This window comes from Triplophysa rosa, linkage group LG18 (genome assembly GCF_024868665.1).
Source record: "Triplophysa rosa linkage group LG18, Trosa_1v2, whole genome shotgun sequence".
Lineage (NCBI taxonomy): Eukaryota > Metazoa > Chordata > Actinopteri > Cypriniformes > Nemacheilidae > Triplophysa > Triplophysa rosa.
This window is the reverse complement of record NC_079907.1, coordinates 4815246-4887334: the sequence shown is the minus strand read 5'-3', so window position 1 is coordinate 4887334 and position 72089 is coordinate 4815246. Positions and strand designations below refer to the sequence as shown.

The following is a 72089-nucleotide window of genomic DNA, read 5'->3' as shown; positions in this document are numbered from 1 at the left end:
CTTCCACAGATTGTCTGAAGTGTTACAAAGTCCATCCCTCCCTTGGGTAAACTTTAGGCCTGAGCTGTGGACTTCTCAAGTTCATTCTGGAGCATGTTCTCCATCATCTACCTCTCAGCTTAAACCAATTAGACTCCTTGACTAAGAGTCCTGTAGGTAGCCATTGGCTTCTGAACTTGTCCAATGAGAGGTCAGGCTCCCACCTGTTTGACCCAGCTGTTGGAGAACAAGAACGTTATCTGGTCATGTGAGAAGCAAATGAAATCAAACAGACAAGTCTTCCCTGATTCCCCCGGGTGGGATTTGAGATTTGCGTGCTGGAATGCCGATCCACGCTTAAAGAAACAGATATGTGCCATTCCTACTGTTTGTTTTATTTTGTCACATATAATTACGGGTCTGAGAGGAGATGAGTTTACAGTGAGACGCTTGAATGATTTTCTGGCTTCACTTTTCACACAAAACGGCTTCACTCAGCTGTCTTTATCAGTGCTTTTTGCAAAAAGGCACCAGTTAGACACGTTTAACAATGCCACCTGTTGATTTTAAATCAGTGTTGTAGTAGAGAATGAAGAAATGGGCACACTGTGAATTTACGAACAGCGTGTAAGATCCCACACAAACCTACACATGCATGTCGAAAGAAACAATGCATCCATTTAACTTATAGTTTTCTATCCTTCTTGCAATCCAACGTTTTACACAGATGTCCTGCGCAAAGTTAAGAAGATAACAGTTCATTTAGAAGTGATCAAGGTTTTGATTGGTTAATACATTGGTGCCTATAGGTCAGCGTTCTGCGTTTTCAGACTCCAGACTGTCATGATATCAGATTTTCACTACACGATTATCACGGCCAAAAGACTTGTAACAATATTACCACGATATCTAGTTTTTTATTATTATTATCAGTCAGAATTATCTTTCAATTTATTCTATTGTGTCTTCGCTTTTTACGGTCAATGAATCCCACTTAAAATACATGTGTAGGGAGGCAGAGAGTTTGCAACCATTGTGGCTCATAAAGCAATTTACGATATTATGATATGTAGAATTAACACAATAATGATAATTGTGGTTTTTAATATCACTGTAATTGTCAATACCGGTATATGTGGCACCCCTATTCCAGACTATGTAGCTGCATTGTCTTTGGTCACTGTTAGTTACAAAAACCAATGTGGCACTTGTAAGAATGGGCATTTTGCCCAAAGTTTATGGACGCCCGCTGATCACGGTTTATTTTTTCTTTTGCCATTTTGGTCCGGCAGTGTGAGTTTTACAGGTTGATTAGTAATGCAAGACAGAAGGGAAAATGCCCTGTAAGAGGTGCCTGTTCTATAAATCTTGGGAAAATGTAATGTTATGAGACAGGCTGTAAATGACTTATGAAATATGTCTGGCACGTTTTACTTTAATGCAGAGAAGGCCACGTCCTGCTTAAAGTCCGTTCCTACTCATCTTCTACAGGAAGGCCATTAAATAGCTTTCCTGTAGCTCAATGGTTAGTGCATGGCGTTAGCAACGCCAAGGTCATGGGTACGATCCCAGGGATTGCACATACTTAGAAACAAATGTGTAGTATTATGCAATGTAAGTCGCTTTGGATAAAAGCGTCTGCCAAATGCGTAAATGTAAATACAGATCTAAAAATGGAGAAACAACTTAATGAGCAAAGTTTTAATTAATTTGTGATATTTCCCATATACTGTACCTTCATTTCTTGTAAAACCCAGACTATTATTAATGTTTTTAGGAACTTGCTTTATCTCATTCACCCAGACAAATGCAGGCATTAAAAATAACATGATGTATTGGTCTAAATAAATAAACAGCTGAACAGTAATATATTTATAATGTGTAAATGTCATAATTTGCTTATGCATTAGTTATGTCATTTTCTGATGTAATTTTTGCTTTAAAATATTCCACATAATCTGCAGTTTCACACTACTTAAAAGCTATGTAGAAAATAGTCAAAAACATTTATCTTCAAATATCAAAACAACAAAGACCAAACTTCCGCCTCAACATGCAAGGTCCATATGTTTGCCGCTTGCAAATATAATTCATAACATCATTCTCCATAACATCCTTGTTCGATAGCTTCCCACTGAATGCAAGAGGAAGTGGACTGACGGCTGTCTGTGGGCAGGGGCTGTGTTTAATTTGGGTCAGGATGTGGTTCCTAATGACCCAGCTGGATATAAGCAGTTGTCTGCTGCAGTCTCAATGAGATGCATCAATGTCTGTGGTGGGTCGAGTATGGGAGAGAGGTGTTAAAAGGCCTTCACATAGCACAACGCTTGCAAAAAATACATGCAACATGCAAGTCACATACAGTCTTGAAATAACGGCATGTTTTTGTGCAGCCCTTCTGATGCAAAATTAGACTTGGAAAGCTCTAAAAGCAACACTGGCTAAGTAGCAGCATTTCAATTTGTTTTGTTGGAAAGCTTAGTCGTTCCGAGTCAGAAAACTGACATGAATACGAAATGTATGCTGACTCTTTGGGTCGCAACCTCTGCATTGAAGCAGGTGATAATGCGAGGGCTCGAATAAACGTAATGAACAACAGAGCTGCACTTTCAGCGAGTTCCAACAAATTACCAAAAATGTAAACCATACAATTGTTGAAATTGTTTTGAAATTATTCTTCGCCAGGGCTAAAGACTGCAAAAACCGTCTCAAATCAAAACCATGTGCTGTTCGAGATCTGCCATTATGGTGTAATGTTTCCAGAACATATCTAATTGGGGTAAAGCCTGGACTTCCTTCAAAAAGTAAAGGCTGGCTTGGAAAATGGGCAGCACTGCTGTGGTTGATCAGAACTGGTGGGATTTCTAAAGCCTGGTGCAGAGTACCCGAAGAGAACAAAACAAACTCCCGAAGCACTTACAAAATCCAAAAGAAAAGCTCTTCTGCAAAGAAACACACTTCCTGTCTACATTTTTGGACACACCTGACTGAATCTATGTTTCTCGTCATAATCATCTGTTCAGCAGCATGGTCATTTCTGTATTATTGTTTAAATGTATCCTAGAATGCTCTTCAGAAAGTTGGTTAAGAGAATGTCCAGAGTGCAGAGTTGTCATCTAGAAGCATCCAAAGGATCTATAACAGATACGTTTCACGTTTAACTTTTTTTAAATTAGATAATTCACATATTTCAATTTATGCTTTAAATTATGTGACCCAGTCGGTGAAAACCAGGCTAAAGTCTAAAAATCGAATTACATAACGGATAACAAAGTTGGGTTTCAACCATTAATTTCACTATGATTTCAATATTTCACATGGCTTTACTCGGTCAATAGTAAATATCAGTTAGGTTCCACAGACTGTACTTTACATTAGAAAGATTTCACGTAGAAAACAATTGCCAAAAAATACTTTAGCTGGATTTTCACATTGTGTCACATTTATGGTTGAATTTACTATTACTGTATATTAATACATTGGGTCCAACCTCATATTTTTGTACAGCTGGTGATTTTACAGGCGGAAATAGCATCCAAATAATTTCTTAAAGAACAGTTTACCCCAAAACGAAAATTAGGTAATCATTCACTCACCCTCATGAGCGATATTAATGCAGTTTCAAATGACAATTGATAATGACAATGTCCATTACGCTCAAAATAAAAAAATACAATTAATTCTCTCTTTTTTATGGAACGAACAGCAAATCGGTTTATAATGACATACTGTAGGACTGAGTAAATAATGACACACTTTTCTTATTGATGAGCTGTTTCTTCAATCTAACTGTGCTCTCTCTATGCTACATTGTCCATATATGCTTAAAGAAACTTGACACTGTGTCCATTATAAACAGGGAAAAAGAAATTGATGACTCATCCTATCAGAGGAGCCGTAATATAAGTATGTCTCTCTAGGCCCCTAAAGAACAGTGGCATATGTGTGACAGATCCCTATAGTGACTGAAAATGACAGGGACCCCCTCAGAGATGACAAGCTCAAAGGATAGGCCAAAAACATGGATGAGTGATGGGGGGCCCGACCAATCAGGGTGCCCTTGCTTTTAACATAAGTTCCTGTTGTAATCTCAGAGATGATTTTATATAATGCTTGGACATTCACTTAGAAAGTGTAGAAAGGAGAAAATTTAAACTGTGTATTTTTCAATGAATAAAGAGATGTTTCTCTATGCTATTGACTGGATAGGGCGAGTATGTGTTTTTGGGGAGAAGATTGTAAAATATCTCAGTGGGGGAGATGGTGGCCCTCGTCTCAAATTCAACACAAGTTCCGTCACTGTCATCAGCTTGTTTTAATTTCATTTTATCTCTCAGCGGTGCCATTGTGGACCATTTGGCATCTCCAGTTACAGGAGCCCTTCTTGCATTGTTTCCATGGGAAACTGGGTGCCGCAGATCCACAATATGAATGCATGTATGCAGGCGCATAAAACCATGCTCAGAAAATTTAGGAACGTTTTTCTCTATCTCCAAATAGCATCGAAGACTTTGAAAAAAATCTGAGTAACTGCTTCATTAGGAGATTTACAAAGCGGCTTTTCAAACAGCAAAATATGCTGTAATGCATGACTAAAATAAAAAGAACAAGATGGACATTAAAGTAGCTTTAAGTAAATCCCTTATTTACTAGAATACTTACAAAGCTCTTGTATTTATTAATGTCAGCACTTTCATGTAGACGTGGTGTCACGTTCCGTTACTCATGTGCCCTCTGCATGAGCAGATTAAGCAAAATGGACCCGAACATTGTTTGTCTGATCACTTTAATTGGAGAACTTGAAGGTGTTAACCTGCATTAGCATGTCTAGTCATAGGGATTAGGTATAGGGATCATGCACATTTATAGCTAATGGTGCTGCTTTGTCAGGTTAGCGAAGTATAGTACTGCCAGACAGGGATAATTCCACATTAAACAAAAATGCTATTCAAAGCACATAACACTGACACCAGTTTATCCCCCCTGAGCTATGAATCTAAATTTAAAAGCTTGGACATTTTTGCAAGCATTTAGCAAATATTGGAAACCATATTTGCATAGATATAAATGTTTGTACATTTACCTATTAATATTTTATGCACATTCTGTACAAACAAATTCAACAGAATCAACTGGAATTTCCAAATCCACAAATGAGAAAAGATTGTTTATGATGAGCAAATACGCTAAAATGAATCATACTTCCAAAGCTACGTTATTTTGAAGGAATGCGTTATTCTGCTTCTTTGAAGTTACAGTATTTCTCCTATTTAACATTAAATCACAACCTTGCATGCAACAAACATACATATTCAAACTAAAGTATGACTTTAAAAGTTTGCTATAAACGGAATTTGAATATAGGTGAGACATTAACAACATTTCTAACTTAAAAGAACCAGAACAAATTTCAATGGCGTCTGTTGCCAGACAGCTGCCAGCTCCCCCTGGCAACAAGAGGCACAGAAGCGTGTGAAGGTCAGAGCCGCTGGAGAGTGGCCTCTTCACTGCCTATGTATCCCAGCATGCATTGCCCCATGGTGCCCAAAACCCTGTGACCTCTCAAGATGGCAGCTGAGCAGGATGAAAGCATTTACATGACGAGTCATTTAAGACGAACAGGGCTCCTGTGAAGTATTTGCTTAAACACAACTTTTCTCAAAAGACACAGCTGAGCGTGTGAATAGGTAATGACGTGAAAATAACCGGCTACACGCTTCCTAAAAGGTTGTCGTGAAAACAAAATGTGATGCATGTTCAGGCAATGCTCCAAAACGGTCTGCTATCCTGAAACATGATGTATCTTTCTTGAACACTTCTTTCTGGACCTTCACATTCTAAATGTGTAATGCTCAGACATCTGAAATAAGAAAAAGGAAGCGCTAAAGCAAACCACTGAAAAACGTCAATAATGCATGTTTACAAATCCCAAACTATTTGAGCAGCCCACCACTACACAAAGCCACGTTTTCAGCATCAGCAAGCATTTAATGACAGTGCAAGCTCATTTTGAAGATCGCGAGGTGACGGCCAGTTCTAGTTGTCATGTGGATGAATAGAGAACAGTACAACTCCAAAAAGAAGCAGCTGGCATAAGCAGATGACCTTAAAGTGGAGGTAAAATGCTATTTTATGCATTCTGACTTCTTTACACTGGTAAACGTGCTGGCTTCTCAAGCTTAACATGGTCAACTTGTCAAAAAACATAGTATTTCTGTGCTCGATTCACTCCGCCAGGGTTCGTACATGTTTCGGAAAGTTTTTTCTGAACATGGATTCCCATTTCGTAACAAGGGTTCTTAGTCCCTTATTGGACAATTCTATATTAACTTATAGTGAATCAATGTGCGCTGTATTGTGTGACTAGTAGCCGGATTTAGGCCTAAATCATGCCAAAAATTGGTTTATTATCTTGGTTTGACATTCTAATTATATGGATCATTTTGGTAGGTTAAAAAGGTGAGCTGAAAGCCCCCAGAAAAAAACTTGCTTTAATCCAGCCAAGTAGGTTTTCGGAGCAAACCATCACTGAAAATGGGTCAGTATTTTTTCCTTTCTGGGTTTGAATTTTACCACTCTATACAGTTTACACATCTGTGCCTAAAATCACATCGAAATGCAAGAAAAGCTTTAAACCAAACATGATAGAGGGCAGTCAATCACCCCGATACAAGAAGCTCCCCAAGAAAACTTCGGAAATTCCTTTCCCTCTCTGTAATGAACGTTGCAGCCATTGAATTGAAGAAGAAACAAACTTACACTGTAATACAACATATGTTATAATACTGTGGGGAGAAAAAGCAAAGAACAAGGGATTATTCTGCTGGAGAGCAGGTGGTCGGGGAGTTCAAAGAATCCAAAGATGAGGCAGTGTTTTCTTTAGCACGGCACTCTGCTTGGCTTACTGGTTCCCTTTTTTTTCAATTTTTTACTGTTCTGTGGGACCTTGTTCTTCAGTCAGGAGTGGCGTTATTATCAGTAAAGTGCTTTAAAATCCAATGCTGCTCAGCACCAGGATGTCTTCAGCAGGATAATCCCACAGGATAGACATCCGTTACTACTCCGTGGATCCCTCTCATGCCTGCCATGCTTTCAACAGCTGGAAAAGCAGTTCAGAATTTAAGATCCACAGAGTTAAACACACTCTTCTTTGTGCAGAAGTTTATTAGGCCTACTTGTCGGATAAATGTACATTTCATAACCGAGTTTCAAAGGACCTTTAAAGTTCGCAAAAATATATATACTGATGCTTTTGTTTTGCTTAAAACTGAATTGATTTTCCTTTGGTGCAAAACTGTACGATTAGGTATAAGATGCTTTCAGAGAATCATAAATCAAGTTTATATTTTTTTTCTCCACACTTTAAATCTGTTGCGACACTCCATCGGAAACAAGCAAAACAAAAAAGGCAATTGGGTAACCAAGAAAGAAAGTTATTTTGTTTGCTTGATAACAAGACACTGATTAACAACTCTTCCACTGAACAATTTTTCAAGAAATGCATTTAACTCTAAAATGAATCTTCCTTGATGATGGCTTGCCAACCATCTAATTTAACAAACAGACATAGCAATTAGTCATTTCTTACCAAGCATGACTACAAGGAGCTCAGATGTTAAAACAAGGATAAGACAAAGTGGTTTAAGCTATTTTTTCTTAAAAAGGTATCATGCATCACTCAGAAAAAAATGCTTATTAATAATGCAAATACCTTGAAACAGCTACTTCCTCGCAGTATTTAATGTAAGACCAGCTTTGGCTACCTGTTATGGAGAATTAATGACACGGCTGAGGGCATATATTAAATTCATCTGTCTCTAATGCTAAAGACATGGCTGTACAACTGTGATTAATTCCAAGTTTGGGCTTGACCAACGCGCCTTAATCTTTATTATATATATATATACTTGCATATATCTGTATTTTTCTGTGAATGTTATATGTACATTCTCTGTAAACTTAAAGCACTTTGTAAACAATGTTTGATGCTTTATAAATAATGCTTTACCAAACGTTCCTCTGCAGTTTTCCAAGTTTTTTTTGGACAATCTCGTTTGCAGTGACAATTTGCATACATAATCCAAAATTTGCGTACTTCAGTTAATACTTGCTATACCAACGATGCGTTATAGACAGTAAGTAAATGCTTTTTCAGTTTCTATGGAGGGAGACCACGATATCGTGATGAATTGTGGGATTGGTTGTGGCAGTATCAGGTGCGATCGACTTGCGCAGACCGATGCGCGCATGACATGACATTAAATTTCGCGAGAGCGATTCTTTAGACGACTGCTACGTATGCTCTCGAAACACTCTCGCGGTACTTTAGTGTCATACGTCAAGCGGTCTGCGTAAGGCCGAAAGCAGTGTCCAAGTAAAAAATATCTACGCGCCATTTTTAAATCTATCACATATATCGCTTTAGAAGATTTATTAAATAGTGTTATTGTATTTTTTCCACACTTTTCAGAATTCCCATAGTCATGGATGTTGGTGTGTGGGAAAAACTGGATTATGGTTCTCTTGACAAACTTGACAAACTCTTAAGTGCTTCTGTTTGACGGGGCAGCATCATCGACGTGAGGGTGAGTAAACAATGGCAGAATTTTAATGTTTTTTTGGTCAGCTATTCTTCTTAAGCTGCAGACGTGCTCACTCAGGTGAAAATGAGAAGATGGATGATACGAGGCAAATGTTTTTAAAACCTTTAGCTCAACTCATCCCTGCTGGCATTTGGGCCGGACGCTAATTCTGGGATATAACGAATGATCTGTTACTGTTGATTCAGCGCATGAACTGAGTAATGAAGTGCAGAAAAACACCAGCCAGATAAAAAAGCGTTTAACAGAGAAGTTATTCTGCCCATCGAGTGCTTTTGCTGTGACTGTCACGTGGCTTGTGCCTTATGAAAATTAAACGCAAGTTTGTTATAGTAAAAGTGAAGTAGGCATGTTTTGGCGGATTGATTACAAATATCATGAACTTTTACTAAAAATAAAACCAAAAACTTTAGTTATTATTGTTAAACCATGGTTACTTTTAAGAAAAAAATCTTAAAACCCAAAATTATGTTTGTGCATTTTCATAGCTTTTTTAGAAAAATGAACGTGCTCTTTGAACATTATCTAAAACTTTCAGTATGTGCAGGACGATAATGTTATTGCACTTCTGGAACATAGGGGGCAGTATCCACAAAGATAAGTGGGAATATGGTGTACTGGTGAGAGTCAAATCCTTTAAATTCTTTAAGATCTTGATTGCATGACTATATAGATTGGTTTCTTACTGCAGCGTCATATATATATATATATATAGGAACCGTCGTTTGTTTGTCAGTGTTAATAATACATAAAAGATTGAGCTGTAATATACACTTTCACCTGTAGACTCACAACAGCATGTTTTTACGCTTAATTCCTTTCTTTCCTTATGATATCAACATGTAGGAAAGTGTTTTGATTTACAGTATGGATGGGGAAAGTGTAATCTAAATGCTTAGTTTCTTAGTATGTAAAAAGTGTTTTATCCATCGAGATTTAATTTGATTATAAAAAACGCTGTCTTTCCGTGCCTTGTTTACCCCTACAATATATACGTCACAGAGGACACAACCCTTCAGAGAGCTGTGTATAATATATAGTGTCGTGTTTTGCCTTTCTCGTGGTTCTGAGGGCAGGGTGTTTGTTAGAAGAGCCCGAGGCTGGGCTCTTGTACATGACTCATTGATATCAATGCTGTAATTGCATTTAGCTTTTTATGGCCACTTTTGGCTCCACTGAGCAAAACCTAATCTCACAGCGAGATCATATTGGATCTTTTCCCCCACTTTCGCACTTAAAGGGCAGAATTTGAGGAGGTTTGTGGCCTCAGGGAACCAGACTTGTGTAAAAGAGACCCTTTTTCTTGTTTTTAGTATCCTTCTGATTTAACTCTGCATCCGGATATTTTCTGTTTACATTGACATGGAAACAGTGTTTTTAGATTAATGGCATTTAAATGCATGTCTCTCTCTCTCTTTCTCTCTCTGTCTCTCTCTCTGAGGGATGCACAGAAATAGTGCTTAATAACGAAAGATTTATATCCAGTAAGCTTATAATTATGTGCCACAGTAGACACTTAGGTGCCTCCCCAAAAAGCTCTCTGACTGTCTACCTCAAAAATCCTACGTCTCTCATTCATTTCGGTCTGTCTGTCTACAGTAGATCTTACTAGGGATAGATATGGACAGGCTTGTACTGGTCGTGCTCAATACAACACCTAAGGACTGACAGGCGTTTGTTTGTGCTTGACCAATAGAGAACAAGTGTCACTAGTTACACTCACCTCTCCTCCCAGCCCTGCTGCTCAGCCTGTACCTGTCCATGTCAGCAGGCTGCCTCACTGACAGCTCAATAGACTCCTTATTCCCCGCTATCAGCTTACAGCTGGTAATTACACACAATCATGTAGGATCAGAAATGTGTGCATGAGTAGTCCAGTGTAGCATCTGCTGTCCCGGTGTGCTGCCCAGCTAGTGTACTCAGAAGTGAGACAGCTGTGCTGTGCACATGGAGTAAGAGAGCAGATGATCTCAGAGGTAGTTTAAATATCGGCATCTTGATTGTAGGTTAGTTGTGGATAAACCAAACATCAAAGGGATCTTGATATTTTAAAATATATATATATTTCAAATTTACTTTTACAATTTTTTTAGAGTTTAGAATTCTGTCTGTCTGTTTACATATTTATCTGTTATTGCAAGTGAGGAAACGCTGGTGCAAGTAGGTGGCCTACTACAATATTTCATACAACAATATTATTTCATACACTATTAAAGGAAAGTTCATCTCAAAATCAAAATTGTGTTTTTTTTCTACTCACCCACATGACATTCAACATGTTTTAAGACCTCCGGGCGTCTTCGGAACACAAATAAAGATATTTAGGTGACATCCGAGAGATTTCCAGGCCTCCTCATAGACATCATGGTTATAGCTGTTGTCAAGGTCCAGAAAAGTACTAAAGGCATTGTTAAATTCGCGCACAGTGGCTCAGTTGAATTTTTTTTGAAGCGACGACAAAACTTTATGTGCGAAAAACAAAACAAAATAACGACTTGAATCGAAATATTCTCCTCTGTCTTGTCAGTCTATGGTGCGCTTTCACCAGAGCACTTCGACGCATGTGCATTCGGTTGGGCAAAAAAGTGCAAGTCTTTCTAAATATCGAAATGAGACATTTTGCAAAGATCAGCTTATATACAGCGTGTGTCTGCTTGTATACACAGATTTGCGCTTCCGGGTTGTCAATCAGAACGCCGGCGTCTTCCCCCACCGAATGCGCATGCGTCGAAGTGCTCTCGTTAAAGTGCACCATAGACTGATAAGACAGAGGAGAATATATTGATTAAAGTTGTTATTTTGTTTTGTTTTTCGCACATAAAGTATTCTCGTCGCTTATAAAAAATTCAATTGAGCCACTATGAGTGGCTGGACCAATTTAACAATGTCTTTAGTACTTTTCTGGACCTTGACAACAACTATAACCATGATGTCTATGAGGAGGCCTGGAAATGTCACCTAAATATCTTTATTTGTGTTCCGAAGACGCCCAGAGGACTTAAAACACGTTAAACGCCATGTGGGTGAGTAAAAAATAACACCATTTTCATTTTGAGATGAACTTTTCCTTTAATTGTTCAAATAGGTTTGAATTCAAATTAATTTACAGTACTAGCAATATAACGTTAAAATCAGAATTATCTCTTAGTCAGCTTTAAAAAATCGTACTGAAAGTACAATGAAAGCGAAGTCTTTCTTTCATACATTTGTATGTTTTTTGTTAGGAGGTGTCAGAGAGCTTGCCAAAGTCTCTGGTCTTATTTTCATAACGTATTTGCTTTGCAAATAGGAAGCTGCGATTGACCCACAAGTGATTGAAACCTTACATCTCTAACAGACTTCAGGGAAAAACCTCAAATCGCTGCTCTCTGACAGATTAAAAATGACAGCATGCTTGTCAAAGACGTAGCAACACCTCACGACTCGAGCAGATGAAACCAGTATTCTGAGAGCAAGCTTTTGCCCTCTCTCCGTTCTGGCTCCATGTTGGAGATTTGATTTGGAAATGATGTAGAAGAGGCGAAAGGGCGGGGTGATGAGGGAACGTAATTACAGGGAGAAACATGCGTACAAGTACGCAGTCACTTCGGCCGCCGCAAAACAGAGGCGAGGTCCCGTCACCCAAAGTCTGCTACCAGAAATCCCTGTAGGTCGATACAGAATCATCCAGCCCTCGACCGCAAATGATGTACAAATAAAGTAGGAAAAGTGGGAGGGTGAGGTTTACAGCAGTCATGTGATCTTGTTGTGCTCTGTTTCTATCTTTTCATCTTTTGTACGTTCTTTATGCCTGTAATATATCATATCGGGAAGGTTTGAAGCACACTGCCAGTCCTAAAACTTTTCAATGATCATCTCTTCATAGATCTATGAGAACAGCACACAGACACAGACTGACAATCACACCAGCATGAGACTCTTGGCCTTGTCCGCTTTCAGAACGGGAGATCTCAGCGAGTAATGGCGGCAACTCCATTTCACGCTCGCTTTGAATCCGAGAGTATGACGACAAGAGACAGTTCCTGACTGTGACAGCCAGATGCGCTTTTGTTCATATGTTTGGCTCTGCAAAATCCTAAACTTTTTATGTGGAAATGACAGCGTGGCATGAACTCTTCAGATGTTATCATACCGTATACTGTATCTGTGTGTTGATTTCTGCATTGATTTCTTTCTTGTGATAAAGAAGATATAATTTTTGCCCTAAAATTGTGATGTGTTGGGTATCGCTTTACAATAAGGTTGCATTTGTTAACATTAGTCAATGCATTAAAGATTCACCTTTAAAATGAAACTTCTCTCAACATTTACTCACCCTGTTGTCATTTTAAGCTTGTGTGATTTTCTTTCTTCTGCAAAACACAAAGAAGATATTTTGAAAAATGTTGGTAACCAAAAACCGATGGTCCCCTTTGACTACTTTTGTATGAACGCAAAACCAATGCAAGTCAATGGAGGACCAAGGATTTTCTGTTACCAACATTTTTCAAAATATCTTCTTTTGTGTTCTGCAGAAGAAAGAACGTCATACAGGTTTGAAGTGACAAGAGGCGAGTGACATTTGCTGAGCGACAGCCAAGAAACCTTAAAGATTTACAGGGCAGTGGACTAAAATGTATCCTGACACATGTGCAAACCTGGTGACCAACTATCAGAAATGTCACACCTCTGTGCTTGCCAACAAGGGTTTCTCCACCAAGTACAAAGTTATGTTTTGCCCGAGGATCAAATACATATTTCACTGACTGAAATGCAAGTCAATTTATAACATTTATATAATTTTTTCCCCTGATTTTTTTATATTCTGTCTCTATCAGTTAAAATAAACCTACCATAAGAATTATAGACCCTTCATTTCTTTCGTAAGCAGGCAAACTTTCAAAATCTGCAGGGGATCAAATAATTATTTCCCTCACTGTACAACTTCACTGTAAAGTATTACTGCAAGTTGTTTGTTTGTATAGTTTGTTATTTATTACTACACATACTTTTTATTACTAAAGTAGTTGTCTTGAGAAAGAACACATTTTTGCTTTGAAAAACAAAATTTTCTGGCCACTTCTATGCATTTTAGGGCACTTATTTTTAGCTTCTTTAGTCTCTCTTGCTGTCTTTAACCTTCTCTTTCAGCTCTCTGGGTTTGCAGGTAGTCAGTATGGGAAGTCTTTGTGTTTTGGCCCTGCATTTGTCCAGCGTGGTACCTGGAGGCTCTCCAGATACATCAGCTTGGCTCAGGCTCTAGTCCCATATATTCATTGTTTTACAACATCATAAATGAAGACATTTTTAAAGTATTAGAGAGAATCGGCGAGTTCATGGATTTTTCCTATTGCAGAAACAGAGTAGATCACATTAAAGGATTTTGCAGGCGTGCTTGCATTGCTGGTAGCTTGTCACATCATCAGCCTCACCTTAGTTTCGATTCCATGAGCACCATAACAACCTCCATGCTCAATATCCTGTTTTGTCTTGGAGGGGGTCATTATGACTCTGTTGGGTGTAATGTAATGAAAATGTTTTAGCGACTGTATGGACCAGAGCGAAAGCAGAGTTCAGAGACGCCCGTTTTCATTAGGGACCGGGTGGAGGCTCCGCGTTGGAGAAAATGATGGTTATCACGACACCTCCGAGACGATTATATTATGATGGTGGAGACGCTGGACTAGAGCTGTCATCAGGTCCACGGGTGCTGACTATGTTAGTAATGGGTCTCTCCTCTCTGGTGTGGTCGAGATTGGAACATTTCAGAGGATAATGACCCTGTGAAACCGTATCTGTAGCGGTTCAATTGAAAATATTCCTCAAAACATCTGTGAAAGTTTGAAAAAATATCTTTTCAATTGGACTTAGCGGATTTTACGCTGCTTCGGCCCGGTCGTGTCACTTGATCCCTTTAGATGTCTTAAGGACAAAATGTTCTGTTTAAAGAATAATTCTTTCAATATGGCCATTAAACTTGCTGTACCAACAAGCAGTAACAGAGGATGCTAACAAAACTCCACAGGGAGCTGGAAATACATGAATTCAGATCGTCAGAATTACAACTGACATTTCTTTATTCCACTGACAGAGCCATAAAGTTAAAGAATGTGCAGTTCGGATACGGATGCAGAAGTACTTCATCTTCGGCGATGAGAGCTTCTGTTCTCTCATCCAAAGCGAAATTGAAACGCGTTCAGCAGGTGGCACGTTGCATGTCAGACTCCTTCCTTTATGATGCGTTCATCATAAATTCCAGGTCCTGTTGTTTTTCCACGCTCGGGACCCAGGCAACTGGTTGTGTCGCTCTAATGAAGAGTAATTTGCTTTCAGCTTCTTTGTCTTTGTGGTAAGGCATTCTGCATGAGGCTGGCTGCTCCATCCCCAGTCCTAAAGCACTTCCACATGCTCTGGCTCTGTGGAGCAGACTGTAGGCACTGTGCCAATGTGAGGTCCACGCTGAACTTGGCCTTTGGCCACCTATAACCCAGGGGCTTTAGAACCGCACCACCCTGCATTTTTCAGCATGACCACAGGTACACTGAAAAAAATAATCTATTGGATTTACTTAATTTTAATGTGTACATCGGTCCCACATGATCAGATTGTGTTGAACCAACTTAATTTTCCTTAATTAATTTTTGTGTGTCAGACCAACACATTTAATTTATATTACACTAGTTAAAACAATCATGTTGATTGAAAGTGTTATTTCTCATTAATGTAAAACAAATTAATTGTGTAATGTTGAAGTATCTTCATCAAGTCATAGGTACCAGATTTTCATTTGTAATTCCAACTGAATTTCTGAATGCTAATATGTTATATTAAGTAACTCTCACACAATTTCTTATTGCTTTAAGTAAACTTTATCCAAATGTATTGTTACTCTGTGTAAATGTGTGAATACAAAAATCATTAAAATACATAGGGACTGACAAAAAAGGCAGATAGTCAGGTTGTATTGAATTGTAAAACTTCAGTTTTTAACAAACACTGTAAATTGAGTATCAGTATACAGCACAGTATCTATCAGTACAGCATTGTAAAAGAATTATATATATACAGTATATATATATATATATATATATACATACACAAAATTATCAACAAAAACCATAACTGCTGTCACAATAGAATACAAACAACAGAGTCAAATTGATCTCAAATGTGGAAACAGTTTTCACATTACAATATGCAACACAGTCGAATGCATGTCAAATATGGATGATGAAGAAGAAGAACAACAACAGGCATTTATAAATCTAGTACAGTTTCAACAATAGTAAACGCAACAGTCGAATGAATCTCAAAAAACATACTGCAAATACAAATCACTAAAAACCATTACTGCTGTCACAATAGAATATAAACAACAGAGTCAAATTGATCTAAAATGTGGATTAAGAACAACAGGCATTAATAAATGTAGTACAGTTGTCCCAGTAGAATACGGACAACAGTCAAATTCATCTCAAATGTTAAGAACAGGCATTAATAAATCTAATAGTAACTGTCACAGGACAACAGAAATAGTCAATTGTGTTACCACAATAGTCACAGTGTAAATGGCAAAATGAAAACAATGCATATTCCTTCAAGAGAAATACTACGTCACTAAAACACACACACACACACACAAAAAAGAGTCAAAGATGAAACAGTTCAACATAACGGAACAATCTTCATGTTTTTTTTCAGCCTCTGACCCATTCACTGAAAGAGCCTGTTCTGTCAGTACTTTATTTGAAAGTTTATCTCCATCCAGTTCCATGAACATTTTTTGGATTACCTCAAAGGTATAGCGGAGGTCAGCAGGATAGCTGAGGTTTAAGGCATACATCAGCCCAAACAGCAACAGCTAATGACACATTGTCAAGGTATTGCAACACCTTGATGCCTTCAAGGACAACACCAACATCCTCTAGCTCGTAGCAAGCAGCATGTTTTAGAACATAAACTCCAATAGTGGTGTCTTTAATTGCTTTCAAGACACTGACTTCATCCATGTCCTGTACAACACAGACAAATGTGAGTAAAAATTGAGTTAATGTTAAGTAAAAAAATACATTTTAGGAAAAAACTGTTAAAGGTTTAGTTTAGTCAAAAAAAAATTGCATTAAAACTATACCAAGACAATCCGTCGACAATAATGTTTACTAAATTTTACTACAATAAAACTACTACAATATTTTTGAGTAATGCAAGTGCTAGAATGAAGCCCCTGTATTAGTCACAAAAACAAAGATGTAAAGTTTGGGCCTAACAGCAATATGAAAGTAATTCAAATGACTTACCAATATAAAGCTTTTGAGTGTGTATCTCATATGATAAACCTACTAAACAAAATATTAAGAATCAGTTAGGTGAACTCCGAGCACAACCTTCAATAATTAAGACCACAAAAACACAAAACAACTAACGTTATTAAACGAGCATTTTCAGTATTGTCTGTCATACAGCTCAATGTTGGTCACAAGGACTAGTTTAAAATTACTAGCTGCTCTTGACTCGCAACCCCACGCAATAGTGTAGTTTGTTGTGTGCAAGTTAGCGAAAAAGGCGGCTAGGTGACATTGACGACCACATTTTACACAAAGCTGATCGTTTTCAACTCGAACACAACGGCTAAACATGAAAAAACCATATTCGTACTTGCGTGCTTTAAGATAAACTTTCAAACAGGAATGGATTGTAACTTAAATGCTCGCTCGGTGCCCGTTTAAGTAACGTTACAGGGTCATGCGAATAAAGCACGGACATGCTAATAGTTATTTTGCCATGGTGTAATTTGCTTCACGATACACAAGCACACAAATAATTACTTTATATTATAACGTTAACGATACCATAATCGACTTGCAAACTTGCGTTTACTGAGGCGTGCACCATTTCTACATCTCCAATTAACTTTACCGCCACAATGTCAGCAAAATTTCAATGTACTGTGAAGAAAATATACTATATACATATTGAAAAATATATACTTTCAATATTCGTTTAAAAAATACCCCTTTATTTTTTATGAACCTGACTGTTCTCGAGTAGACCAACATTTTTTTAAATAAACAAATTCGAAAAATCGATGATTCTAACCTTACACACTGTAAAAAAAAAGTTAATCTAGTGAAGATATCACCTACTTGAAAACAAATACAAATCAAATTGATAAACTTACCTTTCAGTAATTAGGTGCAAGTTGAGGCGACCTTGCTGGCTGCTGTTGAATCTTTTTTCCATTTTTGGCGCAAATTGGCGGTTAACGCAGTCGACGTCATTTATTCTTTTATGACAGTTTACGTTCTTCTCATTGACGCATTACCGCCACCTTCTGCCAGTTGTGCATGCAAACTCAATTATATTAAGTTCAATTTTCAATTTAATCACTTTCAATCAACGTGAGAAAAATGTCTGCATTCAACATTCAAACAAATAAATTTAAAACTAATTGATTAAATCACATTCACACAAGGAATATAAATGAATTGTGTTGCTTATACCTGATTCATTTTTGTAATTTCAAAGACCCATACGTTCATTTTTTTCAGTGTATGCAGGCTCCATGACAGTGGCATCCACCTCCCCCAATCCGGTCTATGCAAATGACCATGCAAGGAATGAGGAAAGAATATGCTGAACAGCACTAAAGCTAAATGTGTCCATTCATCACCTGCAAGTCTGTAATTCTAGTAATTCCTTGCATTGGGAGAGAAGATGATTATCAGCATCTGATGCTCATGGTCTGTGGTATGTAATGGATGTTTTGGCGCTTCTTTTCCTTAAGTCTTGTGCAGTGAGAAATCAGCTTGTGAGGTTATGACAGATATTAAAATTTTAATTCTAAAGCATAACTTGATCCTTTCAGAGGTCATTGGAGTGCATCTTTACAAGCAATGAGAAGCAAATAGTGATTAATGACACAAAGACAATTGCTTTACAGTGGCACAATAACTGGGTTGCATGTGGATATTCTGTTGAATGGACCTTTTGAACCATACATTACTTTCTAGATTTAGATTTATTTAACACTTAAAGCGATATTTCAGAGGCAAATAAAAATAATTTCCCCATGTTATGCTCACCCTCAAGGCATCCTGATTGAATATGACTTTCTTCTTGAAGAATAATGCAGTCGGAGTTATAATACCACGTATAATTTTCTTCCAAGCGGTAGAATGGGAGTGAATGGGGGGCAATATCAAGAAATATCCATATTGAGAGCGCTATTAACGTTAATGTCTACCTTCCGTTATCCCTCGGCTGCGCGTGAACCAGAGGCTTGTTTTTCCGTAAAGTAACCTGCAATTTTATTTTTCAAACAGAGATGGCGATATACAGGCAACAGTTATGGATTGCAGCTTTTAGCACAGTGATTTGTAGAAACCTGTAGTTAGATTAAACGCTGAAATGTTACAGCTTATTTAGTAAACAGGTTGTTGTAATGCTGTGAAGTGTAACTGTTTTAAGTCTTGCTATCTGTAGCATAAACAGTGTCTCTTAAACAGTTTGTCTCAATTAAACCTTCTGTGGTCTGTAAACCAGAAGAAAAATGGCTCGCCTACACACGAGCACAAACAAATATTTACACGAATTTGCAAGCTGAAACAGATGTGTCTAAATGAACTTTTCCTGGCTAGTGTTGACTAAATAATAAATTCCAATCACCTCTCGATTGAGGAAAAATACAGTTTACATCTCTTTTAGGATGTTTTGTGTCTGTATGCCAGTAAGAATAGCTTTTAATTTTTTTTTTCATTCTGACTTGTGTTTTCCTTTTTTAACAATGCATTAAACTTAAACTAATGCAGAGAAAAATCGTCCTCAAATGCTGTTATACCAGCCTTTAACCATCATGAAAACATCAACATGACCGCTCTAGTTACTGTCAGTAGAAGCATTATGTAACACGCCCTGTGCACACACACACACACACACACAGAGAGAGAGACTGTGCTGATGTTGTTTTAGTGTTTTCACACAGAAATGGAGATATCGTCTGCTCTTTAAAGAGCAGAGTAATAAAAATGCCATGGACACAATCTGGAGCTTCTGTAGAGCTTAATAAAGATGTTGGCGAAAACTTCATGACTGTCTTTGCTTAGCCATTGGCAGCCAACACTGCGTATTTGTGAATGACTTCAGGACTTTAGGGGTCCTTCTGTTTTGTGAGTGTTAAAGGCTACTAAATATCAAAATACTGGACTGAATATTTTACGCAGCAGAATTTATTATATTCCTGTTATGCAAGACATCCACACTTTATTTACTTCATGTCCCAGCGATCATTTTTTACTTACTGTGTACTGCGTATGACAATGCTGGAAAAGATACGGTGCACCAGTATACTTTCCACTTTACTTTGAAAAGTAGGCTAATTGGTTTGTTAAATGGCTGATAGACTTGTTGGTTGTTTAACATGCCTCCTTCCCATCTAGAATCGATGCCACTTGTCAAAAGTCTGGCTGCACAAGCCTCCTATACAGACTTTATACTTTTCCTGTCATAACCGCAAAACATGGAGCACTGCTGTGCATGGAAATCATACATGTTCTGCTCTAAGTCTCGTCTCTAACCTCTTCCAAGTCTCATCTTTCTCAGTTCCTCCCCACTGTCTTATAAACAAACCTCAGACAATCTAGACAACCAACTGCAATGTCTCTTTAGCAGACTTTCTCTTTAGCAGTCATGCATCAACAACAGGAGAACAAATAAACAGAATTTATTCCGATTATTTTGTGACTCTACCAAAATGGGTGATAGACTAAAAGAGGGGGGGGCATTGTGATTTATTGTGATTTAATTTCTCATGTGTAACAATGCACTGTTGAATGTCATTATCTGTCTGCAGCATTGTAGTGCCTGGTGGACATCTGCTCCTGGACCTCCGGTGTCTAACAGTCAATATTTTTCTGCCCCATTAAACCCCATTATTGAAGGACAGCCCTGGAGAACACATGGTCATGAGGACCAGAGACAAGATAGCAGATACACAGCATAAACTGTGATGAGGGACAAATGAATAGTTTTAAATAAAATGACATTTTGTTTCTCATCATTTATTGTGCCATCCCAGATGTATGACTTCCTGTCTTCAGCTGAACAAACAAATAATTTTATATTAAAATGACATCAAGTTGTCTCCTTATACGGGGCATAGATAAGGTTGACTCTCATTGTTCTTGTTGTCATGTGTTTCATCACAAGACATGCAACAACCAGTGAGATTCAATATTACTTACTATGCTGATCTATATGGATCTCACTAAATCCTTGGTGTTTTGAGTCAGACGACATCACGCGGGCGTGGTTTTTTTGGCGCGTTCAAGGAGCATACAGTAGGTAGTCTACATGGTTAGGGTAAAGGTATCGTAAGACTCGAAGCACCAATGATTTAGTCAAAACCAACAAGCCACGCCCACGAATCTGACTCTAAACACCAAGGATTTAGTGAGGGATGATCTGTATGTTATCATTATTCCTTTAAGGCTAACGTTAAGACTTCAAGAAAAGAGTTGAAATCAGTTTAATATATCAACCCCTGGGACAAAGTGCCTGTATAGTTTAGGAAACACCCTTGTGTTACCTTCAGAACATACTGCGGTTGATAGTTTAAATGGAATAATAGATTGTACCAGTGTGAAAACAGTTCTGTCCACGTTCAAAACAAAGTCAGATGGTAAATAGATTTCATTTCGACTCTCAACAGGAGCACTTTTCACAGGTCATTGGAATCACTAACTGCCCTGTAAAGACATTTTCAGCTCTTCAGATTTGCTGGACATTTATTTGAAAAAGCTCAAAAACTATAAGCACCATATCTGAAAGCCATGCTCCCTGCTTTACAAATCAATAGAGCTTTCAGTGGTATTGACACAAGAACGCTGGCTCTTGGTACAGCTAATGAACCTGAAAGTCTCCAACTGTCTGTTAACAACATCTCTGCGAGTCCATCGCTCCGGGGTGAAATGGTTCAAAAAACTTGATAACTGTCATTAGAAACCAGCAAGACAGCTCTAAAAGCAAGAGGAGGTCAAAAGCAGGCCAACCTCCTTCAGTTTTTTAGGAAAGCGTAGTGTTTATGAGGAAGATGTTTGGATGTGATTTATTGTTTTATTTGTTTGGAGTGCCTCCTTTGAATCTGCCAGAATTTCACATGAACATTCCATTTCGCTTCCTGTCTTGCTCTGTCCATCTTTCTTCCCAGATGTGACCTTAATACTTCGTAAAAACATTCAAGATATTTTTATAAACCCTCCTGCCTTTAGTTAGCTCAAAAGGCCAACTTGATTGCCAACATTGCGAGAGCATGCATAGGGAAAATTAGAGGTTAAATTGAATGAATATTATTATTATTATTATTCTTTTGGAAAACACCCCACTAACCGTCATTCTTAGGGACTGTGTGTATTGTTTTATTTTAGGTCAGAGTAATTCAGGGGAAATAAGAGGTTAAATTGAATGAATATTATTATTTTACTCATTCATCTTGGGATCTAAGGGATTTCAGCAAAACATGAGGTTAGTAATTTGATTGAGCAGAGATTAAAATAAAGGTTTGTTTAAACAACTCTACCAAAACAGAAGAACTTGGACTCTACAGGTGTTTATGTCACTTTGTCACACAATCACCAGTCAAAGCCTAGAAAAAAAAGGTCAGAGAATATTGTTTTGCTTCCTTTTATTTAACATTCGGGTATAGAACATATCAGTGTTTAAGATAAAGAATGAATTCATTCTATTTATTTTCAGAGCTCATGAGAACTTATGCTGCTGTGACTGTTTGCATTGGGAACACTATACTAGACCTTTCAATCACTACGAGTGACAGTCCCACCACGACAAAGGAAACCGTTTAATGTGAGTGTGGATGTTGGCCAGCACTTCACAAACACCTCGGACCTCTGGAACCCTTCGAGGGTGTAAAGGACTTTTTAGTGTTTTCTTTCTTTTCCTATTTCCCTATCGGGAAAACACCTCACCAGCCGTCATTCTTAGGGGCTGTACTGTAATGCTAAGCTATAACCTTATACAAAAACAAATGTTTTTGATCTGTTTGAGGAGAAACCCTTGGCAATGTTTTTGTGAGCAGTGTAACATCATGCCCCACTCCTTGCTTGGTCCTGTTGTTCCATGGCCTCTAAAATTGATGATATCTGTCTGACAACTTGTTATGAAAGTTTGGAATGAATAAAAGAGAGTTCGCCAGTTTAATTGAAGGATTTATCTTTCTCCATCAGCCAAAGTCTTGGAGCAGTCTTGAAATGGTGAGTGACATAGAGAGATATTGAGAGAAGAAATAAGAAACTGATTCTTTTTGTGCTTTGCTTTGATGCAACTTGACAGTATGTGTAGGAGTGTGTGTTTGCATGTGTGGATTCAAGAACTCCTGTAGGTACCAAACCGCTGACATGGGCTGGTCCAAGATTTGAGTTTCTCTGACGGTCAAAGTAAATGTATTGGAAGATAAAGTGTTTTCCAAAAATTGTTCAAAAGACATTTGAATAAACCTATAAGTAAAAGTGGAAGTTAAGCATTACGCTCTTAAGCTTGAATATATGGGCCTTACAATCTTGCTGCTCCTGTCGTTCTTTAAAACGGCAACAATGTCTTTCAATTTAATTTAGTTTCTATGACTGCATATAATCAAACTCTATATTATTATTATTAGGGATGCTCAGATTAGGATTTTTGCGGCTGCTACAAGTACCGATTGTTTGTCATCATGATCTGCTGATACGGATCCCAATTCCGATGCTTCAAGCATTATATAACTGATATGTAAGCTCTATGATCACCATTAACCTTTTTTTCAGAAATATTCAGTGACATCATTTACTAACTCTTGTGTTGTTGTATATCTTTACAATATGCCTACAGGATTCTGCTGATCAACCTGTCATTGTAGAAGAGGAGTTGGCAAAGGAGGCTATTGAAATTCATACTGCAGAGCAATGGGTCAGTCAGAGATTTAGTAGTAGTGATTGAGGGCATCACTGTCCTCAAAAATCTTGACAGTCTTAGCAGAGCCTGCTGGTATCTGGTCTCACTTACTCACCGGATCTGAGACATCCAAAGACTCACAGATACTCATTTGAACTCTTCCAAAAACGTCTTCTTGAACTGGATCCAGCAAAACTTTCTGTTAAGGTTCAGAGACTACATAAATCACCTGCTTGCGTAGACTACTGTTCAAGATCATTCCATAGAATGGGTATTCCTGTTGGAAAGTGTTTCTGATTAAATGTCTTCAAGGGATAGTTCACCCAAAATGAAAACATTTTCATAATAGACTCACCTTTAAGTTGTTCCAAACATGTATGGGTTTCTTCTGTTGAACACAAAAGAAGATATTTTGAAGAATGTTGGTAACCAGACAGCTGATAGACCCCATTGCATTTTCATGGTATTTTTTATTACCATGGAGGTCAATGGGGCCCATCAACTGTCTGGTTACCAACATTCTTAAAAATATCCTCCTTCGTGTTCAACAGAAGAAAATATAGGTTACAGGTTTGGAACAACTTGAGGACGAGTAAGTAATGACAACATTTTCATTTTTGGGTGAACTATCCTTTTAATTTTGATGTGTTGCAGTTTCATGCATTTATTCATTTATTTATTTATTGCTTTAATGGTGATTGACTGTATGTGTGGTATGCACCAGGAACCAAAGTAAGGTTTAATCATTAAGGCTGTTTTAAATGGTCTTATTTTACATGCAATCTTAAATATTAAAACAGTATAATTTTTTTATCGTTTTTTTAGACTGATTTCAGATTGTCCAATGCTTAATTAACAAATACATTTTTTATTTAAATATTTTGTGTACAAGTTGCGTTCTTTATTATTTGGTTTTATTATTCATTGTAAAGTACTCCTGTAGTAAAGGGTAAATACAGTATAAACAAGTAAATGCAACATTTTGATAATTGATAGTCCAATATTACATTAAATTACATTTACTAAATACTAATTGAAATTTAACAAAACAAATGTGCTATATTTCATTTATATACTCTTATATATAATATATACATTTATACTCAAATTTCTTGGTGAAACAATTTACACACAAAAAAACTGAATAAAAATAAGTAAAAGAATTGAGTAAATCCGAGTAACTAAGCGGCCAATTTAAATTGATTAAATGTAAGTAAAAAATTTAAGTAAATCTGAGTAACTCAATTATTTCATATGTAAAATAAAATTGAGTAGATCTACTCTAATAATTGAGTTGCTCCTCTGTAAACTTCAATCTAGGTTAAACCAACAGGTGTTGCACAGAGATATTGCGCTGGGAACAGCTGTGCTGGACACTGCGAAGGCCCGTTCCCACTGGAGCAGAGGAGCAGTGATTTTATTAGCTAGAGTGCTTGGTATATTTAGACAAGTCACTATAAACAGGAACCAGTATGATTCAGCAAACAGTCTAATGCGACACAGATGCAGTCAGTGGTCCGATCGCATTAATCAATGATTAAAACCATCGCAAATCTTCTTTTTTTTTCTGTTTTAGTGAGAGAGGTGACAGAGAATGTAATGAAGTGGTACACTCTAAAAAAATGTTTAACCCATCATTGGGTCAAAAATGGACAAACCCAATCATTGGGTTAAATTAACCCCCAAAAATGTTTATATTCAACGCAACAATGGGTTAAAACAATCCAACATTTTGGGTTGAAACAACCCAGCAGAGGTTCATTTGTAACCCAACGGTTGGGTTGTCTAATTTTGACCCAAAACTGGGTTGAAATAACCCAACATTTTTCAGTGTGTATCATTCACACTTTAGTAATTTGGTTGAATGGTGCATTGCTGGGTTGTTTTGATCCAAAATTCTGGTTTGTTTCAACCCATGGTTGGGTAAAATATGGAGATTTTTTAAAGATGAATTAAAACCAAGAGTTGAGTTTGTCTGGGCAAGTTAGTTAGAGACGCTGTGTCCAGTTTGGTATGTAAATACCCAAATATGCTGCTATTCTGCTTGGCATGGCTTGAAATTTCTAACATTTTTTGTCCCCTTTTATACCAGCCCCCAGAAATCTCTTCCAGATCTCCTGTTTGTTCTTCATGCCCTCGCCATCTCTCCCTACGCTTCAAATGATCAGCATGTTCTCCCATTTCCTCCACATGTGCTCCACACACAGATGCCCAAATTGTTTTCACAGCCTCCCTCCTCTGCACTTCAGGAACCACAAGTGCCCAAACCTGAGCCCATCCTCCTCATCCTCCCTGGCTCTCCTCCTCCTCTGGAGTGCTGTTGCAGCTGTAACACAGGCATGGTTTGATTAAAGCTCATTCATGTTTTTTGGCACGGGCCGCCGAGGTCGTTAATGCTCCGCTGTTAACAAACGGCTTGTATTCGGCTGCCAGCGTACATCCCCACAACCTGCTCAAAAGATCCCACACCCAGACCTCTCTGCACTCCTCCAAACAACCAGACTCATTCATCCATCACGTCTACTGCTTGAATTTTTATCTTTTCTCTCATAATCCACCATTTCATTCAACTGCTTTTGTTTTCCCATGATTCTTTGCTTGCCTTTCTCTCTCTCTCTTCGTCTTTGTCTGTTGTTCTGCAATCTCTGTTTGCTCTTATCATATTTGCACACAGACCCCATGACGTTTGGACCGTTCTGGAGGAATGAAAAACAAGAGCCGCTGAGAATGACAGAGAGCATCAGCATTACCACATCTGTTCTAGCGTTGCTTCTGAGGGCTCCGAGCCTGCCAAAAAGCAATCCTTGCTTCATCCAGAAGCAGAGAGAGAGAGAGCAAGAGCATGTGCATTTGTGGGGGATGTATGCCCTTTTCATTTTCTGTTGCAGTTTGTTGAGTTGTGTTAATAAAGTAAGGCCTGAAGTTACACATCTAATACTCTAACCAATAGAAGTTTACTTTGTGTACATTTTGGCTCCGCCCCTAAGCAGATATTTGTATTAAAGCATTCGGCATGCAGGTGGATGACATGGAATTTATGATGTGATGTAATTAATCTAAAGCTATTTTAAACAAAAATGATTATACATATGACCTCATTTTTTGTATAATACGTCTGAGTTCCTGCAGACGCACCATTAACATCTGCATTCTTTTAACAGTATGCGTCGAGTATGCCTGACAGTGTGTCTCAGCTGAGTAGACATTGAAAATACAGACACGACTGCCATCCGTATAGCAGATTGATGAGATTATCGATCATAAATCCATTACGAGGAGGCCCAGGGAAGTGTTTTGGATGAGAGATCTGAAGGCAGACTAAACTCCCGGTGTGGATTGAATACGTACTCCATACTGCGAGTCTTATTCATTGTATTACAAATATTTCTTTTTGACTCAAAATATTTCTTTTGACGTTCCACTGCGCCTGCTGAAGGTTCGTCGCGGAGCTGCTAATTCGTCTTTAAATCACCGGACAGAAAAATAGGCTGAGAAAATGTTTCTACAGCTGTTTCAGAGCTGTGCTGTCTAGTGCGCGCTGGACCTTTTTTTAAGCCGCAAGATCGACTCTTACCAGCCACGGTCATTCATTCATAAAACACATTGTATACTCAATGAGCACCAAACCATCATCTAGAAACTTGTCACCACAGAAAGCCAGTAAAAAAAGTCAACAGTTAGCGATTTATGAACTGACGATACAAGCAACGAAAATGAAAATTCTTTCCTAATTTATTCACCTTCATGTCATTCCAAATTTGTATGGCTTACTTTCTTCTGCAGAACACAAAAGAAGAGCTTTTGAAGAACGTTGGTAACCAAACAACATTGGCCTCCATTGACTTTCATTACTGAACACAAAATCACTGAGACATTTCTCAAAATATCTTCTATTGTGTATACAGGTTTTCAATGACATGAGGGTGAATAAATGATGACATGATTTTAATTTTTTGGGTGCACTTTCCCTTTAATAATATAGATGAAAATACAATGGAAATATACAATTGTGACTCCCCCAGTCCTCAATATCAAGATTCTTTTATAACTGAGGACATTTCTTTTTCTTTCGGAGACCATTTTTTAACAATCTTCTGTCAGATGATTGGTGTGGCGTATGACTGTCGGCAAATAAGTTTGTGTGGAAAAGGTAAAAGGGCTCTTTAAAACTCCATTCTGATGCTTCATTGAGCGAGCTTTGATAGTGTTCCACACTTTACTCTTAGATTTTTACCTCTCTGTATTAAAATTAACCATCTAGAACTGCATGAAATGCTCCGGGCCCAGGAACCCCAAGAGCATAACATACAGAGACAAATTTATGATGGTTTTCCGTAGCGTTACCACAGTACGAAAAATGTGTGTGTCTGAATGTAAAGTTCCAGGATTTTGTAGATTTCGGGACTTTCCTGGAAGTCATTAGCAAAAGTTAGTATCTACATGTTAAAGAAGCATTTTGTGGTTTTTTTAACTGACATACAGTTAAATACTTTATAGCACTATGGCTTGATTCATTTTCTAGGAAAAAACGCCTCTGATGCTTTTAACTATTTTGTGTGTAACTATTTTATGGATAATAGAAACTATCCAGCCATTTGTTAGCAGACTGAGACCACCTGATCGAATGAATGTAATGGATGTTTTTTGGTAATGTGAGTGTATGACTACAAAGATTCCAAAGACATGAAAATCCCAGAAGAGAAGAGATTAATTTAACAAATCCTGCATGATTCAGAAGGAATGATGTCTTTATCGCTGTACTGATGGAAAAATAGACCAAGTATAAACAAAATCTCACACGTTAGACCACGTCTAGACATATTTTCCTCCAACACTTTGAGAAACTTGATATTCTATATTGTGGAAAACCAAATAGCCTTTAGAATGACCAGATGATATGCATTCTAAAGAGTTCAATCCTATTATATTTTCCTTAAAGGGATACTCCATCCAAAAATGAATATTTGTGTATGGAAATATATACTGGTTTGGAACAACTTGAGGGTGAGTAAATGATGACAGAATTTTCATTTTTGGGTGGAGTATCCCTTTAAGAAACGGCTTTATTTGCCACATGCGGGGTTGCAGTTTTTTTTTTCTCTGCGTGATTGATCAAAGTGTGTCGTGTTTGTTTCATCTCATTGAATAATGTTTCATTTAGGCTACCGGACACAGATGCTCCTCTGGTAATCATTTAGTAGCTGTTTGAGAAGTGCACACACCTTGTTGAAGCATTGCTTCTCTAACATCTGCTCTTGATATGTAGCATCTGTTGTCGAGTACTTTTGGCACACGCATATGTTTTTAAGAATGAGCACGTATTTTATATTCCCATCGCTCTTGCACCTGTCCGTTCCAAAGTTGGATAAAGATACATTTTGAACAGTAAGTTCAAATCTGTCTTTTAAAGGAATAGTTGGAACTACTATTCATGCCAAATTCTGTGATTATTTATGTGGTTATATGAGCACTTCACAGTGCTCTTTTCCATAGAATAATGGTTCATAGTGAGCATTTTGTAAGATCTTAGGACTACATACCTATGAACATGTATGCTGTACTGTACTCGTACTGAAATTAATGCATTTCTTTTCTGCTTGAATCTTAAAAGATGTGGTCACTAAACAGCTGTAAAAAAATATTTATGATTTCACCTTTTTGTATTTCACAGACAAAATCAACATCAGTGGTTTTGGAATGACATGACTGTAAGTAAATAGCAACAGAATTTTTATTTTTTGGTGACCTGTTCCTTTTAAGCATGCTGTTTTTAACCTGGTGAACAGAACGACATGGCCAGCACAAACCAGTCTGATTCAGCATGTAAATGTATTCAAGTCTAAGCTGCTCTTTTCAGTCAGAAATTCACTTCCTGGGTGTTTCAAGGGTGTCGGCCAACTTTCCACTCCTTTGCTTATTTTACATACAAATCCATTTGCAAGTAAAAGTAATTTTGAACACTGACACCAAATGCAACCTTTAATGTAACTAAAGACTAAAAATTGTTTCCACTGGTCAGTGTGTCTAGTCCTGTACAGATCGCTGTCAGTGACTGGTTAACCAAGATGCCTTTTTCTGCTGTTAGGTTTCCCTTTTAATAATCACAAGAATTTATAGAGATCTCGGAAATGTTTCATTTACCAACTCTGGATTTTTTTTTCTAAAATTACTTAAGAATTAGAAACACAAAAATGTTGACATAGGAATTTATAAAGGCTATAAAGCTTTAAAATGTAGCTTGCATGATGATGTTTATTTGGTTGTTTGATCATAAAAAAATCTTATTTTTTCTTATTCAAGTCTAGGCAAATGTAAGCAGATTTTGTTGTAATCTTTTCTGAAACAATTTGGCATATGAGCAAACATCTCAATTTAATCTTCATTTAGGAAATTGCAATATTAATGAGATTTCATTTGTGATTTATTTTCTATTATGATATTAGTCAAAATGGCTCCACTTATACCATTTCCAGTACCATTCAGCAAACAGATTGCTCCATGTGTCCAGAGGCAAGTGCTTTTGAAATGAGGATCTAGTACTATTCGACCGAAGCCCTTTGAAATTCAGCCCATATACAACCCATCAGGTTGACAAAAAGCAAAGCTTTAAAACCGAGCTGGACTGGCCTGGTGATCCAGAGCCAGGAGCAGGAAAAGGTTAAAAGCGCCTGAGCCACACAGATGCATTCTTCAAGGGGGGAATAATGGGATCATGGCTTCCATAACTCTCACGAAGAGCCAATCCTCCCTCGTGTTGCCTGGTTAGGTCTCAAAGGGGAAGTGTGTTAGTGAAGGCCGGGTAGAGATTTTAACGGCTTGCTGCTTTTTTTTGGCCTGAAACTCGATTTCCATGGTGTGCTGGAGAGGACACGATTTGAGACCAGCGAATAAAGCTCTTTTAATAAGGGCCATATAACCTGCTCTGGCATGAAGAGATATAGCCGCGATTGAAGTGGCTGAAATAGTCATCTCTCCAGTGAATACGTAGAGGTCCCGCAGGGGTGTGTGCGTGGACCAGTTTAGGTTCAGATGAGTCATTTTTGGACGTCTAATGATACTGCAATCCTGACGTGATTATAATCAGTAAAACCATAATTTGATGGTCATTCCAAACCTGTATGACAGTCTTCCACTCAATAGATGTGGAAAAATGTAAATTTTAAAAGTGACTCATTCCCATACAATAAAAGAGAAATGAAGTGAAATCAATCCATAAGATTCTGACCTCTCGCATACTTTAAACATTTGTAGATAGCGTAGCTTCGATAATTTGTCTTAAGAGTTTTTTCTCCATTTGCTTTTTCCATTGCTTTAAGAGAAATATCTGAGATCTCATTTATTCTTCTTTCCTATAGTTTTATATAGCTCACACCTTACAATCATTTACCGAACTTGTTGAGTGACAGAACACAACTACTCTTCTTTTTCATGTTTCCTATATTTGGCTTTCATGATGGAGTGCCGTTCCCCTGACAGCCCTAAGGCAAAGTCAAGCTGCCGGTCTGAACTACGGCCTGAGAAAGTCCAGAGAGAGACGCCACAACACACAAACTTGACCTCACTACCTCCATTACATCTATGAGAATATGGGCAACCGTTTTGGTGACCTGGTGGCAACAGAAGTCACCCTGGACTACTGTATTCATGCGATGATGGGTGAGGTCACCTCACCTCAGAGTCTCCAGAGGACCCCCATTTGTACCTTGTTGGCATTTGTTGCTACTTTAGAGCCTCATTTGTCATGGTGGTCCCAGGTGCTGTGCACTATACAGGAGGATTTGGGATTTAAGTGCGGTCGGTCCGCTAAACATGGAAAATGGAGAGCCTAAGGCCCAGCAGGCGTGTCTGACTTCCGCTGTTGAAAGCAGCCATGGCGTGTTGCTCATTATGACACGCTGTTTCAGTAATGTGGGCCAGAGAGAGGGCTTAAACAAACACAGGCTCTCTGTTACCCGGAGGTTAGAAGTGGTGGCGTACTCGCTCCGTGCAAAATGTCTAAGTAATTGATTTAAAACATTTCTCTCCTATGAAGACGGAAAACCCCTGCCTGCATCGCTGACTGCCCATATATGTATTTCTGGTTTGTAACGTAAGTTAAGCGTGCCGATTACATTACCAGTATCTTTTCATTAAAACCTTGAACTATATGTTAAAGGGACAATCTGAATTCTGTCATCTCACCCTCAAATTGTTCCAAATCTGTGAATTTCTGTGTTTGGACAAATGTTTGGAACCAAACAGTTCTGGGGCACTATTGACTCCCATTGTAGGTAAAAACTGTACTAAAGTAGTCAGTGGTGCCCCAGACTTGATTGGTTTCCCATATTCTTTAAAATACCGTATTTTGTGTTTAACAGAACAGTTAAATTAATACAGGTTGGGAACTATTTGAGGGTGAGTAAATGTTGACAGAATTTTCATTTTCGGGTGAACTATCCTGTTACGTCAAGGTATAACTCATCTTGCGTCCATAATATGTGAGTTTAACTCAGTTAGAGATTTAATTTTAAAATTGTTGAATAGAACAGTTTTTTGTCCCCTTTGAATTGATTGCATCGTGACAAGTGAATGCATCCAGGTGGTTGGTGGCAAGAGGCTAAAAAAAAGTAAGAGCAATTCACTTATTTGGTACTTAAACAGGAAATTAAGAAAGTGAATGAAGTCATTAAAAAAGTAAATAGGTCCATTCTGAGTTCATGTTCACTTTAAAGAAATTGATACCGGTGGCTTTAATCCACATTCTCAAATGATTTTATCGGATAAAATGCACAACACAGAGCAATTACTGTACAGCCCGTGCTGGTGACGCTCACCTTTCATCGGCTCCTCTTGAGCGAATCCCAGCATCGCCGCTAATTAAAAGGGCTCCATTGTGCTGATGTGATCCTCCTTTTCACCTCACCTTGGATCGGGTGACGCCGACAAGGGAGAAAGGGAACGAGGGACCAGCATACGAAGTGAAGCTAGCATGTCCTCAGGGTGATCCTGGTTTCCCACCTGGACTGGATATATGACCCAGGTAGAAGCACATGCATGCCAACACACATAACTGGATCATGTTCCTTACATCACTCTCAGCTCACGAAGAGGTTACCGTAAACATTTTGTTACATTTTTCTACTAATGCATGCATTGTGTTTGTAAAAAGTAACACGTCGAATATAACATAGCATTTGTTAAAGGCTGCATTATAGACTTTGTTGAGCTTGAGGTTAGTCACCTGAGAAAATACAGCAACATTATTAATGTCTTACTTCAGTGGCCAGCCGATACAGTAATTCCACAGCATACTCCATAAATAAATATGTCGCATAACTCATGTAAATGTCTCAGAGAAAGGTGCCCGAAGCTAAACAATGGCACATTTCACTAAAGCTTAATATGAAGTGACTGTGTGAACCTGTCTGGCAACCATTGACTCGACAGACAGCTCAGACGTAATGTTCCCTGTTTACACTGTCGTCCCGTTTGAAGTGCATTAATCATACAGAGCAAGGCTGAGAAATCCCAGTCCCGTGAAAGAATAACAAACTGTCATACCTGCTGTATTTATAAGGCTGCGACTGGGTTTTTTAAGACTCGCGGGCAGCATTGCATTTGTCATGGGTGGAGAAACCGAAAATAAATGAGGAAGTCGTTGCATGACACATTATTGAGAAAACGGAGAAGAAAAAATGCTCCGTGTTTGCTTCGACGAAAATAATGGTGTACACAATAAGGTTTCATTTCGGAATGAACTTTGTTTTAGTGAGTTCAAATCTATTAATCGCGATTTATCGATTCCAAAATAAATGTTTGTGTAATGTACGTGTGTGCGGCTTCTGGTCTGTGTTTTATTATAATTTAACAATTTGTTTTATATTTGATTTATGTAGAAAATTGTATATTAATTGTATTAAATTTAATTAAAACTACTCAAACAGTTATTGATTCTTTGCGGAGGTCTACCAGGAGTTAAAGATGGGGTAACATGCTATGTCATGCATTCTGACTTCTTTACATTGATGAACGTGCTGGCTTCTCATGCTTAACATGGTCAACTTGTTAAAAAACGAGTTGGACGTATGACGTAGTATTTCTGTACTTGATACACTCCACCAACACTCCAACTTGTTTTGGAAAGTTTTTATTTATTTATTAATTTTATTAATATTTTTTTCCTTTTATTGGGAAATTCTCCCGGAAAAGCAAGGCGAAAGAAAGAGCCCACCCACGGGCCAACCGACGAGCATAGGAAGACCCGCTTATCAAGATTGGCTGCGCTGTGGGCCTGCAGATGCAGCTCGTTACTCTTGCGATAGGAAGAGAAGTTTGAACACGGCATTTCAGTGATGGATGTTATATAAACGGTGGATATAACGTTGGATTTGGAGATCGTTTGAAACTGATAGATGGAGCGGTCCCAAGGCTAAAAGAGAGTCTGAGGCGGCACGAAATTTGACGGAGGCGGCCGCCTCCAATTTTTTGATGCAGGAAAAACCCTGTATACATATAAATGCCACAAACACATATTATACAAACACAAACATTTATTTTGAAATCGACTAATTGCGATTAATTGATTTGACAGCCCTACTTTGTTTTAGATGTTTCTTTTCGAATTCACACAAACTTATTAAATACACACAAATTAGTTCATTGTTGACATGATGTAAGAGTATAGTGTACACAATAGTAAACAGCAAAGCTTGTGTTATTTGGTCTTGGCAAATTGTTTGAGTATTTGAATAACATCTCTGATTTTTGATTGCAGACTTTGGTGTCCTGTAAATCGTTTGAGACCTCGAAAAACATGAGAGAAGATGCGAGTTGGTGGGGTGTTTTTCTCAGGAGTCAAATCTGAGAAGCAAGAGATGAAAGCCCTGTTCCAAGCTGAATGTTAACTTGTGGTCTTTGCTTATACGCGTTTGTAAAATCTACTAGACAGTAAGATGTCACTTGTCATTTTGGGCTTCAAAAATATGCCCTGTGTGCTAATCTGCACGGGTGTGAACTTCATAGTAGACTTTTACCCAGGGGTGCCAAAAGAGGACACATTTGTGATTTTCTTCCCTGTGGGATGGAACAGGGTGAAGGAATAAGGATTCTCAGGCTATGATAAGGGCAGGATGGCAGGTAGAGATTAGTAGACTCCCAGACCTCTTATTTCATTTCTTCTCAGTCTCTCAAACATAAACACTTTCCAATATTGTTTCAACTTCCCTTTGGGGGCTAATTGTTGCCGTTTGGCATCTGCTGCTCGAGCAGAATTTATGCACTACCACAATTTCCATCTCAACCACATGCAAGCCTTCCGAGTTCAGCTTGATTTATCCAGCAGCACCCTGGCAAACTGTGTCGGCGCACAAAACCATAAACTCAATAAATCACACGTAAAATACATTTCCAAGCCGTTTGTCTCTTGCATGAGTGTGGTCCTGCGTACCGAACGAGCGCAGTATTGAGATTCTCTTGGTCCAATGTTATGAAAAATTCCCACCCGAGTCGCTGACTTTGTCCCACGTCTGTTTGCGTGTCATCTCTTAGCACGGCACTTTGGCACTCGGATGGCGTTAATAATTGATCGTCTTCATCATCACTTGCTTTGCTTGACTGCGCCGTGTTGTTCGTGTGCGTGTGAGTGCATTTTTAATTGTGTGTGGTTTTGAGCGTGTGTGTGTTCTAGCGTTTTAGGATTCTGGCCTTTAGAATGAGAACACTGTAACGTTTTATTAATTTATAAACCAAACAGCACCCGCCCGCCGAACGGACAAACGTGTCTATTACTTATTCATAAGCGTTTGTTGCAGGCCACCAAGAAACAAGACAGTCCTCTCATCTCATGCAGAGCTCCCTTACAGTCCCCACAACAGACGAGCTATTTATCAGCATGTATATTTGATCTGACAGAGTGCTTCTTACTTGTTTGTATGGATAGACTGATACTGGTGGTTTTAAGTTGCATTGGTTCATGTGCTTTCGGGCTTGAGCTCTCGCTGAATGTCATCAGAGCATTGCGCTTGCAACACAGGGTCACGGGTTCGATACCCAGCGAACACACATAATAATATAAATGTATACCTTGTCTTGCCTTGGTTAAAAGCATCTGCCAAATGCGTAAATGTAAAGAGGAATATTTTATTAACAATAAATCAGTGTCACAGTTGACTTGTTTTAAATTCAGGCCTCCTTACTTTTCTTGCTTGAATTATAAATCCTGGTGTAGTATTTTATCCAGCTGTTAATATTGGGAAGTTAGAACTTAACAACTTGATTTACTTTAACCACTTAATGTGCATTTTAAAGTTAACATACAATTAAAATGTACCCAATTTACTTTTTGTTGTAAAAATCATTGTAATGTAATGACTTGCTGTCCTTCTTAAACACCTTTCGCTTTAAGCTAGCATTACTAAGCATTACTTTGTAACCCTTTCCCTCCAACTCTGTGCCATATACAAGGTTCCAGTTATTTCCACATGCAGGTAATGTCTTAGAAGTTGCATATTCGCTATTTTACTTCCTGTTTTTTACAACTGGGATGGTGTTTGGATGAACAGCGAAACGTCTTGTTCGTTCTTTTATGTAGTCCAGTGATTTTAATACCTTTTGTTTGAATATTTTATTACCTGGACGTTTTAGAAAATCATAGTTCTAGTAATGTACTGCGTATTTTTTGTTTTTTTTTGCGAAATGGAATACTGATATTGTACATTATTTCCCTCAGATGGACCGGCCATCTATCCGAGGCATATCCCATCTGCGGCCTGAGATGCTGGAATAGACCTCCCGCTACCCTGCAAAGGAAAAACTTCAAGGTACATAGTACATTTCCCAAAGTTTAGTACAGAAGGACAGAAGTTTGTGTATGCTGCTGTATGTTGATAAAACGAGTGTGATGACATGTATAAAAAATTTGATACAGAACATGCAAATCAAATAGGACTTACTGTCAGCCAAAAGCAGAACCAGAAGTTCTGTGAAACCTTCATCACTTTATTATCTTGTGCTTTGAGTGGAATTTTTTGCTAACATTTCCTTAAAATAGCCACCGCTTTCATCAACAGTCAAGAGCAGTTTGAAGTCTTTTGAAGATGTTCTGCTCACTTCAGGACAGATGTGTTAATATCTCGTGTTCTGTTGGATGAACGGACTGCTCTTAAATCCTGCTGATTGTCCCATTTTATCAAACTTATTTTCTCCAGACCGGCTTTTAGGAAGAAATCTCTTGGCCAGAGTGACGGCTGTTCATAAAATACTTCTTAACTTGTATCAAGTGGCTATTTTCTCATATCATGATTGACACTAGTGAGACGCAGCTTTTGATATGTTTACCCAAAGCGTTTTGTTATATATATATATATTTCGAGTACGTTCTCGCCTGAAAATCACTTGCACTTTGTCTGGAGTGTTCGTCCACACAAAGACGAAACGAAACCATTTAAATTCACACCCAAGATGGATTTCTTCAAAGCGTTTTTATTAATATGGCCCTTAGGCTGTGTGTTTGAATCATGTTGGCCCAGGCGATTATGACGATTAAGCAATCGTTTCTGTGATCCAGTAAAAACAAAGCACAGGCTCCTCGGTGTCCGTTGCATGCGTGTGCTGTCAGAAAAGGATTTAAACTGTGGAGACCACCATCACTTTCCAGCATCAAAGGATGATCACTAATTCTCATTTTATCCTATTTTTACACCTTTTTTTTTTACATCGCATGACTTCTCCAATGGGCCGTGCATGCAACAACTTTACTTGTTCATGCTTCACTGGTTGTGTTTAGCTTCCACCCTTTTCCTCTCTTTCCCAAACTTACTAGCATACTCAGGTTTGTTATACATTTGAACGTAGCTCGTTTTTGCAAGGGATCTTTAAATTCTATGGATTTAAATAGTTGCAGTCGATTAGAATTGTGATGTGGTCGATCGCAAAAGTTTAGAAAGGAATTCGTGAGAAACCCAAGCAGCGGGATTTCATTTTACTTTGTCAAATTAACACTCAGTTTAAGTTTATAATGAACACTGTCAGACCAACCTGACTGCCGAGACTCTTTAAACAAACACACTGAGTGGATTGACGGGACTCGAGGGAGCACGGAGGACAGAGAGAGATTCCTTGTGAAAATCAAAACAAACAGAAATCCCGGGAATGGTAAAGCTTGGCTTTCGAGTGCTTTGAAGCGGTTTGCCGTTCATTTTTGCAGTCTACATTTCTTTCTTCATTATAATGAAAGTGCTTTTCTTAATAGTCATCTTGTTTAAAAAACTACTCACCCGCCTCTTAAATTAGCATGTTTTAAGGCCACTTTTCCTTTTTATACAGGGAAGCGCTCCTTCTCGGTAGAGAAGGAGGAAGATTGGAGTGGATAGAAAGACTAAGAAAGATAAAGATTGGATTAAAAATCCAATTCCTCCTCAAGCAGTTGCTGTAGTTGCCAGTGCTTCCACTCTATCCAGACTCGTCTGTGTCTTACCGTCGCAGTTTCCAGCTGTGTTAAACAGACAGCCGGTACCCAGCCAAATTAGCCCCGTGTGCTCACTGAAGACCAAACTCCCGACAGGCTTATGCATAAGCCGCAAAATAATAAACCCACAGTGAGAAGCGTTTTCTGAGACCCTTTAAGCATCCAGCAAGCGCCTGGCATGAAGGGAAGACAGAGATAAGCTAAGACAATGAGACTGAATGGAGTGGAACAGATAGGAGAGCAGCCAGTGGCTGGAAAGTGCTGCTGTGAAACGTGAAGATGAGGGCTGCTGTCGGCTGACATTGTCTGCTGTTGTGCTCTACATTTGATTGCTTTACATTATTTCATTTGTTCATTTGTAGAATTACAATGTAACCATACAAAGACCATACTACTATAAATAATATAATTAAAGGACTGAATTTATAGGGGAGGTGTGTTGATTCTGCACCATTAGTGTTACAAAAAAATGACCAAATAATGTTTTTTTTTTTACGCTCCTGACCCGTCCTAAACTCTTGCCAGTGGATTTGGTGTTTCAGGATTCTCAAATGAACAGCAGGTTCGAAAGCATCACAATGTTTAAACCTTTCATATGGGTTTCTAACAGTTGCATTTTACTATTAAAAATTATATTTCAGCTTTACGTTTATATAAATCAAATGTTTTCATTTTATTAAAAGTGTGCTTTATAAAATCCATAATTAAAGGTCTAGTGTGTCATTTTTGGGATGATCGATTGATAGAAATGCAATGTAATATACTGTACATAGCTATGTCTTCAGAGGTGTATAAAGACCTTACATAATGAAGTGTTATGTTTTTATTGATTTAGAATGAGCTATTTCTATCTACATACACCGCGGGTCCCCTTGCATGTAATTCGCCGTGTTCTGTCAGCCAACGTAGTGTTTCGAAAGGGAGGGGTGGAGTGAGCGGTTGGATGCTATTAGCAACCTTGCCGCTAGATTTCACTGACTGGACCTTTAAAATGCAACATAATGAAAACAGCATAATGTGACTGTATTTCAAAACTGAAAGTTTTCTTTGAATTTAAATGAAGTAACTACTAATGTCATTCTGAGTCACCTCTGCTTTTGAACAAGGTCTCTCTCTCTCTCTCTCTCTCTCTCTCTCTCTCTCACACAGACACACACACAAATCACAGACCGCTTTATGAAGTGGACCATGTGGGAAAGGCAGGAAGTGACATCATTTTCTGTATGTTTACCACACAGCAGGCCATATTCCTTGATTTATTGACTTTTGAGATATTCTAGAAATGACTTTGCCATCTTTTCCAACCAAAATATTTATAATTGTAAAATATTAATTGTAAAATAAAAAAACAACCAGGTGCATTTACATTTTAAATGTAGACCTCATGCATGTTTTACAAAAGGCATTGAGTTGTAAGAAATTGCCCCTTCTTTCAGCAACAAAAGTGAAGAGAGGTACTAAGATTATTCAAAATAGGTCAACTGTATATGTTCACATGTTTATGAATAAATAACTTTACAAAATACATTTATTTACCTTTATAGAATGATTGCAAAAGTATGTAAACAGCTACATTAAATATGGCAGAAGGTTTGATCTTCAATCCCAGACACCCAGCAGTGGATAATTCCCAGTCCCTATGAGAGATGATGCATAGTTCCAGGAGAAAATCACTTCAAATCTCTTTAGCATTTTCTCTACAGTACATGGATCTAAACGTTTCACCATAGCCACTTAAAACCACTTTGGGGTTTTTGCAAAGACTGTAAGTGTTATGGTGAGATGGTATATATTCATGTAGCCGGTGAGGTCACATTGAGGTTGTATCTCCCTTGTAGGTGTAAAGATAAGACTGCTTTTAATTCAAATTCTTTCAAACAGTCAGTGGCTTATTATTGTTCATCATGACTTGTCAATCATCCCATCCAAACGTCCTGCCAGTCATCTGGTAGAACTTCATGTTAAAAGGTCTGTAGAAGTCTCTAAGTCTCTGCACCACCTCAGGGTCAATGTTTGGGTGGGTCCGCCCTTTGGTTTTTCCCAGGCAATGGGGTTTGCTGCTGCCCTCGGCCTTCTTAAGACATGGGAAGCCCTTGGTCTGATTGAAGTAAAAGTGTTTGTCTGTGATGATTCGTTTCAGGCCCAGGAAGTCCTGCACGCGGCCCAACTCTCCGGCCGGGTCGGTGATCAGACGCTCTCCGCTGACAAATAAAATCTGTTCCATTGGGAAATACTGCAGCCAGTTGTCCAGGTGCTTGGCGTAGATGCCGATCTGAATTGCGCTCCATGAGGTGTCGATCAACCCTGTAGTCCTGTTTTTGAACGTCAGGCTCTCGAAGGTGGGAATGTCAGGCTTCTTGGACAATGTCTGTGTGTAGTCGGAGATGGCTCGTGTGACGGGGTCCCGGACCACCACGATCAGCTTGGTGTCATGGGACAAGGCGTAGATCCGGGCCGGAGCCTCACGCGTCACAAAGTAGCTTGGGGTTTTCTCCATGGTGATCTGGCCCTCTAGGGTCTTGGGCATCAAGTCTCTATAAAAAGACAAAAAACTAAAGGAATTAGTTCAGAGGTATATACTGTACGTCCCATTCTGATAATGAAAATCAGTCAATGTGTTATATTACATTTTTTTACGTTTACAAACAAAACTATTGATGTATTTTGATCTATTATTGATCTATTCTGTGCATATTGTCACTCAATTTTCCAAAAAAGTCAAAATTTTCAGCTAAAGTCTGTGATATTTTAAGAGAAATATCAGTTCCAGCAGCTAAAGCTAGCTAGCCAGCAGAAGCACCCTCAACATTTGGCTTGCGTTTTTTTTCTCTCTCTCTCTAAGGCTCTTTTGCTTTGCATTCTAGCTGTTCTTGGTTTGAAAGACTGAGAAAAAAAAGTCTAATCTGTTTGTCCATGACAGTCTCTCTCACTCTCTCTATCTTTCCAGCCCTCTTCAATGCCTTCAGGACAGTGACCCGATCCAAAGAGGATAAAAGCAGTGGATTAATGATTTACAGCACTCCACTCCACCATTTAGAACCTCATAAGGGCTCGTTCACTTTAAATTCAGCCCAAGCGCAGAATGCAGCCCTTAATTATTTATCTTCCTCCACTTGGGGGGTTTAGGCTCTGACAAAATGGCCTCCTCTAACCCTGCTGGCGGTTTATAGGCCATAATAGCATTAGTGGGCTGCGGTCAGCAGGTTCAGATAGCCCGATCAGGTCATTCCAAAAATGCTTCTTTTATTTATTGTGTCATATGCTGTTACAAATCCAGGACTCTTATAAAATGCATCGCATACATTAGCTTTTCAGTATGTTGCATTGAGTGTCTGTGTGTAGCATGCAGTCACGTCTATGGACGCCTAGATTTTTGAAGTCATCTTAGACAATAGCAGGCAGGTGGGCTTTGCCTCTTGTTTACACTGGGTTGATGTGGCACCACATTGTGCAGGTCTTGTGGCCTTCAGGGTACTGCACATCATTGTCTCCATCATGAAATAGACATGAATGTGGTCCATAGATACCATTTATATTTAATAAGATTCATCTTTTTGGATTTTTGGACCTTTTTAGTCCTTACGAGCGGTATTTAAAACTCTAACCATCATTTCACCCTCCTTTGAACATTTCTTTGATACACATAGGCACAAATAAACTACAGAGGTTTTACTTGGGTAAATTTAGAACTTACTGTACAAGGTTTTAAAATTCATATTACCTACTGTGGGTTCTTTTGATGTTATTTTTTGACTTTTTTTTGCTAACGGGATAGAAAATAACGGGAAGTAAATGACAGAATTTTATTTGGGGGTTTAATTATCTTTTAAATTTGACTATAGTAAAAGAAAGTGCTTACAGTACGTTTTTGACCTAACACAATAGTTCACCCCAAAATAAAATAAAATAACAATTATTCACCATCATGCTGTTCAGAACCTATATAGGACTCTTCTGTGGAATTCAAAAGAATATATTTCGAGAAATGTCTCTGTGGTTTTGTCTCCATACAATCAAAGTCAATGGCGTGCAGTGATGTTTGGTTACCAATGTTCTTCAAAATGTCTTAAAATAAGTCATAGGTTTAGAATGACATGAGGGTGAGTAAATGAGTAAACAATTTTAATTCTATTGGGTGAACCCTGTAACATACAGTATTTGCTTTCACGAGCACAAGAAATGTATTAAAGACATGTAATTTTGGGATGCGATTGTTACACCAGCAGTCAAGAAAAATCCTCTTTGTGTCACAACATAAGGCCGTTTCTCAGACATAGCACCCGTAGGGAGATGAAAATTTAAGTCTCCGACGATATCAGCGAGAGAAAGGAAGAAACACGGAAAGCCTGGGAGGACGAGAACACATGATGGACAGCCTTCACAGTCTTAATGCTCTCTTAGGAACCGTATAAAAGGGAGTAGGCTGGAATATTTTCCTCCTTCCCCTGGCAGGGGAAAGTGAGGCTTTCTCTAACAGATGTTTATTGGCAGTGTAAATGATGTAACACTTGAAGTAGCTTTGCTTCCAAGTACATTTGATTTACAGTCCTTTCAGAGCAAGGTTAGATGTCTTGTTCGTGCCGTAAGAGTACGACTCCCTGTGCACGCATTTAGACGTTTAATACAGGCTGAAAGCCGCAGCCATTAAACACATCCGGATCATTGCAGGGTCTGACACGTACCGATCCAACGGCAAAGAACATCATCCAAACGAGTTGTCTCGCATTTAGATGATGAACTTTAAGCAAAACCAACGAATTGCGTGTGAATTTTGCAGTGACACACACATTCACAACCCAGTGTGTTTTTGTTTTAAAATAAAAAAACGAACTAAACTAATCAAATTGATGCTGTTTGTTTTATCTGATCCATTTTAGGTATTGGAGAGAGTCCAGCGCTTAAGGTCCACTGTGATGCCCCCGGGCCACGTCGAGTCAAATAGGCACGAGGGTACCCAGGCCACATTTCCATAGATTCATGTCTCCCTATAGAGAGGTAAAACACGCATAAATATCTCCCACAACCCCATGCTGGCGTCCAGAGCAGATAAGCGTCATGTAATTGACTCAATATTTCTGCCCTCCGGACAGATAGACTTCTGAGAGTTCTTTCTTTCTAACCGCATTCCTCGCTCATCATTTTTCCGGCCTGTGAACTGCAGCAGGGGTCAAAGGAGCTTGTCTGTGATTTAAAGCCACTATCAGAGTCTGTGTTTGGAAATAACATTGCTGGATCATAAACAGGGTGCAAGAAGAACGCTCAACACAACACCAGATGCAAGTACGGTTTTTGGATTTGGTGGGTAAATAAAATCTTGGCAGTTGGATGGCAAACTTTTAATAGGAAGTAAAACGAAAACACATGGTTTAAGGTGAATTTAAAGTGACTCTCACTTATGTAAGTGATGTGTTTTATAAAAAACAATTAACACATTTTTTTGTATTATTTTTCCAGTAGTTTTTTTTGGGGGGGGTAGGTGTAGTTTCACCAGAGATGGAGGCTCAACTCATATTATGATACTGTAATGCAATGACTTATAATGTTTGTTTTATAAATTCTGTTTAAAAAAATTCCCACAATTTAAAATATGTAATTGCGATTAATAGCATCCAAAATAAAAGTTTGTGTTTACATAATATGTCTGTGTACTGTGCATACTAATTCAGTAACACATACATATATTCATATTTAGGAAATATTTGCATGTATTTATTTATATCTACCAATCGTTTAAATTATGTATAAATGTTTATTCTTTTTTTATGTTTTATATCTTTCTTAAATATATGTATGTATGTGTATGTTTCTATAAATACAAAATTAATATGCACAGTACACAGACATATTATGTAAACACAAATGTTTATTCTGGATGCGATTATTCGCAATTAATCGTTTGACAGCCATGAAAATAATTCATTAAAATAAGTAAATATGAAATAATACAAATGTAACTATGGAAATTACATTTAAAACAAATCAAATCTATCGTATTTTAGCACCTTTAATCGACTCACTATTTCCTATAATCTGTCAAAATGTACTCTTGCCAGTCGGCTCCTTAAGGTCTCACCCTGAGACAATTTTGAAAATATATTATAATATATTATTGAAACAATACATTTTTGTCTCCAGAAATAATTTCAAATCTTACTTGTCATTTCGTGTCAGAAAAGTTTTTCTTGTCTTTTTTTTCCGTCTGATATTAGCAGGTTTGACAGAGCTTTATGACCCCTTCAGTCGGAACCGTATAGCCGCGATAGTTCACCTGACCTGAAGCGTCGAGGACATTATGGTCTCTGACAGGTATGCGAGTGCTAATCACTGCTGATGGAGCACAGAGCAGGTGAGTGAGATAATGATGGAAACGATGTCTGTTTTTCCACTCCGAGATCACTCAACCATCAAGTAAGCTCGGGAGGCCGTGGCATAGGAATCGCAATCAACTGTATTGTGTGTGACTTGTGTGTTTGAGCTGTTGCTATTAACCATCTGTACCGTTTAGGATCTGACCTTTATCGGTGAGGCCATGCTTGTGTTTTTTCAACCTTTAGAGGGAAAGTTCAAATTATGTCATTTTGTACAGTTTGAATAATTTATTATTTGTTCTTTCACATACAATCACACTGAATAGGGACTGGAGTTTTCAAGCTTATATATATAACAGAGTCATATACTGTATGTAAAAAAAATATGTTCTCTGAGATTGTGTGTGCATGTGCATCATCTGGTTTCTTATACTTTTCAAACAGACATGACCAGCTAAAAATATAAGCATTTAAATTGAGTTTAAGATAACTCAAAAATGTACATCGCACAGTTTATTATATTAAATAATAAAGAGCAGGAAAGGTTTGGAATTCGCGGTGCATAGCTGCAGGTTGTGCTGGTAAATTTCCCGAAACATTTCCTATATTTCATTTCATAAAGCGATTAAACTGGACAAAACTACAGGGACATATATGTAAGTAAGACTAAATAAGGAAGATGAAAGTTTAAACAAATGCCTCACTTCATGACATGTTCAAGAATACACACACACACAAGGATCTTTTACAGGCACCTTATGGTATTAATTCTCTCGGTGATCTAAACTCCTGCTGTAATCCAATAAAATCTAATTTAGGCATTCAAGTAAAGTTTCCAGACCTGACACACACACGCACACACACAAACTATACTTTATTCAAACCACAGTCAGACTGGGCCGGTGAAGAGAAAATGAATACCAACAGAAAACTTTACATGTTTTTACTGTAAGCCTGTATAGTAATGGGGGAAGCCGGAAATTCTCTAAATACATCAGGGAAAAGTAAACAACATATTATTGTATGATAGCTAAAAAAAATATTTTAAATGATTCATTTTTGGAAAATTACAATTATCCACACACTGTAAAACAAATCCCGTAAAAAAACTGACATTTAGATATATTCCATAAAATAATGACACTTGCGACCTGTTTTTTTGCGATCTTGTTCTGTAATTCGACGGTTTTTGACGTATTTCAAAAATACATTGAAAATATGTATAAAAAAACAGGAAAAGTATTTTGATGGAAAACCTGTAAAAACAACTGTAAAATTATGTGAAATCACATTTTTTTACAGTGAGACAGAAAGGGAATATTTTACCAATGTATTTTTATACCGTTTATTGTTATACTTCCCTATACCTCTTCACAATTTAGTAAATTTTTTATAGCGTTAGCTTTCCAGTATGTTCTTATAAATATATCAACAGCATTCTAGATACAGCATGTCTCTCTCTCTCTCTCTCTCTGTGCCTTCAGTAATTTTATTGTGTAACAGAGGTAAAATAAGCTGTTTCTCTGTGGCAACCTTCTTGTGTGAATAATTCACTCGCTCTAACTGTGAAGAAAGATGGAGAGAAAACCTGTTCGCAGTCATTAAAGGACAAACATGCTTTTACGTTCCACCGCTTAAAATCCATACGCGCTCGCAGAACCTTCCGTTATGAGATGGGAAACTTTAATGTTGCGTTTGCGCTGAGGGAAAACCCTGACCGCTCCTTGCGATCCCCTGGCAGCTAAACTGGGCTGTGGATTAAAAAGTGAATGCTTGAAATGAGCTGAGTGCGACTGACGTTTGGGGATTTATAGTCCTGATCCCCCACCCCGCTGCAGTCGCAGAAACACACCTAACGGCGCAGGTTACGATGGAGGAACGTGGTTCACGTGTGAGTGTCCTGGACTGTGATGGTTGAGGTCTTGCAGCACATTGTAAACTTCATCAGCTTGGCTCCTATTTATTCTTTTAAAAAATTCTGTGTGTATCCGAGTGTCATGTTGTGATTACTGTGATGTGCGCGCGCGCGTGCGTGTGTGTGTGTGTCTCAGGCTGTGATGCTCCAGTTTTAGTGTAAGTTAAAAACGCATTTCAACATGGCATTCTCATTATTTTTTTATATCATTTTGACCCACTTGTTTCTACTGCAGTCAGTTGGAGTCAAAAAAGAGTTACTTCACTTGCAGTGACAAGATCAGTTATTAAGACACATGCCTCTCCACACATCTCTCTTAAACTCTCTCTCATCTTTTCAGCAAAGTCAAGAGGATCTCAAGAGCTCAGAGATATGACACCTAAACTTAATGCTGAGATATTGTATTTCCTAAACATCAGCTTAAGACCATCGTGGTGCGGCGTATTAAAATTGCAAGACATCACTCCACAACTACTTGTATTCTGTGAATGTTCCTTCGAAGAAATGTGACTGAAAGGACTGTTGCGGTTTCACTTGAATTTATTGAGAATTTTTTTTATCAGGCATCAATCTGTGTGCCTTATTTACAGTAGATTACAACTACAATAGCTATTTTTTAAATGATCTTGTATATGAGCACGTCCTGGCACAAAAATAAGCTTTAGAGGATGCACAGGTTGTGACAGATATTTTTTTCAGTAGAAGTTTGTTAGTTCATGACTGGAATCGGTGTCACCCTAGCAATTTGATTTAACTGTGTATTATGTGGATAAAAAAAGTTACAGACCTACTCACCGAAGCCAATTTTTGCTCACATTTGACACTTGGTGGAAATTCATTTAAAAACCTGCTTGGGTGTTTATAAAAGTCAGCACCACATAGTTTACAGAAAGAAACCACCTGAACAAAATCCCAGCTGTGTGGCGTATTGCTGAGCTTTGCAGAGATTAGTTGGCGTTAAACAGTCTATTCTTCAGTCTGTCCTCTTCACTGTAAGCTGTTTAGAGTCACTGATTCAGTGACAGATTCATTCTTTCTGCCGGGCATGAATGTGACTCCTCAAGGGGTCTCTGGAGAAGTATATTACTGATTTGAGTGATGATTTGTGTGTGCGCGCGTTCGTGTGTTGTGCATTTCAATGAAGCCACAAAGGTTCATCATTTACAGAGATCAGGGCTGCAAAAGATTAGATGCTGTATTAAAAATCTATCAGTAAGAACCACACGAAGGAAAGAAACGTACAGAAAACTCTGACCTCTGCACAACAACAATCACAGCGTCACCGACTACAGTATAGACTACTTGATTTCACAGTACTTTAAAGCAATTTATTGGATCTTTATCTGCAGCATTGCTGCCGGTTGGCTGGTTTACGACCTTATTGACTTTTTCAAGACCATAAAGTGACCATATAGTTCACCCAAAAATGAAAATTCTGTCATCATTTACTCAACTTCTTTGTCATTTCAAACCTGTATGACTTTCTTTCTTCTGCAGAACACAAAAGAGGGTATTTTGAATGTTGGTAACCGACCAACGACGGTACCCATTTACTTCTATTTTATGGACACAATACCAATGCAAGTCATTGGGTGCCGCCGTTGTTTGGTTACCAACATTCTTCAAAATATCTTCTTTTGTGTTCTGCAGAAGAAAGAAAGTCATACAGGTTTGAAATGACTGAGATGATCAAACCTCATGAGGTCCTTATACAATGAAAATCACAGGTACTTGCCTAATCTCAATGATGACTTCCAGTCCTCTAGTTTGTCTACATATGGTGTCTTTTATAACAGAGAACAGATGATTCACTCCACATGTCAGTGCTCTTGTGATGCAGCGATCTAGAGTCTTGCACTGTCTGCAGGAGCTGCCAGTTGTTTGTTCTTTTGTCATGGGTGTACTGCTATACCTACAGTACCTCTGCATTTGGACTATTTCTGTGTAGATAGGCAAGGTAAAAAATGTATATCTGTCTAAAATAGCTTAGCTTAAATAAAGCTAACGCGTTTCAAATTTAACTGGATGCATTTGAAGCCATTGTAAAATAACTGTCCCACTTCTACTCCCCATTCTCACACGAGATGGAGCAAGATTCTCCCAGAGAGAGAAAATCATCAGGACCACTTTAAATCAAGTTTTGCGAGGGTGACGTCGTGATCACGCTGCTTTGTGTTCAGACTCCTTCCTTTTGTGCACAGCTCTTGTAACAAGGCTATAAATGAGACATTGCACTTTTTACTGCCTGTGTAATATGGACCGAAGGTTCTGAAACCAGTACCATGTGACTGTGAAATCAGCATGTCCATAATCTGGATTTTGAAGAAGAGATGCTTCCGGGTTCACTCTTGATTCACATAGTCATACCATGAAGCAAGTTAATGCAAGTCATGATGCAACCAATAAAAAACTGTGTGAAGCCAGCCCTCATTCTTTTTAGGTGTGATAAGATTTGAGATGTATATAAAGTAGTAACTTGTGTGGATGATTCCCAATTGGGACGCGGCCACTACAACAGCACTTCAAACACTAAAAATCATGCACATTGCCTATTTAAAGGTCCAGTGTATGAAATTTAACGTCATCTAGTGGTGAGGTAGCGAATTGTAACCAACGGCTCACTCCTCCCCCTCCCTTTCGAAGCACTACGGTGGCTTCACAGAACTAAGATGTCGTCATGTTTTCTTTGCCGAAGGAGATAATGTATTTACGAAATGCGCTCTGTAGAGCAGTTTGTCCTTTTAGGGCTACTGTAGAAAAAACATGGCGAGTTCCATGTGAGGGGAGCCGCGGTGTATGTAGATAGAAATAGCTCATTCTTAGGTACTAAAAACATAACGCTTCATTATGTAAGGTCTTTATACACTTCTGAAGACATTGTTATGTATATTATATTGCATTTCTGTCTATAGAGCCTCCCAAAAATGACACACTGGACCTTTAAGACAGTCTAATGGGCCATTCACATTTCGCGTCTTTTCCGCACGCAAGTTTGTTATTTTAAATGTAGACACGCAGAAGGCTTGCTCAAATAGGGAGCGATGCGGTCGCGACACGCATATGGTGCGGTGCGCACATTTTTCTAGGCATCGAGACGGAAATATTTCAACTTTTTAGAGTGCCGCAGTGGTAAGCGGCTCGGCTCGTGTTTTCCGTGTGGTTTTAGACGCGAAAGGTGAATCGCCCCTAATGCATCCACAAATATACTTTTCTGACACAGCCTACTATGAATTGGTACGCACTAAACTTGCATACTGTATCCTAGTACACATATTATGCAAATTTCATTCAGCCTGTGCATGCTAGGTGCCTGGTCCTCAGTATTACGAGTTGAGTTAGCCAGTCCCAGACACAATATTGCATGCATACCGTGCCGTATCGTTCTGGTTCTAGTATTTCTCCAGGAGCCAGTGGTTGAATTCCGTTTTTATTACAATACAGACATTTCGGTGTCTGCACAACTTTTATTGACCTATTTAGGCCAGTTTCTGTGTACTGAAGGAGGCAGAAGCCGGGCAGTGCGGTTTGGGCTGGGAGGCAAGAGGAGGGAGAAGATGATAAAAGGAAAAATGAAAGCTTAGGGATGGGATGAACCATCAAGAATTTCGTGGAAGAGTGAAGAGCAAAGCTGATTACACTCTCTCTCTCTAAGTCCTTCTCGAAGCACTCTGCTTGTCTCAAACTTTCTTCTCTTACTGTAAGCTATAATCTTTATTTCTTCCTTGCTTAATTTCTGCTCTCTCATCAGCCTCGCTTGAACGTCTCTCTCTGTCTCCCTGATCTCCTTCCATATGATTATGCGTGATGATTCTGTTCTTCACTGAGTTTCTGTTCCTCATCAATTCTCTATTTCCATAATACTCTGAGCTGTGCTAACACAAAAGACTCCCATCTTGTCTGCCTGTCATGGTGCCAAGCTGCAGCGAGAGACGGAGCAGCCACATGATCATAACTCTTCTCATAGCGCTTCTCCGGCTTCACTGCGTAGATTAGCATGTTTAAAATAGCTATTTTATCCCATTGTAAACTCATTACAATGCTTGCAAAGCAACATTTTATTGATATTGCAACAATCTGATTAAGGCCTGCTCTTACCGCGAGGTCGATTGCTTTAAATATTTGATAGGATTTCACCCCTTTTCTTTTACATATTAGGCGGAACAAGTAATGCGCCTGGTAATAATATGTTAGCACGGTCATTTATCCGAGCGAGGAGCAGGGAGAGAAGCAGCAGGGCCGGAAAATGGGAAAAAGGAGCAGGTTAATGTGCCATTTCCATTTCAGAGGCCTTTTATGCATTAGCCATTAAGTAAATAGCCCAAGGAAAGAATGGAGCTGCATGCACCTCATTTACAACCAGAGGAATCGTGAGGCACAGGTGACCGCGACTGTAAAATAAAAGGGGAAAGCTATGCAGTGGCTGTATTAGTTGGGCCGATATGTAGGAAAATTTAAAGGGAGAAAGAAAGATAAATTGTTGATGAGAGGAGACGATGAAGCTGCTGTAGTTTGTATAATGGTGGATGAACTGATACGAAAGTTAAGAAGTCGAACTGGGCCTGAACCCAAATTCAACAGAACCGAAAAATATGCGGTGAACCGAGATAGATGCGTGTCCGACGCATCTATCTCGGTCGTCCTCATTACAGGACGACCGAGTAATGAGTCGTCCTCATTACAAAATGAAGGTAAATCCGTAGCGCTGAGCAGAAACATTTCTGGTGTTGATGGAAGGCGTTATGGAGAGTGTTGTGAAAAGCTGTCAACAATGGTTAGACTTCGGTTCGGCGCTGTTGTTTAAATGAAGACAAGATGAGGAATGGATTACAGAATGATGATGTTAACAAAGGGTCTATTGAGCACTGCCTTTGTCTTTGTCCAACAGATCGGTTTGATAGAGTGACTGTGTTTGCAAAATGAGCCGCGTTTGCAAATAAGCAAAACAATGAAAGAATTTAAGCGTTGAATGTTGGCAAGCTCAATGGTCGTGCTGAAGCGAAAATTGATGATTTAAACATGAAGTGATTACTGTATAACAGCTGCCATCTTTGTGAATGATGGTGCTTCTCATTTCCTCACAAACAGGTCTGGGGTGTATTTATGCACAGTGTTACTGCAATATTCAGCACCCAGCCGCTAGTGTGAGTTATCGGTCTTATAACTAATGTGCCTATTCCAAAAAATAACTCAACTGACAGATAAACACACACACACACACACACACACACACATACTGAACTCTATACAGTACGTCTCGCACACCCATCACGGCAGTGATTATAAATGAATAGTTGTCTACGTGTTGCCGGGGTAATGGCATATGGGGGGCGGGGTGTCACCTAATCAATCAACGGGACTTTACTCGATTTTTCATACTGATGCAATCGCTCTCCAAGGCACATTTGCATTACGGGAGAGTGCTGAGGGAAGATAATGTGCGAACGTTCGGAAGAGAAGATGCCATGCCTGAATAACGGATGCCACGTACATACCAAACAGAGTCTATGAATAAAAAAGGCGATTAGATAATGAAGTCGATTGTAATGAGGATGGAGTCGCTGCGCGTACTGTACATCGCTCAAGAAAAAGCGTTCGCCAAAATGCGTGGAATAAAATGTGCATTAGCGGCATTCGTATTCTCAGCGATTTAACGTGCAATATGTATCGCCATCTGATTTGCATATACATTAGCTATTATGAGCAGAACGTCGTGTGGAAATTGCAGGGGAGGCAGTTGGTCATTTAATATGCTGGGGAAGTGAGTAGATTAAAAACAACTGTGTGCGTTTATGTGGAATCGTGATTTTTCGAATAATTATGCAGAATGCAATTTTGCCCGCTTTAAATCTCTCAGTGTGAGAGCATCTTGAGATGCTTGCGAGTCTGCATCAGTACCACAAAACTCCTCAGAGACCAGTTACATCTATTTTTATGGCTTTTATTAGACAGAGCAAAGGAGAGATTTTAAGGAATCACAAGCGGGGACTCAGATTTATGCTGTCTGAAGACCTACTGTGCAAGGTGATGGATCACAGACCATGAGGCTATTGGTTCAAACCCAATCACACCGTTTTGGTCAGAGCAACACAATTGGTACAGGTGAGACACAGTGTAAAACTCCAAAATCGCTTCTAAACGTTTTTCTATGCATGCGTCGAAACTGTACTGATTATATTTTTAAAATCGACTTGACATTTTAAAAAGATTGAACATGTGAATAAAATGGTACATTTCAATCCAAGAATCACACAGTTAATCCCCCCCAAAATATTGTGTCCTGTAATATACACAGTCCCTAATCCAAAATGAAATGTGTTGCTATCTAATCACTATTAGATAAAAAATAATTAGATTATAATGATTCATACTGTATGTGTATTGCAAAATAACTAAATCTGAATTGTTCACCCTTAAAGGGACAGTTCACCCAAAAGTGAAAGTTCTTGCCTTGACATCTCACCCTCTTGACATTTCAAACCCGTATGACTTTCTTTCCTCTGCCAAACACAAAATAATACATTTTGAAGAATGTTGATAACAAAACAACATTCACTACTATTATATGGACACAAATGTAAGTCAATGGGTACTGCCAATTCCAACATTCTTCAAAATATCTTCTGCAGAAGAAAAAAAGTCATACAGATTTGAAATGACATGAGGGTGAGTAAATGATGTCACAATTTTCATCACTTTGAATTCAAATGTTTCTTATGTTATCTCTAAGATCAAAAAAGTACAGTACAGCTGTTTGTACATCAGCATAGAGCAAAGTTGGTCCCTTTAATACTAATACTAACTTTTGTTTATTTTTGTCTTTCTTCCTGTAAAGCTGCTTTGAAACAATGAAACATTGTGAAAAGCGCTATATAAATATAACTGAATTGAATTTTCCACCAGCACATATTCAGTTTATCTCTTTAATAAGAAACATCGCGCTATTATTAACACTTATATTTCATGTCTTACAGTTGTGTGGACCAAGCACATTCTTAGATTTTCTAAAAATACACACAGAGCGTCCTGTTCCCTTCAATCCACTATGGAGGTTTATATTTCTCCAAATTAAAAAAATAAAATAGAGAAATGAGATCAGGAATGGATGAATATTGTTTTCATATCGATTCATGTCCATGCAAACGTCTTTTTTACAATGTTTGAATGTATTGTGTAAGTTATTCAGAATGTCTGTTGCTCTGTGGTTATTAGGATATGGGTGGTTGGAAAGATGCTCTGATACTGCTGAGCCCTCTCCTATCCCTTCCCAGCAGCGGAGGTTATTAACTACTTCGGCTGTGACCTCGCCGGATGTCAGAGCAGGGACTTGTGGGATTGCTGTTTGCTGCTTATACAAGAGTGACATTAGGTGTGGTGAGAGGGCCTGAAGTTTCATTTGTGTTAATAAAATGTCTGAAAATAGTCTGTGTAATGGAATTATGGCTGTCGCTGAGACTCTTGGGGACATCAATTAAGACGATAATGTAATGAAAATAAATCACCCACAATAGTCCGCCTGTTTGCACAGTAAACACCGGGAGGATACAGGAAGTGATCTGACTGAGAGATTTTAAAAGACGGCACGTACTCCCATGCTGTTTTCCCAAAGTTCTCTATTTTTGAGCAAAAAGAAGATTAGAAATGTCCTCCTCAGAGATAAAATGAGGAAGAGCAGTGTATACTTCCAGAAGACTGTGGCTAAAAATAACTTGCGTTATGGGAGTTTGAAAGACTTCTGTGGACAAGACAAGGCCATGCCTGTAGGATGGATCATTCATAGCCCCGCAGTACAGCATGATGATTTAGAAGTTTCTGACAGACGTTTGGCTTGTAATTCCTTCCTGCCCTTCTGCTGTGATGTTTGCTATTGTGTGTGTAGACGGTATATGTAAATAAGTCAAGTATCTAAACAAGTAATAGAAAAGCAAAATAGATTTCAGATAAATATCTTGCATTCAAGGGATTCCCCGACACGCTGTCGCTCGGTCCTCAACCAGCCGAGAGGCTCTTCCTCGCGGTGCCATGCGGTGGTACTGGACGCTCCCTCGCTCCTCCTCCGCCCCCTGGCGGCCGGCTATGGCTCCTCCGGCTGAGGGCGGCAGGAAGTCCCCTGCTTCCTGCTCCTCCCCTGTACGGCGGACGGCAGCAGGCTCCGGCCCACGGCAAGCGGGGCTGACTCCTCCGCTCCCTCCCGGAAGGCAGCCACCCCACCTCAGACCCAGGGGCATGGCAGCGAGGTCCTCGTGTCCTGGCGGCCGGCGGTGGCTCCTCCGCCTGAGGACAGCCGGTAGTAGGTCCCCCGCTTCCTGCTCCTCCCCGATCCGGCGGACGGTAGCAGGCTCCGGCCCACGGCAAGCGGGGCTGACCTCTCCGCTCCCTTGCGGACGGCAGCCACCCCACCTCAGACCCAGGACACGGCTCGAGGTCTTTTTCCCGTCCGGGCACACGCGCCAGCACCACCGCCTCGGGCAGCCGCTCGCGGACATCCCTCGTCCGCGCTGCCCGAACTCTTCGGCACCGCGATCCCCCTCAGCGGCGAGGACTCTTTGACAGCATGTCCCTCCTTCCTCCCGGGTTTCGGCACCAATGTAATAAAGCTCAAAAAAACGGGAAGGAAGGAGGCGGGAACCGGCGAACATTCAAAACATTTAATCAAAAATAAATAAACAATAAACAGCAGTAAAACAGGCCGGCAGCCCCTCACGGATGACTGCCGGCCACACGAACATAAACAAAACTTATTTCCGGGCCCGGTCCTCTCTTGTCGGCAGTCCTGTCGCTCGTCCTCTCATGCTCCCTAGCTCCCCCGTGAGGTATGCGGGACCGGTGCGCGTACAGCTGATACTCATTATCACTCACGCCACCGGCCCCGCCTTCCTGCCCCACGGCTCTCGTCCCGCCTTCCTCGCTACACAAACATTCTTCAAAATATGCAGAATATGCAGAAGAAAGAACATTTGGAAAGACATGAGGGTGAGTAAATGATAAAAGACATTTCATTTTTGAGATTTCAAACTATCACTTAAGGTTTATTTGTCTTGAGCCATGAAGTATACACCTAATATAGTTTATAACCACACTTAAAAGAAGACAAAATAATAATAAAATAGCCACAGGTCAAGATAATGTAATATCTTATATATCATATGAGATAATATCTTAATATCTTGCTTTTCAAGTAAATTCATGTTAAAGGGACAGTTCGCCCCCCCCAAAATTGTCTTCATTTATTCACCCTCGATTTGTTCCAGTTCTTGGCCACCATTGACTACCATAGTAGGAAAAATTGCTTTATAAATTCTTTGTTCTGTTGAATATTGTAACAAAGTTCAATGTAGGGAAGGAAGGAGGCGGGAACCGGCGAACATTTAAACATTAAACTTTAATCAAAAATAAACAAACAATAACACGGAAGTAAAAGGCCGGCAGCCACCTCACGGTCGACTGCCGGCCACACAAACATAAATAAAACTTAACATTTCCGGGCCCGGTCCTCTCTCGTCGGCAGTCCCGTCGCTCGTCCTCTTATGCTCCCTAGCTCCCCGTGAGGCATGCGGGACCGGTGCGCGTACAGCTGATACTCATTATCACTCATGCCACCGGCCCCGCCTTCCTGCCCCACGGCTCTCGTCCCGCCTTCCTCGCTACAAATATACTTGTATTTCGAAGAATGCAGTAAAGCAGTTACGGTGCAATTTTGACTACCATTGTCATTTGTCCTACTATGGTAGTCAATGGTGGCCATCAGAACAAAGAAATTTATACAGATTTGGAACAACTTGAGGGGGAGAAAATGAAGACAGAATTTTCATTTTTGGGTGAACTGTTACTTTAACTAAAATCATAGATATGTTGTATTAAAACAAACCAAATATATTGAGAGAACAATGCTACGGTTATTATAATAATTATTGCTACGGTTGAATAATGTATGAAAATAAGCTATGAAAATAGAGATAAACCTTAGCTTTGAAGACCATTCCTCAGGTAGATTTACAGTTCAAACTGCTTGTGTCAAGCAGAACCTGAGGAAACGTCAGTATTTAAGACAGTAGCTCAAGGGTGTGTCTCTCTAGAGGATGAAGGAATGAGAGATTTGAAGAAGCTCAGAACCATCAGTAGTTCTCAGGGTGTCCCGTTACAGAGGATGTCATTAAAAACTCTTATCCTGTCTCATCTGTCCAAGCTCTTTAAATATGCTGTCCCGCTCACTCTCAAAAGAATGACATAGATACACAATATGAGTGCACGGTCTGGGTATTATTAAATGTTTAAGGCTTGAAGCTGAGGTCACGGAGAGGTTGTGCAAGTCAGAAGCTTCCATCTGACCTCTGTTTGACTTGAGTTTCAAAAAATCTAAGTTGATGCCAAGTGTTAAATAATGTTTTTCTCTGTTACAAAATTACATTAAAAAAAAACATATTTCATGTTGTAAAATACAGGCGGTGAGGGATTTTGCAATTTCATTTGTGCTGCTAGTGGAGCAGAAATACCAACTCCAACTGTAAGTAAAGCAAAATTCATTCCTCTTGTTTAATTCTTCCCCTAGGTATTGTCCCCCACACAGTTTTTCATTTTGTTGAGTCTAATTGATGCCCGCAATGAAAACAAATGTTCACTGTATTATGTACGAGAAAGCAAAACACGAGAAGAAGTGATTCTCGTCCATCATTCAGACACATTGTTTTGTAAGTGTTCCTCTAGACTGTTTAATGGAGAGTCGGAGCTAGTTACATTAACAATTAGAAGCGTTTCAGTTTGGGACTCATTAAATTACCGAACCTTGTCTGAGGAGTTACGAGATTCATCAAGAGGATGTTCAGAGGCGCACAATTTATCTTTATGCAAAAGAGCCGAGCTCTGCCAGCGGGCTTCATTCGTTTTGCTGGGCTGCCAGGGAGCACCAGTCTCTCTAAATGACTGATCTGTCTGCTCGCAGCACCTAGCCGAAGAAGTAGGGTAGCTGATGTCTGCCTGCGGAAGCTGAACATACTGTACTGTATATATGTACTGTACATAAAGAGGATAAATGAATGTAATGATGATGCCAAGCATATCCTGTGTTCATGTTATTCATCTAAATTGTGAATTATATGTAATGTAGTTCAGTGAAATGTGTGGAATGTCTGTACAGGGTACAAAGGCGGACAGTAGTGAAGTATTTTTTTCTCTCAAGTACATTTTCAAGTATCTGTACTTTATCAGAGTGTGTTTACTTGTAACTTGTACTTGTATGATACTTTTTACTGTATATGTTTTTACTGTTTCATTTTTACTCACAAAATTTACTTGGGTAAAAGTAAGAAAGTACTAGACTTTTCTTGTACTTAAATGTAGACGTAGTAGAGTTAAAAGTATGATATATGCTTAGCAAAAAATGTTACTTCAATACATTGTAAAGCATATTCATACTTCATATATATTTTTAAACAACATTTTTTTTGTCTTCAATAATTTATTTGTAATACTTTTAATTAAATATTTACTTGAGTAAAAGTATAAGTACATTTTTATTGTACAAATAAGTACAACATAAGTAAAAAAATATGATATATGCTTTGGGAAAAATGTACATTACTACATCATAAAGCATATATCATTGTTTTTACTCCACTACATTTCATAACTCTTTTTACATTTAATAACTTTTAATTTTGACTCAAACTTTTTACTTGAGGAAAAGTAAGAAAGTACTAGATTTTTAATGTACATAAGTATATTTAACGTAAAGAATGTGTTTATGAAATGTAGTGGAGTATTAAGTACATGAATAGAAAAAACATTGTAGAGAGACTTTGCAAAAAAGAATGTTGAAATATCAAATTTTACATCATAAATCCAATAGAACCAAGAATGATAAATATCAAAAATAACTATAAAGCAAAGGCATTCCAAATTTAAGTGATAAGAAGAATCCATGTCATATCTAATACAATAAGGAATGATATTCTTGAGATAACTTCAGCTGATGAACGATAAAACATTGACAGTCATGCAAAATCCATTCAAATGTGAAGGGCTCACACATTTACTATTTAAAACTGCAGCATGCAAGATTAGAAAATACACAACATTATGGTCTACCGGTATATGTCTAAAGATATCTATCTTTATAGTTATCACTTTTTATGTGAATGGGCACTTTAAACATCTAAATATGATTTATTACACCACACAGTCTTTACTTTAGGTGTCTGTACAGTTCTTGTTTATAGAGCCAGTAGTCACCTGAGAGATTTCACCACAATAATACACGTGCCGATCTACATTCATGTTGTATGTGAGGTATGACATCTCTCTTTAACCACAACTGTAATGAATCTATGCACCGCCGGTCTCTCTCAGAGCTCTGTTATACGTGTTTATGTGGGAGATCAGCCGAGTCGTGTTGAGATTGCCAACCCTCAAGTGTCTGTAACTGGGGTTGTGGTATGCGAAAGTGTTCTTGCGTGTTTTTGGAACACTGGATTAGACTGCAACTGCCATAACACATTTCCCAAATTCATTTCTGAAGTCCAAACAATATGGCTAAACACGAACACATCAATGGCCAACAATGAAATCAATCTGTGCGCATGTAAACCGCAGATTGTGGATTAGTAGTAGTAGCTATTCTACTGTATGTTTGTTCATACATCCATGTCCTACTGTTATGAATAGCGTCTTGTTATTGTAATTACAATGCAATGCTCATAATGCTAAAATGGATCCATGTGCGGCTTCGCCAGAGATATGTCCGAAATATTTTATGCATTCTCTGTCTTGTCAATTTTTGTTAAGGAACTGAGAAAACAAATCTGGTTACATTGGCTATAATAAGGGAGCTTTAAAATTGTGAGTAGTTGTTTGGGAATAAATGGGTTAAACTGGACCGACCCTCAAATAAATACACATTTCTATCTCTATCTGTCTTGTTTTCTGCTGGCATGGGTCACTCCTCCTTGGAAAGATAACCTACGCAGAAGCTCAGGACACCCACAGTGTTAAACACCTAACAATAACAGCCACATCAACGCTAGTGCAAACTAACAATTTAAAAGTGCTCTTATAATATTTCCAGTGTGGTTTAGGAACAAAGTATGCCAAAGACGCAAGAAGTAGACTATTTATGTGGATGTTTTGCATTTCAAAAGAGGCTTTTGTGCTACTGTCTAAAGGCTTTGAATGGAATAAATGGTTACAATGGTTGGTTACGGTAAGATGGGTCTGCAATTCATTTTCACCCTAGGCTTTAGATATCATGAACATTTTGTATTCATAAAACCATTGCAGAACGATGGTGTGAACCGTTTTTAAGGGTTAGTTAACCAGAAAATGAACATTATGTCATCATTTACAAAGCTCGAAGTCGAACCTGTATGCCATCCTTTCTTTCCTGTTTTATTTCATTTGATTAAAATCTCATTTTTTATTTCACAGAACCAAATCATACACAAACAACATACGGGTGTGTAAATGGTGACGGTTTTCATTTTGGGTGAACTATTCCATTAACCCAGTTGTTTCAGGATAAAAAAGGGACCACTCGTGAAGTACGGGCTTCCTCTATTTTACGCTTTCCCGAATCTCTGACGGCTGTCTTTGGGTGGAAAATTGCTCTCCCCCTTTCCAGTGATAAAGCTGTTGCCTGCGCAGGGGAAAGTGAAATCTATCATGTGACGGCGAGGGTTTATTCCACCATTCCGCCCCATTGAGGCCCGTAACACGTATATGCTCTCGCTATGCATCATTTACACGCAACACCCCTCTTTTCCTCTTTGTTTCTCCCCCTGCCCGATTGCTTTCTGTACTGTTTTGGCATGCTGAAGCAATAGCATATCGCACGTGCAGGACTGATATGTTACAAATTTTTCTGGTTCACCAACATCAACAACTTTATGTTGTAAGAGTGTCTTTGCATTGTTTATGCAGGCTCAGATATAAACCCACATACGTTTCTACTGCCAAGTGCTGGGTTTACTATTTCAACTTCTTTCTGACAGGATAAAACTCTGTTACCACCTTTGATTTTTTTTCCCAAAGAGAGGAAGATTGAAATGTCACTAAATGACTGGAAGTGCTGAATCTGAGACCCAGACACCCAAGAGCGAAAAAAACAAAATGCATATTCGCAGTTTAGGCCCTTTAAACTTGTTCCGTAAATTGCTTTGTTAATCTATGGATGTTTCTTGGTTTTATAGCAATAAAACGCTGCAGCTATCAATGTATATACCTAACAAGACAACAAGTTGCATGGTGTGGAAAAATAAGATTGTTTTCACACTGACAGCGATTCAGTTGTTACTGGACTGTTTAACGATTAATCGCATAATGACGACTAATAGCATCCAGAATCAAAGTTTGTGTTTATAATATATATGTGCACTGTGCATATTCATTTTGTATTTATAACCACATATACTGTACATACATGCATATATTTAAGAAAAATATAAAAATAAATAAATATTTATTTAAATATAAATATGTACACATATAAATATTTTTATTATGTAAATATTAGAATTATATATATAAATATATATATACATGTATGTGTATGTGTTTATAAATACAAAATTAATATACACAGTTCACAAATATATATTATGTAAACACAAACTTGTATTCAGGTTGTGATTAATCGTGAACAGCCGTTGAGGGGCTGTACAGGTATTATGATCTCTGCTTTTTTACTCCAATTGGTAGTCACCGTGTCGTGTTGCAGCATATTTGCATGCATTTGAATTCTGCTCACATTGCGAAGGCCTCTGTTGCTCACATCACCTAAAATCACCTAATCTCACTGAAAATCACATTCTGTCATTTTATAACTGAATTGTGTGAAGTCAGCGTAGCTGGCTTGAACATTTTCTTCTAAAAGATTAATAACTTGGAGCAAGCTGGTCACAAGAACCCATATGCTGTAGATGGAGATTGTTTTATATTTTTGTACTACTTTGTTGTGCCAAGCACTGCAAAAAGTCACAATCACTGTGGCTAAATATAACGCCTGACTGTGGATCAAAGCTTACACGAATCGAACAACATAAACAAATGGTGACACTTGACTTGTGAGTAACTGATCCCTTGCGTCTGCATCAGAGAGGTTACTGCAGACGGCTCTCACCCTCTAGGGCTGGTCCATTGACCTATGACCTCAAACTGTCGGTTTTTGTGCTATCAAAGCTTCACTTTCTCTGATTTTAGTGACTGAACGTGGCCAGTTAGATCCTTGCTGAGATGTGTTCAGGTTGTGTGTTATCTCTGGCAGGTGAATGCATCAGGTGGGTATGTGTGTGAGTGAATGTGTTTGTGTGTGTGTTTGGAGGTGTCTGGGGAGCAGTCTACACCTGCTCTCTCTCTTCAGTGCCCACTGGGGGCTGGATTCCCAGAATGCCTTTCAGGCAGCTGTTGACAGCCAGCACTGTGCCCTGGCCCCTCAAACGGCCCTGGGGATCAGCTGCTTTGGACAGCGCTTGCTTGTATGTGCGTGCATTCGAGAGGGGTTAACACAATGTGTTTGCTGGTGAGAAAGTCTTAAGACACTTTTTTAGACGTGTCTGCATATTTGTGTGTCTGAATGGAATAATGTGTATGCGTGTCTATGCTACAACAATCATATATCAATATATTGCAATTGTTTGACACTTATATCATATTGTTTATTTAAGGCACATTTCACCAAAAATAAAAATTCTGACATCATTTAGTCACTCATGTCATTCAAAACCTGTATATGACTGTTTCTTATGTGTAACACAAAAGAAGATTTTTTGAGAAACGTCTCAGTGGTTTTGTGTCCATTCAATGGAAGTCAATGGGGGTCAATGTTGTTTGGTTACCAACGTTCTGCAGAAGAACGAAAGTCATATACGTTTGTAATGACATGAGGGTGTGTAAATGATGAACTTTGCCTTAAATTTATCCAGGACATTGTTGTTTTTTTACAGTTATTGATGGAACAGGTGAGTGACCCTGAGTTCTTTACAGTACCACGATATTTTCACCCTAAAGCACTCCTCGCTTTACATATCAGTTTACTGACCCCTTTCAACTCAAAACCTGACCCGTAATAAATGTCTGAACCCTTCTCTGACACATGTCTGTACACACGCACATTTATACACCCAGGCTCTCCTAGACCTCCATCTTGGCTCTAACTTTAGTTGTTGGCATCTGGCTTTATAAAGTAACTAAAGTTCTATTCAGTTATGTCTAACTAAATTATAAGCCTGAATGTGGTATCGAGCCAGTCTTTATTGTTACTTCTCCAGCTTTATTTGTTCTCCTTCCTTATACTCTCTGTCTGTCTCATAGGTTGCCGGTGGGGTCATGGATTATCCGACTGCCGTAGGCCACAGACAGACAGAGGGGAGAGCATTTCACTGTCAAAACCCACAAACAGGGTTTTTAGGTAGGCAGGACCACACTGAAAGCTCTTATAAAGGCAAACAGTAAGTATAATTTACAGAAGAGTGAACAGAAGCCAAAGGAAAAACAGAAGGCTTAAAGAAGCTGTAGTCTACATTGTAGCGTTTAACATTTAAGTGGACTCAAGGGGAAAAGACTAGTCAAGATTAAAAAAAAAAAAACCCAAGACAGTTTTAATAGACTATTTTTCATCATATTGGGATGTTTTTGCTAGTGTACCTTTAAGAGTTTTATATGGAAATAAGCTCTGTTTTAGTTGGCTAACCTACTCATGTACCACTGTAGTTCATCCTGTCATTTATATCTATGCGAAATATACAGAATGTATTACTATGGATGCGTGTCCATCAAATGTTTTTTTCCCTGAGGCAAGATCATTTTTTAGTTGTTTGCAATGGAAGTTACACATGTTTTAAAAAGGCGCCAAGAGTCGAAAAAAATTATTTGGGTATGCTTTGGGCTGTCCTTGTAAATGTCTATTTTTTATCTACTGGACCAATTACAGTAAATGAGGGAAGGGACCATTACCACATCAACCACTCTTTACATTTTACCAACTAAAAAAATGCAGAAGACGTCAACCACCCGTCACATCCTACTTTGTTAAAATATGCAGAAAATGTTCATATTGCTGGTTTCTGAGTCTCCATGTTTGTACACAGCAAAATCGCCAGTGTTAAAAAAGGTCAAATTAACTCTCACAGTGTATATATAATCCACACTATCGAAGTGTGGATTATATACACTGTGCGTGTTAATTTGACCTTTTTTAACACTGGCGATTTTGCTGTGTACCATATGATATTCTCAGGCTGCCATGATATAATAATTGCATATAAAACTAATTGTCTTTATGATTTTTATTATCATAGCAATCAAAGCATTTAGTTTTCACAAGAGCGTCTGCCATATTCAGCCGCTTAAAAATGCTTTGGTGGACACTAGTGCTAATGTAGGTGGTGGCTTATGTTGACAAAAGCATTAGCAAACAAAATCAGAATCAAAGCATCATGATTTCTAAATCCATTAATGATCTGGAATCGCTTACAGTAATGGCAGTATTACAGCTTTTCATAAACGCTGCGATAATTAACAGAAGTCAGGATGTGTTACTCGCTCATCATTAATGGTGTAATGGTGTCACTGCAGTTATCCAAAAAGTGTTTTAGGATATTCCTAATTATGTTGTCATGCTGTGAACGATCCACTCAACTGTATACCGTAAGAATGGCAAGAAGAGATTAGACAAGAGTGCTTTACCGTGTATTTGCGGTAACTTGAGCAAATATTTCACAGCAGTGCCCCTGGCAAAACCAGATCAAAGTCCTACACACACACACATAAACACAGTGGACTCTTTGTTGAGTGTGATCTCATGTCCCAGCTGGCTTCTGTCATCCTAACACTACAACATTACAGAACAACCTGCCCTCATAGCTCAGGTAGAAAAGTATATAATGATCTAATAAAGCACGTGTGTGTGTGTGTGTGTGTGTGTGTGCGTGCATGTGTGTGTGTGTGTGTGTGTGTGCGTGTGTGCGTGTGTGTGTGTGTGTGTGTGCGTGTGTGCGTGTGTGTGCAAGGGTGTGTGGACAGGTGAATGAGATATCCCTGTGGAGTGGGTAGTGTCTGAGCTGTACAGATTCTTTAAAAACATTTGTCATTGGTCCTTGACTGTATGACTCTTCAACATGATCTCATTAGTGTTCAGAGGTGTATTTGCACAAGGTGTAGAACTAGCACATGTACTGTAGTGTTTGAATAGACCATAATATAAACAATATCTACAACATGCCAAACACGTTTAACATGTGAATGACTTCATAATTTAATTTAAAACATTAAATACAAACAGTATACAGTATATACAGTTTTCATGCCCAGTGGCATTTGGTGTATGTATCAGGCCAGTACTAAAGTAAAAAAAAAAAAAATTATTTTGTCTTAAATTATCATAATTTTTCAGATTCGGCAATGTGTCTGTAAACTGACCCCAAATGTATGCGTTGTGTATACTACATATAAGTACTGTATATAGATAGTTGACAAATATACCGTACATGTGTCAACTGGTGTGACAGCAAAAAAATATTTTATATTATCTATATTTATAATATAAAATAGCAGAAGAGAGATTTGTTCTTTTTTTTCTACATTTTTGCTGTCACACCATAGGACACATAAATGGTATATTTGTCAACTACCCACATGCACTATACTGTATGTACACTATGTAAATACATATATATATATATATATAAATATCAAAACATATATAAAAAAGCATATAAATGTGTAAAAAATAACAAGTGTATACATAAGTATAAAAAAACATGAATACTAATAAGATTAGTTCATTTTTGAGATTTCATCCTATTTCTGATTTCTACTGTAGTTTCTCAAAAGCAACAGTATATGGTTTTCTAAATAACTCTAAAATATAATGTCTTTAGGTAAAACTTTTTTTACTTCTAACTGAAACTATTCTGAAAAGTGTGACGTACTCATTCATAGATCCCGTTTGAAACGAAGTGACTGTACTCACATTACGTTTTCACTGTTCTTGTGTGAGTCCGTCCATATTTCCATTAACACTGGGTTTTATTTTCCCAGCCTGTGGCGCAGGAACTTTGCCACTGTACTGTTAACCAGTTACCACAGACCATGTCTGCCAGTGTGAAACAAACACCATGTTCTGCAGGGATCTGGAATCTGCAGCGTATGTTGCTCGAGAACTGCAATGTTACCCAACATTAAAGTTCTCACTGCCCAACTGGCCTGCCGACATCTCAACAGGTTCTCTAGAAAGTCCAACAACATCTGTAAGTAAACGCCTATATAATTTCTTCAGTGTTTAAGACTTTCCTTCCCTCCTAATCACAAGCCAGCTTGACCAAGTCATACCTAGTCCAAATACTGATGTGTGGAGGATCTAGGACTTGACTAAGGCTAATATATTTTTCTCCAAAATTTCAGCCGTAAGGAGAAAAACGAGAATTGATATAAAGTCTTAGAGAAATTCATTCAGACATGTGGGTTTAGAATATTTTTTCCACATTTTCGGGCCTGAATTTTAAAAAGGTTTCAGTGTACTGTAGTTTGAATGGCTGTGCTTTGATATGCGTTCCTTGAATCCACTTGAGAGGAGTCCGTACCGCAGGGGCCATGGAAGGGGGACGAGTGCAATGAAATATTCACTCACACACTCTCCAGATGTATATTGTAAGTAAACACTTAATTTTCTTGTATATAAAACACTACAGTAATTACAAGGAAACCACAAATAAAGTAGGCTAAATAATTAATGAAGACAACAGGTTGAGTATGATTGTAAGTCCACTGCCAAGTTCTGTTTTCTATGTTTTTTACTAGAACTATAATTTTTACAGGCACCTCCACAACGCAATTATCCATTAAATGTACTACATTAATTTTACTTAGTAGAGTGAATACTCTTAAAATACTAAATACACAGGCATGAACATTGATGTCAAATGTGCCCAAAGTGTTTTCTAGATTGCTTATAGGATATGTACTAGAGAAACGTTGGGGTTCCCAATTCGAAGACATACGTTTTTTTATGCCAGAAGTTTCATTGTGAGACTCTTTATCCACCCTCATCTAGCATGTCTAGTCCTTCAATGACTGAAACACACCCTTGGCCTCAGCAGGTTGCTGGGAGAGTAATTTTAGGAGCCTTGAATGTAACGGACTCTAGTTTAAGTAAAGACCTCTCATTACATCGAGTCATTCAGATGATCCCTTTCTACACTCGGAGAACAGATTTACATAACAAAAGACCTTAGGGTTTTAGCGGAGCTGTCTCAGCAAAAGACCAAGGAACGTTTTGTGTAAGTTGATAGCGAGCTGATGAACTCTGTCCATTAAAAGAAGACGACTGAGCACTTTCATTGATATCCCAAATAAAAAGGCTGTGTCTTTCATAATATGTTTTATAATGTAATACTCTGTTTTGTCTTTCACAGATGTTCCCGCTGCTTGATTTCACTATTGAGAGGTTTACTGCGGATGGGCGAGTAATACACAGTATGACAAAACAACGCTGATATTTGTTATAGCACACGTGCAGTCTCATCATCAAGTAAGACTTTCTTTTTCCTTTCGTTTCCTTCATATTGCTTCATATTTACAGACAGACACAAATAAATGCACGTCAGAATGTTTCAGACTCTTTACGCCACCAATATGACCAACTGGACAGCTTAATTGATAAAACACACACATCTCACGTTCCCACAGAGAGGGAAAGTTGTGTGATTCTTTCACAGTCTACATATCAGCAATTACGATATACAATGGTCCTTCATCCCTGCAGATGGAGAAGTCTGCGTGTTTAAACATTCACAGCCTAGTCTGAAAAGAGTCACATAATTCCGGCAAATTGGACACAGTGATTAGTGCAGCGAGAGGAAAAAATAGAGCCCATTCATAACTTAAGTGGTCGAGAAAACACAATTATCCCCAGAGGGTTTGACAAAGGGTGAGAATTTATGCAGCAAAAGTAGTTTTATGTTTGTTTTCTTTAGTTTAAAGCCCTTAGCACAGATCCATCAAAATGTTGTGCCTTGTACGTAAATTCAGAAAATGTCTCTAACTGAGAGCTAAGCACTAGCTGCTAGTTTATTTATTTATTTTTTCCTGTCTCGTGGAAAGTTGACATTCACGGTTGTGTTTAAGTGGCCTACTTTTTGAAGCACTTTCAATTAGCTCATTGATTCCATTCCCTTCACCTGAATGTTACCTGACAGACAAGCGCTCACACATATTTCTTACGCATAGACAGACATAAAACTGACGAGCAATCTGGCACAAACACTGTTCTTTCTAGCAACATTGATTTTACAGTTATTTATTTTTTCTGTAATTTTAACTTCATGGCCCCTTTTTTTTGTGTCGTGTTCCCAAGATTCCTGGCAACTCTTTTGGATGGATGGGATCCTCATGTATATAACAAAGCACAAAGGATGAATAGACACAGAGGTGTGAAAGAGTGATGGTAAAATAAGAGAGTATGTTTGTAAAAGAGTGTTTATTTTTGCTTCTGATTTACTAAAAGTTGTAATTCAAACTAAAAGAGGGAGGGGAAAGAGAGTTAAGGTATATGTCTTTGTACTTTTACATGATCCGGTATGTTACCTAAATTGGGTGGTGAAATATACCTGTGGAGACTGACAGGTAACCTTTCATTACAACCATAATCCCTATTAATAACAGAGCTGTGATGTTTGATATGCCCCACCATTACACTAAGCACCATTGAAAAGACAAGCTTGTGTTAAACTCTAACAGCAGCCTCGAGATAGAGAATGTAACACACACCAATGTAGAAACCCAGAAACATATGAATGATAAACAACAGCAAGAGAATATTTCCTGTAGGCTATTACTTAGAAAGTGTACACGTACACTTTTAAATACTTAGGCTATTATAATTAAAACTTGCTCCTCAATTGACGAATTGTGTTGTAAAAACAACCCATTAACTCTCATAACCAGTTGATAATATACGTTTCAAGTTTATTTTTATTTAATTTAGAGCATTCATAATTACTTATGTAGATTCTAAAATAAGTAAATGATTTACTCTAAGTTTCTAGATTTTTCTTAATTAACAGATTGTTTGTTTAATTACTATTCCTATATCTTTAATTTATTTGATGTCCTTAAAAATGTTTGAAAGCAATAACTATTAAAGTAGCTACTAATTTATTTGAAATATAAAATATTTGCATGGTTAGCCTACATTTAGTATAGGCTATTGGTTTGTGTGTGCATTTACTTTCAGATTGAGAGTAATAGACATGCGTCAAAATGACTTGTTGAAAAACTTTTTGCAACGCCTGACAAATTTAAATTAGCATACTAAAAACAAATAATAATAAGTATTACAGTATAATCCTACCTATACGTACATTATTAAACTTTTACATTATTTAAAAATGGGCCTAAAATTTTTTCATTAGCATTTATTGGCCTACTGTAGCATTGTTTCTTTTCAAAGAAAAATGTACCCATCCAATAAAATATAGGCTACGAATATATGCCTAATTTAATATTTTAAATTTCACTATTTTAATGGATCACTGATTCACATCATCTTCGCCATCGTCATTATTATCATCATATATGTCTTTCTTACCTGTACCAGTCCAGTCCGTTGTCATAGTTACGATCGAAAAAGTGCGGTTCTGCTCCGACCGCTCGGATATCTGGATGCACGCGCAGAAACTCCAGCAGCGCGCGCGTCCCGCCCTTCTTCACGCCGATGATGATCGCCTGAGGCAGCTTCTTACTGCCTTCACCCAACGAACTTAATTTACTGGTAAAATACGAGCCACCTGCCTCCAAATCTACATCCAAGGAGTTTAACACCGTCCGTTTATGTCCCTCAAATTCAGGCAACTCCTCTTCATCGACATCCTCTAGCCGGCTGATCAAGTTTTCGCGTCTCATCACCAGAGGTTTCGTGGATGTCCATTTCTGAAGAAGCCTCTTTCTCCTCAACGAGCCAAAATCTTTTATTTCGGAGGCGTATAATCCCTCGACCGGACCTGTCTGTCTCTTCTCGGTGGGTATACAGGTCCCGCATCGGTCCGCGAGATAGTGTATAAAGTATAAAGATGCGAGTATTGACAGAAACATGACCGCGAATGTCTTGAAGATGCTCTTGGACGGAGGCTCCGAAAAGACGCGGCTAAATGCCATGTCGGTTCACGGGTGGCATGAGTTGAAAAGACAGCCATGCTAAAGAGGCATTATTCGGTCTTGCCATCAAAAAATAAGGCGAATTTTGAGTAGAGTTTGGAGCTCAAATGTGGATTAATTTCGCACGCGCAGCTCTCTAAAACGAACCTTCACGCGTATGCTACTCTGTTGTAACTAAGTCTTGCACTGAAATTAAAAAAGTATGTTAACTGACAATATTAAATTTCCTCAGTATGTTTAGTTTTTATTTTAATCTAAATGTAAATATTTGAGAAAGTTTTTTTTCTACGAACCCTTTCAGTAATTCCAACATAGGCTTAAAAAGCAAAATCTCTATAAAATGTTAATAATAATGTTCAATCCATTTTGCTCCAAAATGATTGGTGAAAATCTGGTCAACTTTCATTCCACTAGTAGCTCACACGTGTGTGCACTGAATGTAACTTCGGAATGACGTCACTGAGAGTGATGGGCACGGTGTGGTCCAATCAGATGACGAAGTTTTGTGCCGAGCGCACGCAATTTGCATGGAAGTAACCAATGGGATGCTGGGTGGACAGAAGGACTCCTCCCACCTGTCATGCTGGTGGAAGAACGGTCACGCTCGTGTTCTAAGCAAATGTCACTTTCAGCCCCTGTGGCTGCAGCCAAACAAATGCAGGTTTGCACTTCACACAGTGAGAAAGAAAAAAAATGATTGTTTGCCATGTAATACATAACACACGTTTTTTTCTTTAATATAAATAAATCTTAAATCCTAATATTATTCACGTAAGATTCTTAAAATTGTTTTGCAATAAATCCCTTGCGAAATATGATTAGAAATCATTCTCTGTGATTTAAAAAAAAAGAACTAATGCTATAAGCAGATAAAGATTTATTACTAAACCAACAGAGAGAGTCAAATTTGAGTATGAAATTGATATGTTTGATCTCATAGGAACAAATCTTTCTCTCCTGCCTGTGTGTTGTTTACACCGTGCTGCTAATGATTTAAAAAGATTATTTTAGGCATGCATCACTGCATGACTAAAGCTATTAACATTATCTCAAGATCTACAGGGTGTGTGCTCTTCGTCGTGTATAGATGAACGAGTGATGCTTTTATTCCATCGCTTTTCATCATTTTTTCTCTTATTTGTATTAAATCGAATCAAATCACTTTTATTGTTACATTACCACATGTGGTGAGTGAAAGTCTTGGGTGCATACTCCATACAACGTAGAATGCAGTTGGACAGACAACTGTGTGACAAACAACTGTATGACTATACAAACTTAAGTGACAGTATGTAGTGCAGACAAACAGTGCAAAGTATAAATAGACAGTCTGTACAAAAAAGATAATATACATTATAAACATATGCACAATATATACACAATAAAAACAAGATATACACATTAGACGTTGAATATACACATTAAATATGCAGGTGTACACATGAACGTGTAAGTATATTAAGTCAGCAATTCCGAAAACATTTGGCTTTTTTGATTCTGTTAATTTCACCTAATCCGTCATTCTTCTCACTCAAATAACACTCCAACCCCTGTGCACTCAGGCCACCTAGGACGACCATCCCTCTTCCCTGTTGTTACCATATTCTCTTTCACTTTTAATAAGAACACAGCATGGTGAAATAAAAGCAAAAGCACCACATTATTTCTTTACAAGTGAACAAGAACAGAACCAAATGTTTCACATCTGCTCCTGTAGTTTGTGCCATTACCATGAGAAAGCCAAAGGAGTGTTTCAATGCAGCACAGCCCACTGCTTCAGAATAGAGATGGAGACCTCAGTCAAAACACGGGCTTGTTCGTGCCAGATGTCCTTGTGATGAGGACACAATGCAGGGGCTGACTCGCATTTAACAAATCACACCTTGGCCCTTTCGGCCTTTCCGGGATAGAGGAGGCAACGACCGTAGCTGGGCCTTCCCCCTGTGATGCCCCCTGGGTCAAATGTTTTTACTCCGCCATTATCGGTTTCATGATAAAGGAATGTGTGGAGACGGTCAGTACTGCTGAGTGAACAGACCGGTCCACAGAGATTTGAAACACGGGGCGAAAGAGGATTGTTGTGACACAGGCATTTAGTCAATAGGTCATCGTTGTCATTGTACAATTTCTTGCCAGTGTTTGTATTTTTCTGGGTCCTGTTTTTCGCTCTTTGCAGTTTTGTAAGTGCAACTTTTGTGCAAGCATGTGCTTTTTCGTGTTCTCTTGAGTAACACAGAAGAGAAACTCTCTTCATAACTATACACCGCAGCATTTGGGTTGAATCAAAAATGTAATGCAAATAATATATATTTTTATATTTATTCAGAATACTTAACATAGAGTGCCCAAAATAGCAAAAGAGGCTTTTGCAATCATCTGCAGTCATTTGTTTAGAGAGTTTAGGTATAGCTATTATTTTGTTGTTTCATTCCATTTTGAAATTGCAAAAATAAAATATAATACAGATGTTTATGAGGTAAACTGCTGACTCCACTTATTTCCTTATTTTTGATAAAGCATCACAGTGATTTTGTGCCTGGCAAGCGCAACCTCAAGTAAACAAGAAGCCATCAGGGATGTGAATCGTGATGTGAAGCTGTGGGGGCCGTTTTCTCTGGACAGCTTTATGTGTGGATTTGAGACATCTCAGCATGAGAGAGACATCTTTACGGGCAGCACTGTCTGAGAAATACAGGCAGGTAATGTGGTTTAGTCACAGAACCACTAAAGAAACCAAAAGGGCATGTGAGGTAACAATGCAGTAAAATTGCTTATAATCCAGTAAGATC

At 38.5% G+C, this 72089-nt stretch overlaps 1 protein-coding gene across 1 annotated transcript; it reads right to left on the bottom strand.

The window, feature by feature from the left end:
- Positions 1–39182: 39182 nt before the first annotated feature.
- si:ch211-216b21.2 (heparan sulfate glucosamine 3-O-sulfotransferase 3A1) lies at positions 39183–69634 on the bottom strand. The gene is made up of 2 exons (XM_057358688.1): positions 68735–69634; positions 39183–40475 (listed from the first exon to the last, which is right to left on the bottom strand). Exons 1-2 carry the CDS (start codon positions 69298–69300, stop codon positions 39854–39856), a joined length of 1188 nt encoding a protein of 395 aa, XP_057214671.1. The 5' UTR covers positions 69301–69634; the 3' UTR covers positions 39183–39853.
- Positions 69635–72089: the final 2455 nt, after the last annotated feature.

Bases quoted from the DNA above. Each gene is read 5' to 3' on its own strand.
- si:ch211-216b21.2 (XM_057358688.1), bottom strand. From the start codon at position 69,300: ATGGCATTTAGCCGCGTCTTTTCGGAGCCTCCGTCCAAGAGCATCTTC. The intron at 40,476-68,734 runs GTAAGAAAGACA...GTCTTTTTATAG, and splicing joins AACGGACTGGACTGGTACAG to AGACTTGATGCCCAAGACCC.